The sequence below is a fragment of the Gossypium raimondii genome, chromosome 13 (genome assembly GCF_025698545.1).
Source record: "Gossypium raimondii isolate GPD5lz chromosome 13, ASM2569854v1, whole genome shotgun sequence".
Classification (NCBI taxonomy): Eukaryota; Viridiplantae; Streptophyta; class Magnoliopsida; order Malvales; family Malvaceae; genus Gossypium; species Gossypium raimondii.
The window spans coordinates 54,749,790-54,821,445 of NC_068577.1; the positions used below are offsets into that span (position 1 = coordinate 54,749,790).

The following is a 71,656-nucleotide window of genomic DNA, read 5'->3' on the forward strand; positions in this document are numbered from 1 at the left end:
CTTTCGAGTATGATGAGTTAGATTTGCAGTCATGGTGACTGTAGAAGGATTGTCGCACCATACTACTGGTATCTGACAAAATGAAATGCCAATTTTATCTAACAGCTGCTTAACCCATACCAACTCAGATACACAATTAGCTAAGATGCAGTATTCGGCTTCAGATGAGGACCTGGATACTACTGCTTGTTTCTTGGAGCACCATACAATCGAGTTTGGTCCTAGGTAAACCATATATCTTGTGGTAGAACGTCGATCTTCAACAGAGGCAACCCAGTCAACATCAGAGTACCACACTAACTTAAACTGACCTTTTGAGAGGAACAAACCATGATCCATAGCCCCTATAAGGTACCTCAATACACGCTTAACTGCCTTTCAATGGATATCACTAGGTAAGTTCATATACTGACTTAGTTTGTTCATGCAAAACGCTAAGTCAGGACGTGTAATACACAAATACTGAAACATGCCAACTGTACTCCGATACAAGTGACCATCAGCAAATGATGGACTACCATCTGAAGAAACTAGTTTGGGAGTGCTCACCATGGGTGTAGGCGTGGGTACAGCTCTTACCATGCTTGTTTTATGAAGTATTTCCGAGACATATTTCTTCTGATTAAGGAACAGACCCTGAGGTGTATGTTGCACTTCAATGCCCAAGAAAAAATTGAGCCTACCCATGTCTTTAAGAGCAAACTTATTATGAAACTGACTTATCACTTTGTTTATATCTGTAATGGAGCTGCCTATGACTACTATGTCGTCCACATAAGTCATAAGCCGCAAGAGTTGTCCATCGAAGGCTCGAATGAATAATGAAGGATCAGCTTTCGATGTACGAAAACCAAGTTAATCCACTGGATACTGTTTTAGCATCTGAAACCATGCACGAGGAGCTTGCCTCAGACCATACAATGCCATGGTCAGTCGACAAACAAGTTTTTGGCCATTGTCACCTGCAACTTCAAACCCAGGTGGTTGAGCCATATAAATCTCTTCTGTTAAATCCCCATTGAGAAAGACATTATTCACATCAACTTGCCTTAATGACCAGCCTTTTATGACTACAATAGCTAGAACGACCCGTATAGTTGTTGCCTTAACTCTTGGACTAAACGTGTCGCGAAAATCAAATCCAACATGTTGAGAAAACCTTTAGCCACCAATCGTGCCTTATACCTCTCCACGTCTCATCACCCTCTTTTCACTTTAAATGACCACTTGCATCCAATGACCTTCCTATTAGCAGGCAGAGGACAAATAGCCTATGTTTTATTTTGAAGAAGAACCTGTAACTCATTATGTATCGATGCTTGCCAACACTCATCTTGCATTGCTTCATGGATGTCAGCAGAGTATCATTCAATAAATAAGCTACATTGCTTAGGTAGGCCTTCGATTTAAAAATACCAGCCTTGCTACGTGTAACAATTGCATGAGAATTAACTGGGATAGCAGGTGATGGAGAAGACACATGTGGCCTATCAGAACTAGACCTTCTAGAGCTGAAACTTACACAAGGGGACTGTATTAGAGTATCAACACTGAGCACAGAAACCTCATTCATGGAATTAACACGAGTAACCATTGGAACATTAACTACTAGAGTACCCTGAGCTGTATGAACTGGTGTCATAATAAGAAGCTTAGAACTAGACTGCGAAATAGAAGGTATCGAAGCTGCAGACTTGGGGCAGAGAGTTTTAAATAGAAATTCATTTTCATGAAATGTAACATGACGGGAAATATAGACCCTTCCATCAGCAGCCTGACAACGGTACCCTTTATGACATGGTGAATACCCCCAAAAACGTGAATGGAGTTGACCTATATTGTATGGAGTTGACCTATACTGTAGTTTTAAAGTATTGTATGGTCGAAGGTTCAAAAATCATAAGCAACCAAATACTCTAAGGAATGAATAAATTATATTGGTATTAGTTAATGTTATGAAGTGATATGGTTAGTTGTGGTTTAAACATGCATAAGCGGGTATTGTTGTAAGTTGAGTATATGAATGAAAACGCATTACTAATGTAGTATGATGATAACATAGTATTCACTGAGAATGATTAGAATAACTTGCAGATAAAATGAAGAATATCGCATTATTGCATCATTTCAAGAACTATAGTAATTAAGTATATATTGAATCGACATAGATAAATTGATGCATTGATATGCAATGTGAAATACACCATAAGAAATAATAATACATCGTGAATCGATAAACAATTATACGATGAAATCGAATAGGAGTCGTATACATAAATCCTATTCGAAACATATGCTCATTCATAGAGTGATCAATTGAATAAATCATGAAACGAATATTTCAGTCGAAGATCAAAAGGAATATAAGATAAATGAATATATATTGAATATGCAAATTGGATTAGACAAGTTTAAGATCTTGTTCGTAACTTTTGCATAATGAATAGTTGAAATCGAAATAGTAATGCCTTAATAATCAAAATCAATAGCAATCAACCGTAAATAAATCACATAATAATATTGAAATAAGACATATATTAATTCAATTGAAAGATTATTGAAAATCTAATTTGAATTTGGCTAAATAATATTTGCTATGATTAATAATTAACGAATGAATACGCCAAAAGGAAATCAAAAGCTGAGTGAATCACAATTGCAGAAATCGTATGATAGACTAAACTGTTATATTTGAAAATCATGGATCAAGAAAAGTTCTAAATTATGACCATTAATTAGAACAATCGAAATCTTAATGAACAACTTTGATAGACTTAAAGAAAAGTAGCACTAAATGAAAAACTTTGCAATTGTACAATAATTGCAAATGGAATCAAAATTAGATTTATTTGCTACATTGACAAATTGACAAATAAGGAATCAGTGTTTGCAAAAGCAAATCGATAAATTATTTAATGATAGTTTATTTCTATAATTATAGATTAGTGAAGCTATGAAGAAAATTTGTAATAAGAAATAATTTTGCATTAATTTTGTATAATTGACAAAGTGTGGCATTTAATATATTAATAATATGAATTTGCATGTTTCAAGTGATATTGGCTAATTAATATTAAAATAAGTGTTTTGAGCAAAGGTTAATTAGATAAAGTGTACAATAATTATAATGAGTTATGTCAAATAAAGTGAACAATGATGTCCGCAAAATAATGTGACACAATATTCAGAGTTATGAATATTTCAATATTAGATGGAATTGATTTGAAAATATGTATCAACAAATGGTGCAAAAGTGAATTGATGGTAAAAATTATGAAATTATATTAGTTATAAATTGTAAAGTAATATTGAATATAAGTAGTGTGAATTATTAAAGATTATGAATAAAATTATGTGAAAATTGATATCTGAATATAAGACTTGTGAAGAATAAAGTTAATTTGTTAATTCTGTTGATACATTGATAGCAAATTGAAGATCAGACAAAGAGTATCATAAATAAAGTTTTATCTTAATGAACTTGCTGTAAACTTACTTATATGTACGGCTACATTTATTTTTAATTAACATGTATTAGAATGTAGATGTAGGCTAATTAAATAGGACATAGTGTAAGATAAATGTGTTAATGATGTAATATCGTACTTAATGAAATATATGTTGTATTAGTGTGAAATGTATAATAAAGTAATATATTTTGTAGCAGGTATGATTGAATGTGTTAGAATGTGAATTGAATTAATGAATGAATGATAGAATTGATCTTTCAGTTATTAGAATATGTAGCAAGTTTCTGTTTTAATTTAAGTGTTAACGGATCAATAGATTATGATCTTCTAACTTATAATTTTTAAATTATACTGATGCATTATGTATAGATTTATATGTACATAGATGTTATAATTAGTATTGATATCAAGTGTTTAAATTGAGATGTTTGCATAATTATTACATGCTAGTGCAAAGAAGTGTTACTATGAAATAGTGTTAAATTTGATGAATTATTGAAATTATAGTAAATGAAAATTTTAAGACATTATGTAGAAATTAACATTAAATTAGGTAGGAATATTAGGGTATTACTATGATACATGTCAGTAATTTGAGTTTATGATTTAATAGAAATTATGATGATTAATACGAATGTAATTGGTATAATTTAATGAGATGTATATGGTCTTACAGTGTCGAATATAGAAATCATTATAGATTTGCTCATGAATAATAGGTTATTATTATTATAAGTTAGTATTCAGTTGTAAAGTGTTAAGACTAAACGAGTAATTAATAAAATGTGAATAATTAATAGTAATGAAATAACTCGTATAGAAAGATATTAAGATAAATTAAATTCTTATCAATCTATTTATTATTGAAAATAGTGATTAGGAATTTTATGTAAGTTTAGATTTCATAGAATTTATTAATTGAATTAATGAAATGTTTCAATTGTGATAGTTTAATTGTTCGAATTTGAAAGCAATGAATACAAATATTTATGTCATAAGTTATATTGTGAACTGAAATTCTAGCAAGTTCTTTGCAAGATGATAATTGAAAACTTATATAAAACGTCATATGAATTTTGAAATGATTAAGGTAGATATCTACTGAAGATTACCACAGGAATCTTAACTAATAAATGTTATAATTGTAAGCAAATGTCAGAATTTGATTAAAGTCTAACAGAATTGTAAATTCAGCTAAAATATTAATTAAATATTGTCAATTATTAATATTATTAGGAGTTCAGTTAGCATCTTAAAGTCAATTATAACATTGATATTATCAGAAATTGAATACCAAGATTACGTGTACAAATGTTACATTAATATTGAAATATATCACTATGCAAATTCACTTTTCTGTAAAGATAATTGAACAACTGTTATTACAATCAATTTGAATTTAATGTAATCATTAAAAACAATAATTATTAAAATTTAGATAAATTATACTAAACAATTATAATAAATTTACAAGTAATTTGAATAGTGAATTACAATTAATTCAAAATTAGGCTCATTTTGAAGATATGATGTCAACTCTTCAGAACCATTTAACAATTTGACAAATAATAGTCTTGAAAAAATATATTGAAGCATATAAATGTAAATTATATAATTCCTTTACAGATTCCATTAATGCACATTATACTAAAATTTTATTAAAAATTCCAGAACTGTATAAAATATGTAATTGTAATGAACAACTAATTATTGCAATATAAATTAAATCTATATTAACATCAACGAGTTTTTTAGAGACTCATTGTAACTTGAACAAAACATAAGTCAAATAAAATTTAATCAAACATGATTATAAATTTAAATAATGTATCATAACACTTTAATATAGAAAAAAAATCATTGAAAATATACTATTTGAAAATCATATTTGAATTAATTACCGTCAACAATAAATTACCATTTATATTTAGTCAAACATCAACTTTTATTAATGAATTGATATATTGTTAACTGAATCAACTTGTCAAATATTACTATAATGAATTACACATTGATTCCTTCAACAAACATATGCTTGTCTTGCATTTCCATAATGATAATCCTACGAACAATCGGTCCAAAAAAGTATGAATTTTCTACTATTTGATTAACAATCATAATTATAATGATAATTTAAAACTAATAAATTACTAGTAATATATTATGCTATAAATTAATACATTTCAAAATAATTCCTTAGATTAAAGTTCGACATTTAAGGATAATATCTTACAGTAACATAATGACTCAGATTTGCTTTAATTAGTAATTCATATCAACAATTATCATGATCTTATACTTTGTCATAAAATTTAAACAATAATTTAAGTAAATTCATCAATGGTAGATCAATCCATTATATACTATACATTTCGATACTTTTCATTTTAACACATGAAATTCTACTTTTTTTAATATATTTGTATATACTCATTTAATGATATATAACATTCAAAGTACTAGGTTAATCTTCCTTAAAATCTAAAAATTAATTTAACCATTTAAAATTAACATAAATACCATTTATCAAATTTTAATATATCTCAAAAACAATTAGATTATATTTAGTCTCAAATACGGTACTATCCATTAAAAAATTGAACAGTAGCAATGATATTTTATATTTAAAATTTATAAATCACTTACATGATATTTTTTCAATTATCTAAATATGTAAATAATCAAAATTAATTTAATAAATAATAATAGTGTATATTCCTTTCAAAAATATTATTGATTCCAATTACCATATAAATCAACTAATTTTAAATAACTCTATATTATAAAAATATTAAGAATGCAATACAATATAAAGTCATTCATCTTCATTGTCATTAATTATATGGTCTAATTGAAGTTTTATCAAACATTACAACCATATATAAAATTGATAAATATTCCAAAATCAAAAATTAATTAATCAAAATTTAATTTCTAATAATGAATAATTACTATAAAAATTAGACCAAGACATAAAATTGAAAAGTCATTGACATAGATCTTCATTTCAACTTTGTATCAAACAACTTAGAATTTAATCCTTATATGAGCAGTATAATTAAATTAATTAGTCATATCATATCTTCAAACCTAAATTAATAATTATTTTATTACTAACTAATTGAATTACAAACATTTTAAATAGTAAATCTACATCGAATGATTATCCATAACTTAATAGATACATCTTTATTCAAGTTTATAATCAAAATAAAAATTAATTAACAGCTAACAATTATAAAAATAAATCGAATTCATAATTCATACGTATACAATAGTAATTTCATAAAACAAGATGAAAATTCAAATATACAAATATTTGATAGAATCAACTAATTGATCAAACATTTATCAAATTCTATCAAAATAAATTTATGATATAATTTAATAATATACAATTTGAAAATAAATATCATATATTGCTATAGTATTCATCAACGATCTAACATATTGAACATTTAAATATATTATAAATTAAACATTAAATAAATATCAAATCACTTATTATTTAGTCATAATAATATTTATTTATTATCATAAAATCAAAGTATAAAGAAAATAAATTAATTTACCCATAATTCCACTCAGCACAGGTATAAGGTCCAATTCGAAGAATTGCATATAAACCTTGGTCTTGAATCGTTTTAAGAAATCGAATAAGATCAAGATTTCCACTAAAATCATACTGACGACGAGTTGGCTCATGTGCATTCCAAAAAACATATGTTTCAACCGCATCCAATCCACCTTCTTTGGCTTTTCTTATAAGATCCGGCCACATCTAATAATAAAAAATTAATCAAAATCAAATTATAAAAAAAATCCCGAATAATTCAATTGTAAAATATTACCTGAGCAGTACTTCTGGGATAATGAATCGAACCCGAAAGGACAATTCTATGATTTCCATCAATTATGATGGATCTTGAATCATGAGTGACATTAAGCGCATTCGAATGAAATAGGATGAAAGAAAAAATAAAAGCAGTAAATAAAAGATTGAATATATTCATTCTTCTCTTATCCAGTAAAGCAAAAGAAAAAGTGTTGGGAGTGAAAAATCAGAAGAGTATGATAATGAATTTATAAGGGTAGTAATTGAGTTCATATCAAAGACTAGATTTTCAAAACATATTTACTATTTTAATTAGATTTATATAATTAGTGAAATCAAAAGGTTATCATTAAATAGATTTTCGATTCAGTAATATGAGTGTTGAAACTTGAGTTTTAATTCTATGTAACAACATTAATTAAATATTTTTAATTATAATTAAATAAAATTTTAATTATAATTAATTGAGATTTTGTATCTACAAAATTCTCCTATTATGAAATTTTTAGAGTTTTAGTTATATTAAATTAAGGTTTTTTAGAGTTTTTATATTTTTCATGATAATTTAATTTAAATAAAAAAAATTAGGTGTAAAAATGGCAAATATTGTATAATGAAGGGACCAAAAACCAATTTATATCAGTCGCGTGGAGCAGCCGCCATCAACAAAAAAAAAAAAAGGATCTGTAGCAGTAACAAACAGAGCTCAAAAGGCGGCTGCGATCCCATTCCGTTCATTTCATCAATTAATCATCTCGGAAATTCCAATCAATGGCGCTTGATTCTAAGTTGATTGACGACGGACTTGCGGCTGACAACACTCTCCAAGCTATCTGCTATAAACGTGGCTCCCTCCAGTTGCTTGACCAGGTTTAGTTTTTCATTCATTTTTTTCCCTATAAAGCTGAAGATCTTTGAGATACCTTATATTATAAGGACCTTTTTAGTATGGTTTTTCCTTTTTTTTTTCTTTTTCCTTTTTTAAATACTGAATTGTGATCGGTTGTTGAGCTTGAACAGAGAAAACTTCCATTGGAAACGATGTACTTAGATATTCATGGTTCAACAGATGGATGGTAATGCAGTGGTTATTCCTATGAATTGGGATTTTGTTTTTTGAATTGTATTGAATTAAGCAAACTCGATTTGAGTTATTTTATTTTGATGGGGTTTTTAAGGAACGCAATTCGAGATATGGTGGTTCGAGGGGCTCCTGCTATTGCCATAGCTGCAGCCCTTTCACTGGCGGTTGAAGTTGCCAACTTAAAGGACTTTAATGGCGGATCGAAGGATGCCGCTTCTTTTCTTGAATCGAAATTAGAATATCTTGTCTCAAGGTTCTTATATATTTCTCCATTTTATTTCCCTTATTATTTCTGGCCATGGTTGGATTTTAAGTAATAACCTCTATGCAAAAATACAAAATACTTGGATTCGGGTACTAGTGTTGGATATCGCTGAGGGAGTTCGGACTCTTTCAGAAAAAGTATTCCAAGTATCGTTTGTCAGGAGCCAATCTACTCCGCAACGGATTGGTGTTGTTCCCAGGTCATGCCGTGCTTCCATCGAGAGTCTTAAAGTTCGCAGAGGGGAGCACCTCGAGGCATTGAGCCGTGTATGGGTGCACAATCACCTACCATGGGAACGTGAGTATGTTCGCTCATGGTGGGGTTTGAACCGTTGCCCCTTATATAGCATTAAGGAGCAAGTATGGTACCACTTGTATAATACAGACCCGTTGAGGGGTCTACCGGCTTCCGATGAACAATAATTTGAAGATTTCTCTTGAAGGAGTCAGGCATCCCCTCAACAGATATAAATATGTTCATATTTTCAAATGTTTTTCTATATATTTGAAGTGTAATCGGAATATCATATCTAATACTCATGTTTGAAAATGCGTGGGGTATGAATACTTAAAAGGAAAAAAAATGAAAAGTCGGGTCTTTTCAAGACTGAAGTCTTTTGCTTCTTGTTGTAATTTTATGTCTATTTTCAGTCGACCAACGGCTGTGAATCTTTCGGATGCTGCTATAAAGCTTAAAGAAATTATATCAAAGGCTGCTTCTACTGTTACAGTGCCTGAGAGTGTTTTCCAGGTGACTTTCATGGTCATGCTTTGATTGATCAAGCTATTTGCCATTAATTGTATCAAATCGGATTTGTTTCAGGATATTTGAGCATGTCTTGTTGTTCTTGCTATATACTTATGTTTTTTTCCCAATCCTTATAGGCTTATATAGAAGCTGCTGAAATCATGCTTGATGATGATGTTGCTACTAACAAAGCAATCGGGTCTCACGGTGCAAATTTTCTCCAGCACCAACAGAATAATTCAAAAAGATTTTCAGTTTTGACACACTGCAACACCGGAAGGTTTGTTAAGTCTTCTCCCTGCTGTTCCTTGTACAAAAGTCTGATTGATAATGTTGGCAAGAAGCCATTAGAGTTCATACAGGTACTATACTGCCATATGATGGTTTTCTAACAGTGATTTTCTCTATCTTGCAGTCTTGCCACAGCTGGATATGGTACCGCCCTTGGTGTTATCCGTGCCCTTCATGCTCAAGGAGTGTTGGAAAGGGCATATTGTACCGAAACACGACCCTTCAATCAGGTAACCTTTTGTTGAAGTTGTCGTTCTTTAAAAGAAGTGATTCATTATCGAACTGTCTTATTGGGGATTAAATCGAACTGTTATCGAGGGTGATGTATGCATTTGTGATTAGGATCATGCCCTTTTTGAACCCGAATAGGCCATTAAGCTTCCTGATAATATTTTCTGGTCCATTTACTTCAAGCTCGTATTCAAAATCTCTGTTTTCTCTCGTATATTTGGACTGCAGGGATCCAGACTCACGGCTTTCGAGCTGGTGCATGAAAAAATACCTGCTACTCTAATAGCAGATTCTGCTGCAGCTGCTTTAATGAAAGAAGATCGTGTTGATGCTGTTATTGTTGGAGCGGATCGTGTGACAGCGAATGGTATTCCATGGCTGTTAATGATGCATTTCGCATGAATTCCATAGTACATATAACCGATACCTACCATTGAATTGCAGGTGATACTGCTAACAAGATTGGAACCTATAGCCTTGCCTTATGTGCAATGCATCATCATATTCCATTTTACGTTGCCGCACCGCTTACTTCCATAGATTTATCACTTTCTTCCGGACAAGAAATTGTAATCGAGGAAAGATCAGCTAAGGAGTTATTGCACACACGGGGAGGACTGGGAGAACAAGTGGCTGCTTCCGGGATCTCAGTCTGGAACCCGGCTTTCGATGTCACCCCTGCCAATCTAATAGCCGGTATCATAACAGAAAAGGTCTCACCCTTCTCCCATTCGTTATGTCTGTAGAAATAAACATCAACCATGCACGTGTTAATATATCTACGGTAGTCGAACTCGGATGAGTTTCATATATCGGTGTGTGTGATTTACATTCTAATGATTAACTGTCATTTAAGCAGGGTGTAATTACAAAGAATGACATGAAGGATGATGCATTTGATATTAAGGATTTCATAGAGAAGGCAACAGGCAAATCTACCGTATGAAGTCGGCATCTCTAACCGTAAACGATTCCTAGGTCTCACCATTCACGAGACTCGATATCGAGACCTTACTTAGGTATCAAGTTTTGTACCACTTGACCCCGAAACCGTCAGTAAATTTTCCGTTACTGTAAGACTTAGGAATCGGTTTAGTTCATTTATGCCGTATTGTTGTATTTCTAACTTTACAAGGTGGTGAATGCCTTGGCACAATACTATCAGCAAATAAAATGGGTGTCTTGAAAATAATTACTGTTAATATGCAGTATTTTGATGGTGTAATTATAATTATCATTTTCATCAAATATTAACCATTGAACTCAACCCATGATGCCAATAAATTTGAATCCACACAAGTTACTATCATTAATCAACATTTTATCAACATTAATTTAGAATTTGATTTCAATAATTGTAATTTTTTAATCCTATTAGTACTCAAACAAAAAAAATTTATTGTGGGTTTGGATGGGCGGTATATTTACATGTGATTAGTATAGAAACAGCGGTGGCGGTGAAATTAGATACTGTAGCGTAAAACAAAAAGTAAACTAAACGCATCACAACGTACTCCACCGCGCATCCAAACCTATAAATTGGTTACATGGTGAATTTAAAGCAACCATATTACCAATTGGAATTCAATTATCACGAGTGGATGATGCAAAACCTACACAACCAGCAAACTTTTCGTTTAGGTGGGGTTGATTGACCGTGCTTTTTCGGGATTATTTCTTTGCACATTTGGAAGAAACATAATCTTTTTACTTTTCAGGGCATCTCTTGGAATACTGATGCACTCATCAAGGTGTCTTATAGTTGGGTAAAACAGTATGCTTCTATATCTAAGTTGTTATCATTCAAGACACAAAGACTTACCGCTAGTTCACCCTTTTCAAGTAATTGGGTGCATTTAAATACAGACGGTTCAATTAGGATTAAGGATGGATTTTTTGCAGTTGGGGGGCTAGTGTGTGATTGTAATGAAAGGTGAATTCTTGGTTTTAGCAGATATTTGGGAAGTTATATTGGATTGGGGTTTTGAGAGGGTTTTAATTCAAACTGACAGCCTTGAAGCTATTAATGCCATTCACGATGTATCATTTGGGGGTTCTATTTCTGCTTTGGTTAGGAGAATCCATTAACTCTTGGCAATTGTAGAACATTGGAGACTACAACATATTCCTCGAGAAGAAAATAAGATCACAGATAGTCTCGTCAAGATGATTCGTAAAAGGAGAATAGGATTACAGTTGTTTCTTTTTCACCAAAAAAAAATCATGGAATTAAAAATAGGTTTAGATTTTAAAAATGCAAAAATTACAGGGACAAGGAATAAATTAGACCAAAAATAAAAATAGATGAAAGAAGGGCATTTTGGGGATGTAACCCAGTTTTCTTCTTCCGCGAGTTAACTCCGAAGAGTCCATAAATCTCTTGGAGAAAAAGCTTTGTCTTCTACATCAAATCTCTGCATTCAGAACACCCCCAAAAAAAAATCCAAAAAAATATAGAAGAAAAAGAAAATGAGCCGAGGAAGTGGAGGCGGCTACGATCGTCATATCACAATCTTCTCTCCCGAAGGTCGTCTTTTCCAAGTGGGTATGCATATCTATTCACTCTCCCACCCCTACTTCTTTTCTCCAACCACTTCATTATTATTTGTTTCAAATCTTTGATTTTTTGTATAAATTGAGCAGAGTATGCGTTTAAGGCAGTTAAAGCAGCTGGGATCACGTCGATTGGTGTTCGAGGCAAAGACTCTGTCTGCGTTGTTACTCAGAAGAAAGTTCCCGTCCGTACTCCCCTTTTATATTTCCTTTTTTCTTTATTTTGGGATTAAGTGGTTTTAAGGGTTTTCTTCGATTTGGGTTTTTAATTTTGAATAATGTTACGCAGGACAAGCTATTGGATCAGACTAGTGTCACTCATCTTTTCCCTATTACCAAGTTCCTTGGATTGTTGGCTACTGGCATGACAGGTTTATTATTGCTAAATACTATTTTTTTTAATATTATTTGTTTGAATTGGGATGATCTTGTTTTGTTGATTAGTGAATTAGGGTTTTGGGGGTATTAAGGATTCTGGGTTATTATAATGTTACCTGATTTCACATTTGTGATAATTGGCATTTTCAATCATCAGCTGATGCAAGGACCTTGGTCCAACAAGCAAGGAATGAAGCGGCCGAGTTTCGGTTCAGATATGGATATGAGATGCCTGTTGATGTATTGTCTAAATGGTATGTTCTCTTATAATGTTTAGTTGCTTTCAGATTGTTGGCTGTTGTATCTGTACAGCTCGTCTAGATAATGTTTGAACTAGTATTTAGCGACTTCAAGAGACTATTTGGTTGGATATATGCACCTCTGTATGTTAGATATTGGAAAAACTTTATATACCCTGATTCTTTACTGCTCTTGTTAACACTTAGATCGGAGGTTCTTTATTTGCTGGTTCATGGATGAAGTCTTGCTTCAAAAGAATAATACATCAAACCAACCAAATTTTTACTATTATTTTAAATTCCTATTGGTTTTCCTTTGATATTTAGGATATTTGTTTTGATGATTATACTACTAATTTAGCAAAACATTCTTTATTGGTGTAGGATTGCTGACAAATCACAGGTTTATACTCAACATGCTTATATGAGACCTCTTGGAGTTGGTAAATTTATGATGTCTTCAACATCCTACAACTATACTTTTGTTTTTTTTTACTTTTTTCCCGATTTTGAGTTGTTAACACATGCAAGCAGATATATGCTAATGTACGTTCCAAGTAACTTCCTATGCCATTCCCTTAATATATATTTTGTTTCCTTTTATATGAAAGTTGCTATGGTTTTGGGTATTGATGAAGAGAAGGGACCCCAACTCTACAAGTGTGATCCAGCGGGCCACTTTTACGGTCACAAGGTAGTTTGCAATGAATTTTTTTGCTCATCGAGTTTGGTTCTCGATTTTGGTTCTTTATACCTGGTGCTGGATATTCATTACTGTTTCTCTCTACTAGTTCTCCTTTTCCATTTTATTTAAAAAAGTTCTTTTTATATTGGATTGTTGTAATATAAATGCCAACAATTTTTCCCCTTTTAGTTTATAACATACTTACGATATTGAAAATCACAATAATTAAACTTAAGTTTCAGTCGGTTTTACCAGAATGAATTTTGACTAATATGCTGCAGGCAACTAGTGCTGGATCGAAAGAACAAGAGGCAATTAATTTCTTGGAAAAGAAGATGAAGAATGACCCAGCTTTTACTTATGAGGAAACGGTGCAGGTATATTTTTTGTATTCATTATGTATGGTACTGGAATATGTTCAACACCACGTGTAGCATTCGCCAAAATGGTCATATTTGTCTAACATTTGCTATTGATACTACACTGTAGACTGCCATTTCTGCTCTGCAATCTGTTCTTCAGGAGGATTTCAAGGCTACTGAGATAGAGGTATAACAAGTCAGCTGGTCCTTTTAGTTGTTAGCAACTTTATATTGCCATTTCAAGGTTTGGATGGATTAAATTTAAGCCTTTTGGTTTTTGGCAGGTGGGAGTGGTGAAAGCTGATAATCCTGTTTTCCGTGTGATGTCAACCGAGGAAATAGATGAACATTTGACAGCCATTAGCGAGCGTGACTAGCGAGCTCAGACCATCAAGAGCTGCTGCAAAAATCTTTCTGTTATCAATCGAAAACGACAAATGTGCTTTAGTTTATCATATCATGTTTGAGAGAGGATAGAAAAAGGGGTTTGTAGCTTCGAATTATGTCGTCTCGAATTACTGCTTGAAACTTTAAAATTCATGTTATTTCTGGGATTTGAGGATTAGTTTATTTGAAAGAACATTTATCACATTGTGAATTTCATTTTAGTGGAAATTTTGCTACAAAGTCATTCTTGAGACTGCCCAAGTAAAGATGATCTTCAAACACCAACGCAGATGTCACAAATGAAACAACCGTTCCATCGGGATCATCGAACCTCTTGATTATGTTACCGTTAGCTGCCACATTGATCACCGTTGCCTTCTTCTTTACCCCACTTTGGACGAGTTCTACCAGTTTCGGAAAATTCGATATGATCAGTTTCAATGCCTTGGAGGTATGCACAAACTCCATGCCTTGAGGAACTATCTGTACCACCAAATCATGAGTTCATCGATGGTGTTTCATCATTCGAACTTTAAAGAGGAAAAGAGTTTTCAAGTACCTGGATTAAAGCGATCCAAAAAGAACCATCCGGTGCTAGATTGATGTTATCGGGTCCACTCGGGAGGTTTTCCACGAAAACCTCCGTCTTCCCTTTACTCTCACCTTTCAACCAGTATTTCAGGCACCTGAATCTGTACCCTCACCGGGAATTTACATATATCGAAAATGAATGTCAGAATAATCTGAAAGAAAACCTGAACTCGCAATGATGAAGATATTGATGGGTTACCTGAACGTTTCACATAGAAGAAGAAAATCTTCATCTTTGGAGAGTGCAACACCATTAGCAAAGTACAAACCATCTAATAAAATGGAGGTGTGTTGAGTTGATGGGTCATATTTAAGAATCTGGCCATGAGGTTTTGCCTCTAGAAGATCCAGAGTCCAGTCGTGGAGTCCATATTTAGTGCTTGCTACACTAAAATAGATACTTCCATCCGATGCTTCAATCGCATCATCTGCAAACCTGATCATATTTTTTAACAACATACCAACATTAGTATATAGGTAGTGATGATGATGATGATGGATGGATGGATGTTCTCTTTTGACATTGAAGTTACCAATATTGTCTTTTAGCATAAAGAAGAACATGGTTGATTAAAAATAGGATTGGGTAGGGTTGATTTGTTTTACAATATGTTAATTGCCATGGCTGAATTCGGATTTTAAAAATTTTAAGTTATTTTAATTTGGATAAAACTGAGCTTGTTTACTTTAGATTTGGATCTATTTTGGTATGAGTTATTTTCGAGTTTGGATTAATTTTGAATTTGAGTCATTTTAATTTGAGTCTTTGGATTTAAGATTTATTTATTTTTGTTAGATTATTACAAGGTTGGGATCATTTTTGGTAGTGTCCTACAATATGACTCAGTAATTGAACTAGTCCAACAATTTGTTTAAACACAAAAACTAAAATTAAAATTAAAAGTGGAAAATAATAGATTAATCAACATTAGGATTACTTAATAGATTAACCAGCAGCATATACCTCATGTTTCTAGATTTTTTTAAAATAATCTCGTTATAAGTTTCGATTATATCCATTCTTTTTTAGAAAATATGTCAGTACTACCCATAACCCTATCCAATCCATAAATAAGAAGATAATGCATTTCAGCTAGAGGTGCTCATGGGCCGGGCTGGGTTCGGGTCGAGCCCAGAAAAAATTGTCCTGCGTCCTAGGCCCGGGCTTGGCCCAGCCCGAAATATGGGTCTAAAATTTTATCCAGGCCTAGCCCGAAAAAAATTCCTAAGCCCGAGCCCGGCCCGGCCCGACTCATTTTTTAATAAACACCAAAAATTTATTTTAAAAATAAAAAAATAAAAAAAAAGTATTTTAAAAATATTTTTAAATTAAAAAATAAAATATATATTTATTATATTCGGGCTAGGCCGGGCTCGGGCCAAAAAAGTGACACCCGAGGCTCTGCCCGGTTTCTAAACGGACCTCATTTTTTTGCCCAAACTCATATTTCGGGCCTATATTTTTACCCTAACCCTCCCATATTTCGGGCTGACCGTCGGGCCGGGCGGCCCATGAGCACCTCTAGTTTCAGCGCACTCGAATCTACGTCTTTCCATATTAGTAACAATTCTCATGCCAATCGAATTAAATTTTATTTGGTTTCTCGATTTTTTTAAGAGAGTATGTCTAAAATTATGCTGATTTGAACCATTTACCTGATTTCAGAACCACCTACATGTGATGCAAGAACTGTTACACCATCATCTGTAAACTTAAGCAAACCCTGAGAAAAAGAACATCAAACATGACGGAGTTCATGCGGTAAAATATCCGCTTATGGATGGAATAATTGAATTACCTTGTCGGCATCACAAACAATGAGACCGTCTCGTTTAGGTGTTGCGATTCCAAGCAAAGTATTGCTTTCAAATTTCTTCCAATCCTCCCATGAACCATTTCGATGCAATCTCCTGATCCACCCGCCACGGGTTGCCGTATACAACGCGCCGTCTTCATCCACCGCGACATCCTCCGGACCTTCCAACAACCCTTCTCCAAGTTTAATCACTTTCTACATCCAAACTCAAGCATGTACACATATAAATAACGTAGGAGGTAGTGTGTGGTTCATGATGTAATATTATTTTTTACCTGTAACTGGTTGTTTGATGGAGGAACTGAAGCTGAAGGTGATGTTAATGGTAGTTCAAGTATGTCTGGTGATATTGGTGAGAAGAAGATGATTTGAAGCGCAAAGGCTGTAAGAAGAACTAACAGAAAGACCAAACACTTTTTGAAGACAGCCATGAAACTGGAAACTGCTGTTTCAGAAATGATAATTTGTGTGTGGTTGAGAGAAACCTAAGATATATATAGCGTTTTAGAATAATTAATCTCTTTTAAAATTTTAAAAATTATGTTAAAAAATTATAAAAAATAGTTATAAGAAATTATAAATTTTTTTAAAAATCTATAATCATTATATTTTAATGGGTCAACATTATTATTTTTTAATAAAAATTTTATAATTTTAAAATATTTTTTAGATGTTGTTATTTACCCTTATTAGTTTCAAAAGTTTATGACTTCAAATAAAAGAGTTAGGTTGAAATTAAATAAATTTTTTTAATGGCATGAAAATTATAACAGTGTGGCATAGACATGTTAAGACACATGTGCATTTCCCAGCAATGTATATTGCTTTTCGTATAAACTTGAGTGGATTTTTACTGAAAATATGCGATGACATTTGGCTTGTTCCATGCATGTAAGGTAGACCTGTCCATGGGCCGGGTCCACAAAAAATTTCAGCCCGTTTACTAGCCCCGGATCCGGCCCGGCCCAAAATATGGGCTTGAGATTTTGCCCAGGCCTGGCCCGGAGAAAAAATATGGGGCCCGAGTCCGGCCCGGCCGTTTTTAATTAAAAATAAAATTGTTTTTTTAATAAAATTAAAATTAATTGTTAGTAAAATTATCAAATTATTACAACATGTTTGGTTGGGTGTATTGGCATAGCCAATACACCCCTAATCGGTGGGCCCCACCTAATCCCTCTTTATTCCGTCGTTTGGTTCAATGCATTGCTAATACGCGTGTAATCAATTACTTATCTAATCGGTGAAAACCACCGATTTGTAATACAACCCTTTTGCTCAGTTTAGGTGCTACATCGTTTACCCTCCCTGTTTTACCCTTCCGATTGGCTTCCCCATTGCGTCTCCTCTTCCTTTTTCTGCCCTCATCCTCTCCTGACGTTTCCCAATTTTTTCCCTTCCAGATTTCTACTTCTTCTTACATGCAGTGCGCTTCTTTTCTTCTCACATTTCTTTTCTTTTCTCCATTTTTTCTCCAGTTACGCTTCTTCTTCCAAATTTTTTCCCTGTTTTTCTTTTCTTTTTTTTTCTTTTCTGTAAAATCGATTTTGATTTTGATTTTGTTTTGCTTTTGCTTTTGCTCAAATTTGGAATATTTCTTTTCTATAATGTTTTCATCGCTTTATAGCTTTGTTAATGTACTATATTTCATAATTTTTTAGAACAAAAGTTCTTTTTTGTTGTGTTCTTGAGCAGTCCTTCAGAAAGCTAGTTCAGATCGAGCACGCCTTGACAATGATGAGGATCGGGTCAAACATCTCTTGGAATCAAAGGTTTCTTTGTTCTCTTTTTAAAAAGGGTTTTGGGATTTTAGAAGTAGTAAAAAGTTTCGATGATTTTGATTTTATGCTAATAAATGGTTTTAAATTACAATTTGCTAATGGGGTGGTAATTACTCTTGAGAAGAAATTGCCTTCAATCTTGGTTGATGAAACCTCTGTGAGTATATTATTTAGTACCATACACTCACACTTTCTATCGCATTTGAATTTCTAGATTTTCCAATGTTACATCGACCTCGGTGTCAATATGACCTTGGGTATTGGGTTTACCAAAATTAGGGAATGGTTGAATGCACTCACTGCCTAGCGATAGAAACATGCAATGCTTGTACTTGCTTAATTACATTTAGTTTTTGTTTTGAGAAAATATGTGAGGCTCTATGTTATCATGTAAAAGATAACGATAATTGATGATGCTTTAGTTTTCTTTTCTGGTAGAATTAGTTAGTTCTTTTGAAGCAATTCAACTTTATAATGTATGAAGATTAAAAGCCTAGGGTATTCAATTTCTAGTTCCATCTTGATGATTTTTGTTAATTACCACAAAATATGGACATTTGATGTCCGATTTGAGTTCGAAAATACGATGTCGACACCAAATATTGGAGTTGTTTACAGGTTTCTTTTCATTCGCAATTATCTGAAAGCTCGTTATTTTGTTCTTTTAGTTGGAGATATATTGGATCTGATTAGCATGCATATTGCATTAAACTGCTTGAAAATTAAATCTGCAATTATCTCTGTGTTTCGCCAATGTCTTGAGCAAGTACCAGTTCATGTGCATCTATGACATTGTTGACTTATCAAATAGGGAGTTCAAAAGGAGCACCCTAAGTTACTAACTTCACGTTTCATAAGTTGGTCTATCGTAGAATACTCATTTTCTAAATATCGACTATCCAGTACATGACCATTTTTTGTTTCATGGAATTTATTCCTTTTTTAAAAAGCTTTCCTTCCTTTACTTTTTGTTCTATGCCTTGATTGATATATGAAGAATTCATTTACTCATATCCTATTTGTCAGAGAATTTTTTATTTATGATCTTGCTGTCTTGTTATGGTTTTTTTGTAAGGAAGCTCTGTAAGTTGTTAACCATGTAATATAGTTTTTTTTATGGTTTATTATTTTGTGCCACGTATTGCTATATCCAACAAAAGAAAGGAGACTGTGCTTTTAATTTTGAAAGACGGTTAGGCATGTAGAAAGGTGAAATGCGTTTCTTTCAAAATACGTAGGTTTGATTACTAGGCTACTAAGTAAGTAGCTCATCACCATTTCTATGTTTTAATACAGTTCTTTGCTGCTAATATAACTTCTATATTTCTTGATATATAGATTCACATAAATCTTCATATTGTTCTGCAGTGGTATGGGCCTTGATTTTCGAGTTTTGGTTTGGAAAAGTAGAAAACAGGCAGAACAGTATCATAGATTGTATGAGGTATTGATGGCTCTTAATGACGCTTAGTTTACTTAATTTCTAACCTATGTGCATCTGGGAAAAAATTATGTCAGATCAAACCATGGTTTGTAGCTTTAGTCTGTTCTATTGATCAAAGTTAATATTTTGGCCTTAATATTTTTGCATTATCTCGGAGCTGAAAGTGGAATATGAGAAGGGAACTTCAGAGAAAAATGGCAATGTTGTAGATCACTTTTTTCACATGCCTTATGATCCACGGCCTTGCTGCTATGTTTTGAGTTTGTTTGAATTGGACCAAAAAAGTGGAAATGCTAAATTGTGCAATCCTCTTGCTTTGATGGTAAGTTTGATGTATCTTTCTTTTTCTTTGTAGTGGTGTAAGGCCTTTTGGTGTGTCTCTCTTGGTTCTTTGGATACGATGACAATGGTCCACAATTGTATCAGGTATTTCTCATAGATAATAGTTGATTATATTTCTCAAGACCAAAATTAATGGTCTTCTTAACTGCTCCATTTTTGGGCATTATTTTTGTATCTCTTTTATATTATCAGGGTTTTGGATTTTTCTAAGCTCGGGTATATGTGCACAAGTCATAGAATTTTAAAAGTTTTCCCTTGGATCATGTTTAGGACGTGAAAGCAATTAAATTAACACAGGGTGATGCGACTATGGAATCTTCCCCAGTTTCTCAAACAACAGATCTGAGGCCTACTTTTTCAGATAATGTACCTAATCTAGGTAACGGTGGAAATGTTCCGGCAATGAATGTGAATAATAAACTGCCCACATTATAGATTTGTAACATTCTATACCCAACTCGATTGTCGAATTCGAGTTATGGGATATCATACTTGTTGTTAGAACAATTATGATCAATTCCAATTCAATTTAACAATTAGTACATATTATAAAGTTCAAAATATCATTTTATCATGTTATACAATCGTATGCGAGAGTTGTACAAGTTTACGGAAGCTCAATAGATAATTTAAGATTGAATAAGGATCAAATTGTAAAAATTTTAAACTATCGAGTTGATGACATGATTTTGGGGGTTCTAGGCCGAGATGTAACTCATTAACTTGTCCTTATCGTCACATTGAGAGCTTGACATCACGATGCTTGTGCAAAGAATAAACAAACCGCACGCTAAGTGAAAAAGCTCTGTGATATTTTAATTATAATATATTTAATAATAATTATGTTAATTTATATTTTATAGTATCATATATTATGATTTGAGTAAATTCATATAATAATATTGATTATTAAGAATTTTATTAAATTATATATTTTAATTATAATATATTTAATAATAATTATGTTAATTTATATTTTATAGTATCATATATTATGATTTGAGTAATTTCATATAAGAATATTGATTATTAAGAATTTTATTAAATTATATATTTTAATTATAATATATTTAATAATAATTATGTTTAAATATGATTAAATTATTTATTATTGATATTAATAATCTTATTAAAATTTAAATAACAATAACAATAATCATTTACCAAAATAAATTTATGCTAAGGGTATTCTAGTCATTTTAGTTTTTTCCATTATGCTATTACACCTCTATTCCATTCAACCAAACACAAGATTACTATTACGCCTCTATTCCATTACATTCAACCAAACAGTTGATTCGCTATTACACCTCTATTCCATTACACTTCTAATCCAATACAGCGAACCAAACGTGCCCTTAATTGTTAATTGTATTAATTGTTGTAATAAAATCTAACATTTGATTAGTAAATTTATAAATTTATTAATTGTATTAATTGTATTAATTGTTGTAACAAATCTAACATTTGATTAGTAAAACAAACTTGATGTTTTATTATTATTATTTTGTAACACTAGTCAAGGAAATGAAAGTAAATAAACTTAAAATAAAAAACTATTATATTTTAAAAATAAAAAAATATATATGTAATATTTTTCGGGCCGGGCCGGGCCGAGCCCGGGCCAAAAAAATCTTGCTCGAGGCCCGATCCATTTTTTAAACGGGCCTAAATTTTTGGCCAAACCCATATTTCGGGCCTATATTTTTACCCAAACCCTCCCATATTTCGGGCCGGCCGTCGGGCCGGGACAGGTCTAATGTAAGGTCATAAGAATATATCCCCACATTATACAAGTTATACCATACGCATGCATCTATATGTGTGGTTATATATATTGTTGATACACAATATTAACGGAGGTCAAGATGAAAGGGATGGTATTCTAGTCCAGGAAATAGGAAAGGATCCCCTCAAATGAAATGCCTGAAGTTACTTAATTATGGGTATTTCGAGTTGGGTTCTTATATATTTTTTATAGTTGTATAACATGTATAAATATTTAAATCCAGTGTTTAAGGCATATAATTAGTAGATGTAATATGATGTTTCTTAGGGTGAATTTAGATGGACGGTGCGTTTACTTGTGGTTAGTGTAAAAACAGCTATGGCGGTGAAATTAGATACCGTAGCGATACTGTAGCGTGAGACAAAAAGTTAGTTTCGAATAGAATTCTTTATTGGTTGGGTTAGGTCCTAATAAAATTTTAGGTTCGGGTTCGGTTCCGTCCGAAAAATGAGTCTAAATTTTTGTCAAAGTTCGACTTCGATAAAAATGTTAAAGCCTGGTCTCAATCCAGTCCGTCCGAATTAATTTTTTAAAATTTTTATTTTTTATATAAAAAATATGATACACCAAATATGCTAAAAATATTAAAATAAATATTTCTCAATAAATTTAAAAGACTTTATATTTAAATGATATTAAGATAAGTACAACTTAACAAGTAAATACCTCTAAAATAGTAACAAAATTAACAAAAAAACAAGTCTTATACATTATTCAAATATTAACAATAAAATAGTAAATACCGAAATGGTGGCAAAACTGTGGTAAAAAAGTTGAAAAACAGGAGCAAAACAGCAAGGGTTATTTTTTATTGCAAATTTAGACCTGGGCCTGGACCAAAAAAAACTTTACCCAAGAACTGACATATTTTCTAAAAATGTATTTTTTTTAAATTTATTTTTTGGATTTATATTTTTATCTAAACACTTTCAATTTTTGAATAAGCCTTCGGACCGGACCGGGTCACCATACCATGAACAACTCTAGTTTCTGATGACCCTGGTAATGTGTGGCTCTGGAAATTGGAACAGGAGTATAACCCAACAATTGCGACTGCAGCAGCGCAAGTATGTGCCGTTGTGTAGTGTGAGAAAACCAGTATGACCGAAAAGGGTGAGTGGCTGGGAGAGGTATAGGTGCCATTGCAGGTCGTCGGTTGTGGCCAATTTTCGTAGAATGATGGACTTTGTGGGGTTGCTGATCTTAACTAAGCTAATTTACATTTGATCCATGGATCTTTATTTGTCGCTTTTTATTACACCCACATGACATGAATCTCTTTCACTCCCCTGCTTCACTACCTTAACGAAACAGAGTTTAGAAAGTAAAAAAAAAAAAACAGAATAAAAGATTAAAAGTTTTCGATGTTTCTTTTCCATAAAATGGAAATTTCAGACTCAAGTACTCAAAGCCACCAATTAAACTGATTGTTCTCAATCTGATTTAAATCTTTGGAAGGCTAAAATATTTATCATTGTATTAGTTTATAAACTCATAAAAGTTTTACCATTTTTGGGACCAAAGCCCCTGCCTCCCCTGGTGCTACCCTGTTCACAGAGGAATGCCCTCCTGTTTATATCCTACATACATTACAAGGGCGGTTGGATTTGCGGACTCTACATCGAAGCGATTACCGGATTTAAGATCGGATCGACACATCAGTTTCTGCAACAAGTTCAGGGCGACGAAACAGAGTACCCCATCTCTGCCATGGGGAGAATCATTGGTCGAAGCTTCGAATCACCGTGAGCTCGTGTTGTTGCATGGATTTAGAGGATTTAAAGGGATCGTCTCCTTTTCCAATTCAAGAGTTGTTTCTCAGCTCTTTCTAGCTGAGTTATTCTTCTCAAGTTTAAAAGGGAAAAAAAGAAAAACAAGGGAAATCTGCATCAATGTTTTGTTTATAGATAGAGTTTAATGTTTATGGCAACTAAAGAAGTGGTTCAGGCTTCATAGGGTTCTTATATCGGTTGTTGTTGAGCAAAAATCGATTGGCAGATATGTTTAATATGAGTGCTGTAGCAGAATCTAATGACACTTTCCTTTAAGCAATGAAGGGGTGATTCGGCTTGTCTTACTACAAAACAATCTTACAACATGTGAGCTTGTACGATAATGGTAGTGGCTTTCTATTTTTTGGGTCCAATTTCAGCTGAAAAATGGGTATTCGAGGAAGATGAAGACAGAAAATGAAACTGCAAGGAAAATTCCTGTAACCAATGAAAGTAACTCAAACTGTACTTAGATTCATCCCCATAATTTCTCTTTCCTTCATCTTTTACTAAAAAGGAAAAAACGAAAAGAAAAAATTAAGGTAACAATAAGACAAAAATAGAGGGATTACAAATATCAATCAAAAACCATTTTTGTTATGCAGTTACCATCCTCATTTTCCTCTCTAACCATATATTTCACTAACCATTGTCCAATATTCGTGAACTCCTCTAATTAAAGTAGATTTCGAGTAATTCTTGAAAGAGTCTTGAATAGCTTTCACAACCTCCACACTATTTGTTCGAATTAACACTTTTTCATAATTTCGACTCTGTAGAATAAACAAGCCATCATAGATTCCCTATGATTATGCATAAAAAATTAAGTACTTCTCCAAACATCTTTTAAATCCTAAGATCCATTTGCCTTCATGGTCTGGCAAGACTCCTCTTGAAGTAGCATTACTAGTTTCATATTATTATTTTATTACAAAAACATGAAAAGACAAAAATAATCTTATATTATTTGTTACTTTAGGTTTTTGGTAATTTTCATACTGAGTTAGGATTCAATTGATGAGTGATATCAATTCGATTGAAAATTTATTAAAATATCTTTTTTATATACAAAGTAACAAATATTAATACGATGGTGTATTTGTGCATGTTTTTTAATAAAATAATACTATAGTAGGATATAAGCCCCTGATTGAGTTGGTGTTAAAAGTCAATCGAGCACTAACTCGGAGAAATTACAAAAATGTTTGACTGAGTTGGTGTCACGAGTCAACCGGACACCAACTCGATTAGAGAAATTACGAAAATATTCATTCGTAATTAAAATAAGTTATATTATTTGAGAGTATTTTAATCTTTTTATTTAAAAAAGACAATGAAAATTTTGCATGCGTTTGGAATTAACTTTACCACTGAACCAAAACTTTATTCTGATTGTATTATGCATAATTTATTGCCTTCATCAATTGTGTATATTAATAATTTTGTTGACAAGTCAACTCGGTACTAACTCAATACTGATTCATCATGATAAAAATTATACTGCATTTAGTATTCTTAATATAATGTATTTACGCGTTTAAATTTTATTTTACTCACAATTTAATTTTTTTCATTTTAATATAGTAATAGTATATATTTTCCATGCGTCATTAAATAGTTCCAAACCATACTTGTATGTTATTTTCAAACTAACATTTGTGTTCTAAGTACGTAGTTTCCACACATATACGTGTGTGATAGATATCTAGTATTGAAAACGTTATTGATTGAGTTGATGTCACAAGTCAACTCGACACTAACTCAATATTGATAACAACGCCATGATAAACAACTGTATTGCTTTAATATTCTTAATGTGACGTATTTACATGTTTAAATTTCATTTTACTCACAATTTAATATATTTGTTTCATTTTCATATCGTACATGTTTCATATATTATTATTAATTAGTTTTAAATCATACGTTTCATTATTTATTGTATGTTATTTTTAAATTAACATCGTGTTATAAGTACATAATCTACATGTATCTGCTGAGTGATAGAATTTTTAACAATTTTATGTGAGAGTAAAAGATAACCTAGTATACAATAAAGAATATACTTTAAAATATTTTTATAAATTTTATGGATTATAAGAAATTTATCAATCTCGATCCTATTTGTAAAATCTAAAAGCTCGAAAGTCTAATAAATAATTTCCGAAAAAATTACCTATGGAGAGAGAACAAAATCTCTTCCTTTTTTTCAATCTGTCTTCATAAAACCAACTTGCAATCGAAGTCCAAAATTAATATTTTAATCATAGAAACTATAAATTTCCATTTTGTTTAATATCGAAATTTAAAGACTTAATAAGTGTTAAAAAGAGATTGTGTATCATCAACTAGCATTAATGTCCTTTTTTTTTTTTTTTTTGTCTTCAAATCTTTTTGTTTCCTCCGTGAATAAGTTGAAAAGCCCAATTAGCAGCTGTTGCCGGGAAACCAGTACCGAACTACATTTTTGTCGGTTCCCCCATTGTTATTTTCCAGCCCCGACATGCATTACCTTCCATTGCTCAACCTTTTTAGCTCGATTCCATTTTGTTTTTCCTTCAAAGTTTACAGATTTTTGCTTGTTCCCAATTATTTATTGTCTCTTATATCAGCCTCCATGAAGCTTCCTCTCTTGTTTTTTCAATTCCCTTCTCTTATTATTTATCCCATGTTTTGAAACCATTGAACAAAGAAAAGAAAAACGTTTTTATGTTTCCTTCTTTTTTTTGTTTTTGAAATGGAACCCAAATTTCGTGGAATTGTTCGTTCTGTTTTTGCCTTGGTACTACTTTTCTTGTTTTACAATCACGAAAATGGCTTCAAAACACCATTTTTAGTGAAACCCAGAGTTGGGTTTTATGATCAAAGTGAAGTTATCCACAGGAGAATCATAGAAACTAATGATACCAGTGTTGAAGTCAATGACTTGGCTGCTAGAAAACCCAAAATTTGCTCAGGGTTGATTGAACACAAGGGCTATCCTAGTCAATGTGATTACTTGATTGCCCACCCTGAGTGTAGTCCTGGTGGGTTTTTCAACTACATCAAGTTCTTTTATTGTAGCTGTCAAAATGTTAGCTTCTTGGGGTTCACTGTATTGGCTATATGGTTGGTTGCCTTGTTTTACTTATTGGGTAACACAGCAGCTGATTACTTTTGTTTTTCCTTGGAAAAGCTTTCGAGTTTATTGAAAATGTCACCAACTGTTGCTGGGGTTACTTTGTTGCCATTAGGGAATGGTGCTCCTGACCTGTTTGCTAGCATTGCTGCATTTGCAAGTAAGAATTCAAGTGAGGTTGGGATTAACAGTGTGTTAGGGGGTGCTGTGTTTGTCACTTGTGTTGTTGTTGGGATTATTTCTCTTTGTATAGCTGAAAAAAAGGTTCAAATTGATAGGTATTCCTTTGTTAGGGACATTGGTTTCTTTTTGTTCTGTTTGATTTGGCTGTTCTTGATTTTAACTGTTGGAGAGGTCACTGTTGGGACTGCATTGTTGTTTGTTTTGCTGTATTTGATTTATGTTCTTGCTGTTGCTCTTAATGAGGTTGGTAGGATAAACATTAGGGTGTTTAAGTTGAGGTATGTTACACCATTGTTGCCTGTTAGATGGTGTAATTCATCTTCTATTGGAGATGAAGAGGGGGATTCTGTTTATGCCTCGTTGCTTGAATCCGGCTCAAAAAGTGACGTACCATGTCTCGAGAATAGGTTGCCTCATTGGATGTGGGCATCTCAGGTGGCGATCTATTCAGATGAGCTAGAAGAGGACCCAAAATCAACGTGGGGTTGGAATGATGAGGATGAGGTCGTGTTGAAAGAACGGTCTTTGTTCTCTTGTTCTAAGTTTGTTTCGTTGTTGGAGTTTCCGTTGACACTTCCAAGACAGTTGACGATTCCTATGGTGGAAGAACGATGGTCGAAGGGGTATGCCGTGGCTAGTGCTACGTTGGCGCCTATACTTCTTGCTTTCTTGTGGAACACTAAAGGCGATGATGCAACTCGATTAAGTCAGGAAATTGTGTACTTCATTGGTGTTACCTTCGGTGGCATACTCGGAGTTTCCGCATATCTATTCACCTCATCCGATCACCCGCCTCACCGGTTTTTGCTCCCATGGGTTTTGGGAGGATTTTTCATGAGCATAGTCTGGTTTTACATGATTGCAAACGAGCTTGTTGCTTTATTGGTGGGATTAGGTGTGATCTTTGGTATTAAACCTTCGATCCTCGGTCTAACCGTATTGGCATGGGGCAACTCAATGGGCGATTTGATGTCGGACATTGCACTTGCAATGAATGGCAGGGACAGTGTACAGATTGCCATGTCAGGGTGCTATGCCGGACCGATGTTCAACACGCTTGCCGGTTTGGGGATCTCATTGGTGCTCGGTGCCTGGAATAAGAAACCTGCTCCATACATAGTTCCCAGAGATAGTAGCTTGTTTTGTACAATGGGGTTTCTAGCATTAGGCCTAGTTTGGTCCTTCATCATGTTGCCCCGGAACGATATGCGGCCGAACAAGACACTCGGGATCGGGCTTATAATGATCTACTTAATATTTGTCATTGTTCAGGTGAGTGCTTCCCTCGGTGTTTTATCAATAGGTTGGGATTGAAAACGTTGTGGCCTTTGCTAGTTCAGTATTGTTGTTGTTGGTGTATCCCCATTTAAAGAGCAATGGTACAGGAGGATAAATTTTGGTTAGAAATCTTGTATAGCATTGGGTTTTAATAGTAATAGACTTCAACTCTGTTATAATAAACGTTGGTAATGGCGGTAGAACGATCACAAAATAATAAGAAAAAAAAAACAGGAACACATGAACTTTATTTAAGGATTGAAAAATATTGTTTTAATCTGATTTAGCCCATGGATTAAAATTATATAAAAAAGAAAAATTAAAATTAGATTTTTAAAATTTATGTAGGATAAATTACACAAGGTAATTAAACGATTAGGATTAGGAAATTTACGTTTTAGTTACTCAACTTTAAAAAGTTATAAAATGGTCATTGAATTATTCGACAATTTTCAAGTCATTGGGTTGTTAAAGTTGTTATTGTATGGCCTTTTCTGTTTACACTGTCTGCACCAATCGAAAGCTTTCATTTTCCTTTTCTTTTGTAATTCAATTTTTTTCATGAAACAACATTGAATGTCACGAATTTGCGAACTAAAATTCAAACAACTTTCTCTTCTAATTTTCAACACCGACCGTTAGACCGACTTGGATCTAATGTATATTCTTTTATTCATCAATAGAGTATTAATCCACTGTATCAATCGTTGAATCATTGCTTAGAGCTCAATAGCCAAATTTTTAAGAAAATAACTTAACAACTCAGTGACTTAAATAAAAATTTTTGAATAATTTAGTGATTATTTTATAAATTATTAAAATTGAGTGACCAAAATACAAACTTACTAATAGTTTAATGAGTTTTGTTGCAGCTTACCAATTTATGTATAGCTTGGAGGTGCCCGTTTGCTTTTCCCCAATTAAACCTTAACTTCGATTCCAAGCTTGGCATTTGCCAATCGTATCGTATCCCACAAAGGGCATAATGGCAAATTAAAAAACTCCATCCTTTAGAACTAATGAGTTTCGCTTTCATTTCTGATCAGAATTCCCGACCAAACCAAAGCCATCAATCAAAATCTTAAAGAAAATTTTCTTTTTCTGTGTACAAAAGAAAAGATGATGCATTTGACATTATATTGGGGTAAAAATGTAACCCTCCTCGTTGATTCATGGAAAACCGATTCATGGCTGAGTTACCTCCTCACTCTACTCGCTTGTTTCCTCTTCTCTTCCTTTTACCAGTACATGGAAGACCGCCGCCTCCGTTTCCGATCCCTCTCTTCCTCCTCCACCACCGCTGTTCCTCTCCTCCCCAAATACCAACGCTCTGCTAAAATCGCGACGGCCGTGCTCTTCGGTTTCAACTCAGCAATTGGCTATCTCCTGATGTTGGCCTTAATGTCGTTCAACGGCGGCGTTTTCTTGGCCGCCGTTTCGGGACTAGCTGTTGGGTACTTGTTTTTCAGGCTTATCGACGATGAGGAACCATGGGTGGTGATCGACAACGCTTGCGCTTGTGCTTGATATAACTTCATTTTTAACCATTTTTTTTGCTTTGTACATTATACCCCTATTTCTTGTACCAATAATCAACGTTTCATCGGGTTCAGCAGTGGTTTGGATGGGTGATTGGTGCGGTGCAGTGCAATCTGTTTAGCTTATTTTTTATCTCAGGTTACAGCATCGTTATAATATCTAATCTCACCGTCACAACTGTTTTTATACTAATCACGTAAATACACCGTCCATCCAAACTCACCATTAATGAGCTTGCAAAATACAAAGATTAATTATTGAATTATTCCAATAAATATATTTTTTTATTCTTTTAACATATATCTCTTTCCTATTTGGTGTTTTTATATTAAGATTAATATACTGTTTAATATTTAAATTTGACATTAATATTAAATTTAATATTTAAATCAAATATTATTATATAATTAAATAAAAAATTTCTATTGACGTAAGAATTTTTCACGTTGCACGTTCATTGATCGATGATTAGATATAGATAGACGATTGTTAATGTCCAACATTGATTCTATTATTAGCTCGTAATTGATGTTTTACCAAAAAAAATCTATCATCATTGCTTTTGCTTTAATATTTGCATAGGATATGGTTAGACGTACATTTGGAAATGGGCGAGGGAAATAACCATTAATCTCAAGTGCTTCCATTGGGCTGAATGGAGAGAGTGTGATGATAAACATGAGCATATGAGACTCAAGTAGGCAGTTTCAATAGCGATGGCCCAAGCAAGGCCATATCCTCAACTGAACTAACCAAAACTCAAAACCTATACCCATGTTTTGAATGTTATAATACTAATAGAAGAAGGTGGAAATGGGACAATGATTGCTCATTGGAGTCATCGGAGATGAAAGTCAATGTGTGTTTATTTATGGAAACAGAGCAGCAATGAATGCAAATGCTGGCATCACCCTCTCAAACCCCTCTTCCTCAATTTCTAAGACGCACCGCAAATCTCTCTTTGAATTAAATTCATTACATAGATTTGGGATAGGTAGACATGTGGGTGGTGGAGTTGTATAGTACTTTGGAAAAGAGCGTGAGGTGTGAGAGTGTGGGTTATGTTATGGTTATGAAAGGGGAATGGAGACACTGACTTGTCTTCTCAAAATGTCGGTCTTTCTCCATCAATGGTTTCAGGACCCCACGTGTGGGCCTGCGCTCTTCCCCCTCCCTACTTTCCACTTCTTTCTTCTTATAACCATAAATTAACGGGTAAACTATACCAATGTCACTAAATTGTTAATAAATTTATATTTTAGTCATTCAATTTTAAAAAGATTATAAAACGATCATTAAATTATTTAAAAATTTTAATTTAAGTCCTAAAAATATACAAAAATATTTATTTAAGTCATGGGGTTGTCATGGTTTTTTTTTTAAAAATAGTCTAATTAGCTAGCTTTAAGCTACAATTCGAAAATTCGAAAATTAATACCCATTAACAAATAGAATAACATTGCTTTATGAAAAAAACCGAACTGTAGAAGAGATGAGAAAGGAGAGCTTTTAATTTGTGCAGGTGGTGCAAACAAAGAAGATAATACAGTAGTAACTTTAACAGTCCAATGACTTAAATGAAAACTTTCAAATAGTTCAATGACTATTTTGTAACTTTTTAAAAATTGAGTGACCAAAATGCAAATTTACTAATAATTTAGTGACTTAGGATGTAAATTTACCTATTAAATTTATATTGATATTATATTTTATAAAATAATTTAAAATATATTGAAATGCATTTTTACATAACTTTATAAAAATATATTATAATATATTGTTTAAAATATCGGACCAACTAGGAAGAAATTAAGAAATCATTTCAATGTCATAATTGAAGTTGGAGTAAAAATATTAAATAAAATTCAAAATAGTGCAAGTTCAAGTATATACATAAAAAATTAAAAAAAAAAAGTTGAGAAAAAAGGTGAGTGATTTTCCACCCCTAACCATATGATAACCATATGAAAGTGAAGACAAAGGCTATAAAAATGGACCAACAACATGGGTGAAAAGTCAGACATGAATAGTTTCACCGATAGTGATTAGGCAGGAGATCGAGATGATAAAAGAAGTACTTCAAGCTATGACTATTTCGTAGTCATCTAAGAAGCAATCCATTATCACATTATCAAGATCAGAAGCTGAATTTGTTGCTATTACACCTTGTGCTTGTCAAGCTATTTGGCTCAGAAGAATCCTTGAACAACTATAACTAAAGCTAGAAAGAGTCACTATAAATTTATGTGATAACAACTCAACTATCTAGTTGTTAAAAAATCTTGTGTTGCATGAAAGAATAAAGCATATTGATGTAAAATATTACTTTCTGCGAGATCTTAGCAATGAAGGAGCAATTGAGCTATAGTATTGCAGAAGTGAGGATCAAGTTGCTGATGTATTTACCAAGCCTCTCAAGTTGGTATCATTTGTCAAGTTCAGGAAAATACTTGGCCTTAGACATCAAGTAGTAAGTATGTATTAAACTGAAAGCACACTTCCATGTTGAGGGATTATTGAGATGTTTTTGGTAAATAAATCATCCCTAAAAATTAGGGATTACCAAATATGGTTGAGGTTTTTTTCATATTTAATTTTGCTATTTTTAACTTTGAGCTTACTAATTTTAGCTATTGTAAAGCTATAAAAGGTTAGAACCATTTGGAGTTATTCATCAATTCAACAAAATCTTCTCTCATTTGAGTTAAAAGCTCGTTTTTCTCTATTTCTCTACTTGTAAGTGCAACATAACACTTACCAATTTCGTGACCTCACCGTTGTACAAAGACTAGATCGCTCTCCCACTAAACTTTCCCCTCAAAAGCTTAACTTTGCAACTCAAGAGATTAAACTATTAATCTCTCAGTTACTTTCGATTCCCTTTAACCTAGGCAAAACTTAAGTAGTATATAAAACTTAAATTTATATACTACTTAAGTTTTGCAATCTAGTCACTTTTTCTTATAAAGTAAAGCTAAAAATCAACATATGATGATAATTCTATAAGAGTCGTGATGTAATCCAAAGTCTTTAACTATAGAAAGTAACTTTACTTGTCCGCAAAAACCAATCTATAAGTTTTCAATTTCAACTCAATTGGTGATCATGTTTTAAGCGTTACTCATCCAATATCATAAAAAGTAAATAACCCAATACTTTTAGTCTAAAATCTATCAACTCTTCAAAAGATAAATATAATAAGGGATAAATACCAAAACTATATATGAACTATGGTTTAATGTGCAATCGTATATCCAATTCTTGTAAACTATTAACACAATTATTGATATAACTTCATTTTATGTTCATATAGCGCATGCATAAATAATTATATTTATCCAATATAAAAATAAATTAAAGTATTTATTTCTTTAAATATGCATGATTAAATCAAAATTAAAGTTTCAAGTATACATGTGAACCACAATTAGAGTTTCACGTGTATAATTGCACGGAATTAAAGTTCATGTATACAATCTGTACATTAAATCAAAATTCATGTATAATTTTGAGATTTATCCCATATAATAATAAAATAGTCCATGAAGTTATAACCATTGTTTCCACTATAGAAACAAATACAAAAGGAACCTTACCTTTAAATGTCTTAAACATTTTAATTAGTGAGTTTTAGTTTGAATGTGACAAATTTATGTAAAACTTTAAAATTTATCCTATATAATATTGTAATAATACTATAACGTGGGACAAAAAGAATGGATCTAATTCGATTATCATAACATTAACCCAATTTTTTTGGTTAAGGAAAAATGTAATAATTGGTGTACAAATACTGGGAGACAATGGGAAATTGGCACCCTCACCTCTTTGCTTGTCTCCCAACACAAATCCCTCAAGCATTGAAAACCAACCCTTGATTTTGGGACAAAAGTAATCATTTCGTTTTACATTATCAAATAAATAAAAAATAAATTCAAGGAATAAATCCATTTGATATTGACCTTTCTATACAATGTTAAAAAAGAAAAAGATTGGTAGCTAGGTGAGCATTTGATGTTTTCGACTATAGAGGTTTTTATATTATAAATTAAATTGTATTTTATTTTTTTATTATATTAAATCAAATAATGAACTGGTCATTTTTGTTAAAAACTTCATTCATTTTTATTGTTGAAAATAAATGTGACTTGCAATGTACCTCATGTTGATATATAGGGACCAATTGATAACAATAAAAAAATGGAATTTTTAACAAAAGGATCGGTTTACATTTTTTTAGTAAATGGACTAAAATGCAATCCAACCCTTAATATAAGGGCGTCTGTGTTACTTCTAGTTTGTTTTTTTTTTTTATTAAATTGATATTAATCTACAAAAACCATTGCACTCCCCTGCTGAAAAACCCAATGTGTTGCAGTTGACTTTGATGAAGCTTTTGCATTGAATCAAAAATGGTGGAAAATGGGGGGTGGCATGGGGATTGGATACGTGATCTTTAGCAGTGCAGGTAGCAGAGTCTGAGAAAGGGAGAAGAATAGTGAAAAGCAGTAGGTTTGAAAATGAAATGAAAAGAGGAAAGAGGGGAGGGGGGATGATTGTTCATTCAATCATGTACTGAACTGCAACATGCAAAAATCAACTCTTCCATTTGAAATTTTATTGGTGGTTTCACACCAATCTTTTAAAACAATCCGATGGTAAATCCATATATTTATATAATGTAAGGCTCGAAATTAAAATATTAAAGTTTATAGACTTTAATTTTACCATTAAACTAAATCTTTATCCACAAATACGTTAAAAGAATATTTGATGTATAGATTAAGAGTTATAAAGATTAAAATCACGGGAGTTAAGTGAGATGACAAATGTTTCTCTTATAGAGGGTTTGATCTTTTCTCTGAGTATAGAACAGCTTTAAAACTCATGGCCAGCTATTCTTTGTGTATTTGAAAGTTAATCTCTTTTTTTTTTTATGAATTCAGTGTCACTACTTTTCAAGTTTAAAAGTGCAAATTCGATTACTAATGTTGTTAAAATTTTTGTGTTAAATTCACGTCTATTACATTTTTTTTTTGTTACATAGCTACAGAGTGAATTTATTATTATTTTAGTCTGTCACACCAATTTAAATTCGAATAGTAAAGAGACTAAATTCCTAAAAGTAAAAAACTAATGTTCAAATCTAATATCTCAAAACTATAAGCAAGATCTTGTATTTTACAATTATCAAATTATAAGCGTGAAGAGTGGTGCGGCATTTATCTGAAGATCTCGTTACAGTGAAATTTTGTGGGATCCCTTTTGAGTTAAAATAAAAAGGGAGAAAAAGAAATTTTCAATCCACCATTAATCATGTCACGTAGGATTTGCATTGAAAAACATGAATTTAACTTTTAATCAAATCAACTGATTTCAACACGAGAGAAATTTATTTAACAGATTCTAAGTCACCATCACAATTTCTTAATTTCTAACATGACTTGAACAGATAACTACAATCTTCTCATTTCTGTCTGTTAATCATAACCGTGTACACCGAAATCCTTGACATAACCAGTAAGATTTTGAGAAATTTACTACTAAAAAAGGACACACAAATTATAGATCCGAAAAGAAAACTAGATTTTTTTATTCTTCTTCTTCTTCAAACAAACAATGAATAAATTTTTATATAGAAATAATAATTGTTCTCTCCAATAATTTGCCCTTATCAGGACCCTGTAGACTTGATAGCAAATATCCCATTGCAAAAATCCAAACAAAAAGGAAAAAAGAAGAGAAAATTTTGAGGTACACTGAAAATTTAGACAAATCAGGAAATGGAAAAAGAAAGTGCTTCAATTTTTAATTATGGAACCAAATGAGTAAACTCAAACTCAGATTGTACCAAAATTAAATATTTGGAATTTTACCTTAGATCCATCACTATCTTTCTTTTTTTCTTTCTTTCATGTTTGAACAGTTAATTTTTTTTATTTTTTTTACCTTTTCTTTTTTCAATTTTCAATAGTCACGTTAGTTCCGATTATTAAACATCGAAACCCGAAGCAAATACTTTATTTAAAAAATATCAAACTCGTTATCATTCGACTTGGATGATGAATTACTCGAATTTCTTTCAAGCTTTTTTACCTCCAATGTATAGGAGTGGAGCATGGTGTATCGTTCATGAAATTATCTAGGTTGAAAATTTTCTATTCAAACTCAGATTCAACTCTAGCTATTACTTGGACTCGATTGAATATTATTACAAAAGGATGAACTCGATTCAAAATAAAAGTTTTAACAAATGGAAAATTTAGAAAAATTACGTTAGAAAATATGGAGAATGGAGGAAAATAAAGGGAGAAGAATAAGAGAATGAAAAAAAAAAGGAACATAAAAAAATTCTCAAAACGAAAAAATATGGGGACCAATTGTATAATTTAACCTAAAATTATTGTTTGAAATGACGATCCAATGTGCCACGTCAGCTTACCACTACAACATTAACGGATATTAACGGCTGAATGACTAAAATGTAACATTTCGAATATAAGTGATTAAAATGTAAGCTGGGGTAAACAAAAGTGACTATTTTAGAGATTTAACCAAAAATGAAAACAAGGTTGTAAGTGTCTCTCTTTCCTACGCAGACGTCACGTGCGATCTGAGGTACAACATCGTGCTTTTCGCTTCTCTGCCTTCTGCAAAATCTGCAACCTCAGTTCCCCCACCCACCCATTCACTCATTCACAGAGACGACACCCCTCTTATACCCTTCCAAACTCCCCAATTTTAACATCTGAACCACTGTTTCCCACTCTCTTAATAAAACCCACTGTTAAAAAAATTACAAATCTTATTACCTCTTCAAAACTATTATTTACACACACTCTCTCTCTGGGAATTACATAGAAGAAAAAAATACTGAAACTTTAAGCTCTTAAAAATGGGTTCGTACAAAAAGTTGCAGCCTTTCCCACAGCCGTCTTTACCATTATTCTTATTCTCATTATTACCATGCACAAAGGTTATTATTATGGTTACTGTGTTTCTCAATCTTTCTTCATCTTCTAATAATAATAATAATAATAATAATAATGTTTCCCTTTTTACTTTCATTTTTCATTTTAATCTCTTCTTCTTACCTACCAATGCTGCAAATTTTGCATTCATTTTCTTTCTTGTACAACCCTCCCTTTCTTTTTTCAGCTTCTGGTTAATCGTTTAAGCTCTGGGTCGTAATTATCCTTGTCAGACACGTTTAATTACTGCCTCTGCCACTGTCATTCACAGTTCACACTCCAAAAAAAAAAAAACCCACTTTCTTTCTCACACCTAACATTTACTTGCCGTTTCTTCTTTGTCTCTTTATTAAAGACTGTTTTGGGGTTTCCTTTGTTTACTTACTATTTCTGGTTACTGCACTGCTTCTTGCTTTTGTGGAAGGAAAGTGCTGATTTTGTGTTAAAAAAAAAACAAAGTCCTTTTTTTTCATTTTCCGGCTGTGACCGGAGACATTGATGGCTGCCAGGTCCGGTGGTTCTTCTTCTTCGTCGGTCCCGACTCTGCCTCCACCATGTCCGAGATCCCCACCGGAGTATCCTGATTTGTATGGGAAACGAAGGGAAGCAGCTAAGACTCAGATGCTTGAAAGAGAAATTAGTTTCCTTGAGGTTTGTTTTTAATCTTAGTTCTAAATTGATTACTAATAGACCATTCATGCATAAATTGCTTAAAGGTTACGTTTTTCTTTAATGGATTAGGATAAAAAGTTCATCTTGAAATGTTCTTGTTAGTGTAAATTGAAACATCAATCAGACACATATTCGGATATGGATATGTGAGCATGATCGAGAAAAACTTAAAAAAATTTGAACATGCCCGTATTGAAAAGAACATGTTTTTGCTCATTAAACACTTAACAATATTCATGCATTTGGGGTAAATCTTGGGATCACCTAAACATGTTATTTTCTATTAATCAACCTATGAATTTAGAGGTTTATGTTCTGAAAAGAAAAGGGTTTAAACATACATCGTTACCGATGATCTGATCGAAAAATCGGCTTGGATTTGTCAATACTACACGAGGCTTGTGTTCGAATTCTAAACTGTTGCTGACGGTCATGTTTCGAGCAGGAAGAGTTAAAATCGGTAGAGGGTCTTCAACCGGCTTCGAGATTCTGCAAAGAGTATGTTAAGCTTTGCAATTACCTTGAATAGCTTGCTAGCTATAGTTCATTTATAGATAAATGTGTTTTTTTTTTCTTTTCAGGGTTACAGATTTTGTGATGGCCAACTCTGATCCTTTAATACCTACGTAAGAACTAAAAACGTCGTTAATTTTCACTGATTTTCATGTAATATGAGCCCTTATGATTTATATTTTTGTTCCGTGAAGCAGAAGCCGGAAGAATCGGAAGTCACGTCGATTCTGGAAGTGGCTTTGGTACCAATTTCTTGTGCTTTTGTATTTGTTATGTATAAATCTAGTTTCAGTTCTATATGTGTTGGCTACTGCGGGCTCCGGGCTAACTGGTTTTATGAGTTTTGATCTTTGTTTTGCTATTTGTTCTGTTTCGTAACATGGATTCTGTTCGTTTGCAGTGGGATTCCTTGCTTTAACTTATCGTGGATCTGTTGTTGCTGTTATTCGGCGTGCTCTTGCCACCTGAAATGCCTTCAGTGTTCAGGCCTGCAGTGTTGTGATTGTGATTTATGTAACTGCAGCTCATGCATTTGCAGCTTATGTAAATGCAGGTGCTGCAGTTGCGGCTCATCGGAACACAGTTCGTGCAAATGCAGCTCGTGTGACCTGCCTTCATGTAAATGCAGCTCGTGCAATTGCACTTCATGTAAATGCAGCTCATGCAACTGCAATCCGTGTAAATGCAGCTCGTGCGACTGCAATCCGTGTAAATGCAGCTCGTGCAACTGCAATCCGTGTAAATGCAGCTCATGTGACTGTAGTTCATGTAAATGCAGCAGTTTATGTGACTGCAGTTCATGTAAATGCAGCAGTTTATGCGACTGCAGTTCTTGTAAATGCAGCTCATGCAACTGCAGTTCATGTAAATGCAGCAGTTTATGCGACTGCAGTTCATGTAAATGCAGCTCGTGTGACTGCAAATCATGTTTAAGCTGCTGCACGATCCCTAAATGGCGATGTAAATGCAGCTCATGCAACCCGTGTCACTGCAATCCATGTTTAAGCTGCTGCTCAATTCTGAAATGGCGGTGTTGCTCGTTTCCTAAATCCGGTTGCTGCAAAAAGATCTCGTGTAGCCGGAACTGTTGCATTTTTCAATTCCCCTCGTGCACAGGTTGCTTTTGCTGCAAATGGAAATGTTCATGTCCAAAAGTAACCCGTTGCTGCAGTTATACAAAAACCAGTTGTAATCCTTGCTGCCTATTTTTCTAATATATTTCTGCATTTTATAATTCATCTACAAACTTTAGTGCCACAATTTGTTCAACTTTAAAAAAAAAAAAAAACCCCAGATTTAAGCATAGAATTGCAGGAGTGTTAGCGTTGTTTTTATCAAAGAACACATGCACCAAATCTACCATTTACGATCACGATGTTAGCTGACAGTGAAAAGAGCAGGTGGACCTTAATTTTCAGGTCCCAAAATTCAAACCAGTGGACCTACAAACTGACATGATTTCATCATGGATGGAGAAAATAGATGAAAACAATTGAATTTGCTACAGGATTCTGCCATATTTTTCTTCAAAAATCTCAAACCAAATGATGCGGTTGAGATGTCATTTCCATCAGTTCTTAAAAAGAAACCCAGAACCCCAGTATGCACAAATCCATGTTATCATTCATTTTTCTATGATGATGATGATCATCAAAGTTTCAAAGATACCTGAGATTTGACTGTGACATATGCTTGAAGAAGAAAACATTGAAACTATTTGAAAAAGAAAAAATGAGGAAAAAGATCTGCTAGGGGTCCATCTGTCCCCCCTTTTCTTTTTTCCTTGTATTGTGTGCTATTTTGTCGAATCCGCCCATAAAAAAGACCTTGAAGTGTACTTTGTCAATGGAGGGGCTCCATTTGAAAGGCATCTCTGTAGCCAACAAGGTGATCATTTTTATACCATCATTAACTTAAATCCAAATGTAAATAAATATTACAAACCACAAAATGAAAAAGGTTTCCGCCATGGATGAGGGTCCCTTTTTGCACCAGATTTCTTGTCCTGTGTGAGGTTCATTGAGGGAAAAGAATACCCAGAATTATATATAAACTGTGGGACACTCTCACATCAATGACCATGAGAAGGAAACTGGGCTTTTAACTTGGTTTTGAGCATTGCCCCATACTATTGAACCAAATTCAGGTTTAGCCATTGGGCTTGTTCCTCTTTTAGCTACAAAGGTGACTGTGTATCTCTTCTTTTCACCCACGGATCTAAAGATGAGTGTCTTGGGCCTAACTGAGATCCCTACTGTCGATGGTCCATTTACTGTGACTTTGTATATGGACCTTGCAGGGCCTACGTTTGTTAATTCACGAGTGTATCGAACAACCCTTTTGCCCCCAAACAAGACTGAAAACGATGGGTAATTGAGTTCACCAGGGTCCTTGAATTTCGTCGAACATGTAATGTTGGGGCGTTTCACTATGGTCTTGACATGGTCGACGGTGTAGCCGAGTGAGCACAAGAATGTGATGTATTCTTCGGTCGAGATGTCGTATACTAGGCCTGGTGAAAGAGCTTTTTGGGGATCGACGTGGCCAGCCCCATGTGCCCATGGGTTTGACAACGATCCGTCCGCCGCATCCCTAAGAGTCGAGTTGGTGTTGTCTTGGGTGTAGGCAGTGGTCATTAGAGCCGATTTGATTGCACTTGGGCTCCATTCTGGATGAGCAGCCTTGATCAACGCTGCTAGCCCACTGATATGTGGACATGACATTGATGTACCTACGCATATTTAAACCAATGGTTGTGTTATGAAATGTGCTCTGCTAGACATAAAGACAAGCAGATGATGCGCATGGTGAAAGGAGGTGATGTCACACAAATAACAATGAATATAGCCGTTATGGAAGTACCTGACATGATGTTGAACATGGTCTTCCTCGAGTCCTTGGCCAAACCAGTGGGACCAATAGCCTCTGACCAAGCAGCTAATATGTTGACACCAGGTCCAATCACGTCCGGTTTCAAGATCTGTGGCGTCACCATATTGGGTCCCCGGGAACTAAACGCTGCAACAACCGGTGATGGTTTGATATCCAAAACCGTACCACCGAAGACAAGCGCGGCTGTTGGATTGGGTTCGGACCGTGCGTATTCTCTGATCAAATCACCGACTTTCCTCCCAACCGCCACGGCTGGTAACAAGTGACTGTCAGCCACCAGCTCCTCACCGCTAGCCTCGGTGTTCGCTAATATCATCCCGACGCCGCCTGCGTCGCGCACGACGGCTCCTTTTTCAACTCGGGCGGTTGTTCCTCTATCGCAAAGCACTACCTTCCCACGTACCAAAGCCGGATCGAGCGAACCGGTCAAACATAAATTACTACCGGAGCTGTTACCTTTGCTGTAAACCAAACCAACCGGATTTTTCCCCATTCCTCGACCGCTGTAAAGCGAGACGCCGTTATAACGGATTTTATTTCCTAAAACGGCGTAAGCGGGGAAATCTCGATCTAACGTCCCGGCGCCAACCGTCATAATCCACGGCGCCACGTTGGCAAGAGTGGCCTTAGTGGGCCCGCTGTTACCTGCTGAACAAGAGACGAAAATGCCCTTCTCCATCGCCGTGAATGCTCCAATGGCGATGGTGTCACGGAAATACGGCGCCGATCCGCCACCGAGTGACAACGAGAGGACGTCCACGCCGTCTTCGATTGCGCGTTCCATACCGGCCAGAATGTCGGATCCGAAACAACCCGTTTCCCAACAAACCTTGTAGGCGGCGACGCGGGCGTGGGTCGCCATCCCACGAGCCGTTCCGCTAGCGTATCCGAGGAGACTAGCGTTTGCCACGTGAGATCCGGCGGCGGTGCTAGCAGTGTGTGTACCGTGACCATCTTTATCACGCGGGGACTGGATCTCTCCCGGTTTTTTGTAAATCCCACCACCGCCTGATGCCATACGGTAACCCTTCGAAAAGCTTCGAGCTCCAATGAGTTTCCTGTTGCAAAACTTGGGATTAAAATCAGGAGCCGATTCACACTCACCACGCCACTTAGCAGGAACCTCCGGCATACCGGAATCATCAAAACTCTTAGATTCCGGCCAAACACCGGTATCTAACACCCCAATAATCACATCCCGAGAAGCTTGTTCGAGTTGCTGGGTATTATGACCAGCCCATAGGCCAGACTCAGCATCAAGGCCTAAAAACTGTGGGGTACGAGTAGTGTGAAGATTATAAACAGTATCTTCATAAACACCCAGAACCGAATCTGATTTGCTAAGAGCTTCAGCTTGTTCGGGATCAAGTGAAGCAGCGAAGCCATGAAATGCAGCATTATATGAATAAAGAAGAGACTCAGCTGGGGTGGCGGTGAGTGACTGTAAGCTGGAACTGTACCAATCATTGTGGGTTTCAAAAGAAAGTGGCTTGTCTTGATGTTTCATGTGAACAATGTAGGTTTTTTTGGCGGTGACTGTGAGACAAAGTAGGAAGAAGAAGAAGGTAGAAGATGCCATGGCAGCCATGGCTGTAGATTTAAGGATTATTAGTACTTATTAATGAACTTAGTTCAGTAATGATACTTACAAAAACTGGAAGAAGAAGACTCTGAGAAAAGGATAGAAGTAAAAACATTAGACTGATGTCGGATTTATAACGCACTTATGTTTCTAATTGGGCTTGTTCTTTTGCTTTATTTACTTCAATGCCATCCGTAGATATGTAAATCTGAAATATTGATTTATACTAATTATATAGCTTTTATTTTTATTAATTTTTTATTACTAATATATTTTCGTATTCATGAATATAATCCAAACATAAATATATGTTTGCCTTCTATTGTAATTTAGTCACTTATATTTGAAATATTACATTTTAGTCATTTACATTATCATTACATTACGAAATAATCGGTCTATCGTTAAGCTTTGTAATCTCACTAACGACAATCCTACCAATTAGGATGAGAATAGTTTTTCCAGTCAAAATAGAAAAAAAAAAACTAAAAAAAAAAGAGACGAATGATTTTTCTTTTTCCAGTTTAATGTGTAATTAATTTAAAATTTTCAATTAATTAAAAAATATTATCGTTCCAGTTGGACATCCAATTTAGCATTTAAAACTCATTTCGGCTGCCACGTGAGATTGCCATTAGGGAGGTAACGAAGCTTAACGGCATAGTAACCACTTCGTAACAAAACAATAATGTAAGTAACTAAAACGTAACATTTCAAATATAAGTGCCTAAAATATAATTTGAGACAAATAAAAATGACTACTTTTATAATTTACCCAAAAGTTTAATATATTATAGAATTTACAATTTTGAAGAGGCTAGCCTTCTATAACGGTCCATAATGTTAAGCGCGACAGATATTTGTCATTATCAAATGCAAATGCTACTAGGAAAATACAGCTGTACACACGCGATACGAAATACAACCTAACTTTACCTAAGTATCTTTTTCATTTTTCGTATATTTATACCGTATTCATACTTTTTTATGTAATAATTCTGTTTAATTTTTTATATTTAATTTATGTCTAATAAGTTAATATTTTATTTTATAAATTTTGATATATTTATATATTCATGTTAAATTCGTGTTTTTTTAGTATTGTACTTATTATTTTTCTCTCGCCATATTAGTATCGTATTATAATTAAGTGTAAGAATACTATTATTTTGAAATATTAGATCTTGAGTTATGTTTGCGAAAACCTATTGGATCGGGTAATTATTCAGTTTGATACTTATAATGATTAATTTTGGTAATAACTATTAATATAATTATAAATTTTTCCTTAAAATTTGTTTAAGCAATGATATTAGACTAGAAGTGTGGTAAAAAATGTAATAAAATTCTACCTTAACCGGTGGTGGAGGGTTCGATCCTTGCCATGGGTATGAAGCAATTTTAAAACTCGTGGCTAGCATCTAGCCTTTAATGGACTTACAAAATGCGGAGGATTAGCTACTGGACTCGCTCTGGTAAATACCTTGAGAAATCAAAAAAATAGAACACAGTAAAATAAAAATAAAATATGCTAAAATATGTCATAAGTTTCTGTATTTTTGAAAATTTAGAATTTATTTCTTTTACTTTTTAATTTCAAGGATTTAGTCATTTTATTTTTTATATTTCAAAATTCAAGTGCAATTTTGAAGAAAAAAATTCACTTGAATTTAACTAAAAAATAATAATGTTAACAAATAAATTTTAATTTTGAAATCTGAAAAAAAAACTAAATTTTACAGATAAAATATATAAATTAATTTTAAATTTCCCAAGAGTAAATAAACTAATGGTACATTTTAATCAATAAAATAACATGAAATTGTATGAAATGCAAAAAAAAAAAACAATTTAAATTCGATTATGATATGATTGAATATACAAATTTTAATGGTATGCTATTATGGGTGATTGGATAGCCGGGAAAGTAGGTGAGTTTGAAAATGAAATCAAGATTGCAATATTTTAAATTAGGTTTGATTTATTATTTGATTTTCGAGTTTGATATTTTTTAATTTCGTATTTATGGTTTTTTTGCTTAATACAGTATAGGTATTTGATATAAGTTATACATTTTAGTATTTGAAGGTAATTGTGTTAAATTTTTAATGTTTAGTTCGGATTTTAGGATTAATGTAATGAAATTTTATTATTAAATAATAATAATAATATATTTTTATGTTCATTTTACGATCAATGTTCTAGGTCGGTGGTTATCTCTCTCACCAAAATCATCTTCAATGTTCGAATTTGCTTTCTTTCATTGAGAGTATAATATGCTTTTTAGTGCAACTAACACTTGTATTCCATAAGTTAAATACAAAATTAAATAAATTCAAAATTAACGGAATCATGAACATTCAAACTCAAATTAGCAATAATTAATTTTAATTTAATTAATCCTGAAATTCGAACTGAACACTAAAAAGGTAATAATATTACATTTGAAATTAAAATGCGTAACTTTGACTAAATATACATGTGCCACATTAGACAAAAAAAAACACAAATACCAGGTTGAAAAAAATGTCAAAACTCGGTGCCAGTATAATGTATTAAACCTTTAAATCCATTTGGTGGGGAAATTCAACATTTGATCATTGCCACCCAATTAGTAGATTTGCAGTCAATGGTATACATTAAAACTAGCTTATATGAAGTTAATTTATTTGGCAAAGAAGTTCGGGATAGAGGGGATTGTATTTGTAGTACCCCTCAATTTAATTTTACGTTTTTTTAGTTCTTAAATTTGTGTTTTCTGCCAAATCGTTACAAAATGAATGGAAAAGTTAAAGTTTTTTTTTAATTTTTTTGACGTTGTATACTCGTGGATTGCCACGTAGATGCCACATTAACATCTAGTTAATTTTTTTAAATTTTAAAAAATTAAAAAATATTTTTAAATATTAAAATTATTAAAAACTATAAAAACTATATTTTTATTTTTTTTAAATAATTAAATACTAATGTGTCATCTATATGGCAATCCATGTGTATGTATCACGGACCGCGGTTCAAAGTCCGTGACCAAAGTACAAAGAGCGTCTCATGGAGATCAATATAATGGGGCTCATTTGACTCATTCAAACTATCCCGATTCAAAGAACAAGCGACGAAGCTCATCTACTTGAAACTTTAGTGGCCCAGTGAAGTACTTATGGTAAAATAGAAGATTGTAGGAGATTATAATATGATAAGATTGTCTAACATTTGGGGATTATGTAAATCCCTTAATTGTAAATAGGCTTCGGTCTTGTCCGTCGGTGTAACTCAATTTGTACTGTTGGTTTTGGGGTAACTCAACTATAAATAGAAGTCTTCCCCCTCGTTTGTAATCATCTATTGTAATCCATTATTTAGTAAGTAAATACTAATTGAGAGCATTTACTCAAGCATTTGGGCGTGTTTTAGCTTTCTTGTGACTTTTCTATTCTTTCGTTGCTCTTTCGTTTTAAATTGCTTCTGCTTTATTTTCGGTACCTTGGAGAAATTTTGCGAAAATTCTCACTTTTGCGGGAGTTAGGTTGTCTTAGGCGGATTTGAATCAAAGAAATCTTCTAAGGCTTCACAGGCTATGAGACTAAAGTTCTAGTCCCATAACATATGCCACATCAGCAAAATTAGCAAAACATTAACTTTTCTATCCAATTTGAGGTGATTTGACAAAAAAAAATGCAAGTTCAATGACTAAAAGAGACGAAAAATTAAACAGAAGGCTAAAATTATTTTTTTTTGTAAAGTTAGAGGGCTAAAAGAATCATTATGCCTTATTTGTATATTTGTATATGCATGCATTTTGTATTTGATTTTTTAGGAAAAATTGTAACTTAATGCATAATATAATAGAAAATTTTAATTTTGTATAATTACACACATTAATTTTTATTTTTATTGAATTAGCAATTAGAAAATAATGTTACGTATACAGCATTAATGGTATATAAAATTAAAAATATATATATAATTACACTATATTAAATTCATGTATAACATTATAATTTAAATTAAAAATTACATATTTATTATATTAGTTTGTTGAAGATATTTAGGATTTTCTTTTTAGGGTCAAAGATCTTAACTTTTTCCTCATAAACATAAGACAAATAAAAAGATTAGATCAGTCACGGGTCATATACACATCCTATTTTGAAAACAAATTTATTAAAATATATAGATAATGGATAAAATAATTTTAAAAATAGGTATGAGTGGCCGATTGAGTCTTAACTTGATTGGCATGGACATTGTTGTCATTATAGAAGGACGTGGATTCGAGTGCGCTGAAACACATTATCCTTTTATTATGGATTGGGAGAGACTATGAGTAATTTTAAGGGCATTATGTCAAAAAGAACAACTAACTATGTTTTCAAATAAATTTTATTTTTTATATAAAATAATAATTTTTTCGAAGCATTAAAAAAGCAAGATATTAACCTCATTTTATGATTTCACTATTTATTAATTAGGTATAATTTTATTTATTTTTGTTATCATATGTTATAATTTTCAATTAATATATATAAGTTTTTTAATTACTAATATTCAATTAATGCATGGTTAACATGGAGTGAGACTCGAACCTAAAATCTTAACTTTATATGTTAAGCTAAAATTTTAGTGGTTGTAAGTTTATTTTTCATTTTATTAATTTCAAGCAATTTATATATTGATCAGTTCTCAACTCGTTCGATCCGATCCTGTTCTAGTAATATTGATCACATCATCAAATATTGACAGAATTTAAATTCAATGATCGAAATGTATACCAAATTGGTTAACCAAAGTGACTAAAAGAAGTATAAGTACTGAACTGGACCTAGTTGCGAAGTTCAGGGGTAAAAAAAATATTATCCCTTGAATATAAATTTAACTTTATTTTAATTTTATATCACATTAACATACATTTAAGTTATTATTATTTTATAATTAAAAATGAAATAGCGAATAAACAAAATAGAAAATACATAAATAATATTAAAGGTATAGTTCTGTTCTCATTTAAATATATAATGAGATTTTTCCCTTTTCATCATTTTATATTTATTTATTAAATAAATCTTACTTCTGATATACCTGAAATGAAATAGTAAAAGGAGTCAGGACAGTCAAAAGTTTCTCTTTTCTTTAACACTTTTTCAATACATGCCTAAATTAAATTTAGAGTGGAAAAAAGTGAAACTCTTCTCCTACTGTTTATATCATAAATGAAAGGATGATATATTTTAGCATATTTTAACCCATATTTTCCTCTATTATATATTAGTGATCACTAACTCGAGTCTTAAATAGGGTCCGATCACCTACTTGTGACTCGAATAGATTCCACCAAACGATTGAATACGAGGCGAATCGCGAGAGGATAGTAGGGGAATTTCGTAGATCCAGCTCGCACGAACCAAGTGAGGATCGCGACCCTAGTCCACATATACCCAAGGTGCTTGCAGAAGAGTGATCATGTGTTGTTCAAGCAACCCAGAGTGAAACATGTGTCCAGCAGGCCTAAAATCTGGTCAAAATGTTAGGTCTCAGGAACAGAGAGGACCGCGTATACTGCAGGCAACTCAGGGCGAAATATGTGTCAATGTCAATCATTGAGACAATGAGGTCAAGACAAAACAGTGGGGTCAAATCATGAGCTGTGATGATATAAATATCTGAATGTTCCTATTGATAGGATACCCTATAAAATTACTCAACACATGTCAATCGAACTAAGACTTAATCTGCTGAAAAATAAAATGTTTACTTTGACACAACAAATATAGAAAGGAGACGAGAGAGTGAAAGGCAGGTTGGTTGAAAGAGAAGAGTAAAAAAAGAAAAAGAAAGAGTAATGATAATGTCTTTAAACTCGTGCGCTGAAATGCAGCAATGTAGAGTCCAGTTCAGCTCCTTGTCCTCCATTCCAAACATGCGATTCTAAGCAGCAGCCGTCAGAGGATTCTCCACCGTCTCTTCTTCCCTTACTCTGTTTTCTTCCCTGTTTTCCTTTCTATCATAATTCATAGTACGATCTCAAAATGTGCGAATATAATTTTATTTTATTATGGGTTTACATATAAAAAATTCGATATTTTATTTTTGTAGATAATGAATTTGGATTCATACAAGGTTTAATATATTATTTAGTATTCGAGTTTAGTACATTTTGTATTTATTGTCGATTCAGTCCGATTGACGTGATTTGATTCAAATTTTAGGATTGATTTAATAAAAGTTAATTTTCTCGGAAAAAAGTTAATTGCTAATATTATTAGTCAATTATGAATTTTCGTTAAATCAACTTTAAAACTTAAATTAAATACTTAAAAATTAGCACGGCTACATTCAAGTATTAAAATGTATAACTTTTGTCAAATACAAGTGTCACATTGGACCAAAAATAACACATGTACCACATTAGAAAATAAGTGTCAAACTTAGATACCAAATTATGTAAAACCTTCAAATAATTATTAACTAAATTAGTTATCTGCTTTACTTTTTACTTTTTTATTTTAAAAATCTACTTACTAGATATTTAATAGATTAATATATTTGATGCGTAATTTAATTAAGTTTAATTTAAATACAAGTGATGGGTATAATGGTAGAACATAATATACTTTCAATGAAAAGACGACATTGTTAGGAGGGGGAGTTGTAAATTCCGAAAGGATTCAATTTCTATGGAGCATAAATGACAATAGTTTTTTTTTGGGGGGGGGGGGGGGAAGAGTTTACAAGTACATATACATTATAATCACAAAAACATGTCCGAGTATAGTGAGATATAATTAAATAAAACCCACACATGACAACTACGTATTGTAGAATTAGCTGCGCACACACATAACAGCTGTGCATAGATGATTTTTTTGAATTTAATTATTCAAAATCTCAATACCTCTACTTTTACCAATAATGCAAAGCTTGTTTAATTAACATTTTTTAGTTAAATTAAGTACATTTTAAAAATGTTTTAAACCACAAAAAAATTTATTCAACTCGGTTCATAACAATTTTTCTTAATAATGTCATCTTTACGGTTTGAACATGTATTCCCTCTTTAAAAGTATAATATACCTTACCACTGCACTCAATATTAATTAATATTTTGGTACCGTTTAAAATTTCATAAATATTTGAATTCAGTTAAAATTTATATATTATTTAATTTCTCTATAATGTAGAACGAAAATAGATAAATAATTTTCAATTTTAGTTAAAATTTTGTGGCATCTTTAGTTTGAATTTTAATGGGAAAATATTTAGTACAATATTAGTGGAGGTTTTAGACTTCACAAGAATGGTTAAGGAGTTGATAAGTGTTCTCTGAAGTATAATAAAATATTAAATATTTAAAAAAGACACGTGTCAAATTTTTAGTACTACTTATGGAATAAAAATATATCTGCCAAGATATGAAATACTCACCCAATTTTATTATGTATAAATTTTATCTATTAAACAATTATTTTGATAAATTTTCAACTGAGTTGACACGGGTTACTCAACTCAATTAAAGATGTTACTATTGTAGAGATATAATTATCATGTCTAATGTTACTAAAAATGCCGAAAAATTAAAAAAATTACATCAATAGGTTGGTTTTTGAAAATTTTACGGGAATGGGTTGGTTTTACAAGAACTCTTCGTTTTTAGATGATTAAAAGAAAAATGCGCGTTTTTTGCCACATCAACACTAAAAGTGGTAGCATTGGTGCCACCTATCAATATAAAAATATAACTTACAAAACATGTATTTATATAGACCTAATGTCTCATTTCTCTTGTTTTCTTAAACGATATGGGATATGAGTTTATATAGATTCATAATCCATTTGCAGTTCATTATTAGACAATGTGGGATTTTACTTATTCTTATGCCAACATATTTTCTCATGTTTGGTGCTGTGAATAAAGGGAGAGAGAAAGGTGAAGACGTGTGTATGTGAGAGAGATATTATTAAATAGTACTTCAATTAAATTTAATTTTTTAATATTATTAAAAATGTCATGTATCAACTCTTAAATAGTTGAAAGAATTTTTCTAACAAATATAATAGTATAGGTCATAATAGTTATGAAATTATAGTTTTGATGTTTTTTGACAAAATAAATAAATTTAAATATCTAACAAAAAAATATATAATTTGAAGATCGCTTAGGGTCTGTTTGATTGACGGAATTGATTATCCGGAAAATCATTTCCAACTTTTCCAGCGTTTGATTGGCGGAAAACATTTTCCATTTGGAAAATGAACTCCAAAACAAGGGAAAATGGGTTACATTTTAGGGAAAATGTCTTACCCTTTCAATTTCCGTAAGACATTTTCCGTGCTCTCCTCTCTATCGCCTCCTTCATTCCTTCCTTCATTTCCGGTAGAAAACTGCTTATGTTTATCGATTTTCCAATAACTTTTTTTTAATTATTCAATACTTGTTTTTTTAACACAATTACAAAGAATTTATTTGATATTAGTTTTTTCAATTTATAACGCTTAATATTGTAGCTTAATAATTGAGTATTATTATAAATAAATCATTGCAATATATGTAAAAATAATTTAAAATATAAAATTTATTAATATATATTAATATATGTAAAATAACTTTTCCGAAAAATATTTTGAGAAAATCACAAAGCAATGAAAATATTTTACATGATTCAATCAAACACGAAAATATTTTCCGATAAATCATTTTACGAGAAAAGTAAAACATTTTCCGAGAAATTATTTTACGGAAAACATTTTCTTGGCAATCAAACAGACCCTTATTCTAACTTTTATTTTATACATCAATAATATAAAAATATAATTTAAAAGATAATAATAAAAGAAACCAAACAAACATGACTATCGGTGATAATTACGGGATCATATAATACTTTTTATTAGTGTTTACATAAATACTAAAACTCCAAAGTTGGTTATGAATTAAGTGAAATGGACTCAACAAAAATAATTAAAAATAAATGAAATTTCAATATAAAAACAAAATACAACACTCTACATTCGTATATTTTTATTTTCAATTTAATATATATTCTAGAATACTTTCTATACTTTTACAGAGAAAAGCAGATTTGTGTCGCCTTTAATATTATGTTGTTATTTGTAAAAAAGAATGCAAGTTTAAGTAATATTTTTAAATATAAATTAATATGTGATTATAAAACGAAAAACAGCACAAATAGAAAATTTTCATGATAAAAAATGAAAGAAAGTAAAAGTCTATATATATCCATATCACACATCCCATATCGTTTAAGAAAACAAGAGGGATGAAATTTTGGGTTTATATAAAGACTTATTTTCTAAGCTTATTTTCACATTAATAGGTGGCACTAGGAATTAAAATATATATTAATACTGCCACTTTTAGTAAAATTGACTTATTCTCGTAAATTTTCTAAAATCGGCCTATTCATGCAGTTTTTTTAGTTTTTGGCATTTATTAAATTAGCTAGTTTAAAAGGTTGTTATTTGTCTTGTATTATTGCAATAACGGAGGAGGAAAAAATTGTTGAGATTTGAACACATGTCATTTAAAAGTCAGATAAAAACTTTAATTATTACATCAAACAAGTCTTGCAATAAATTATATATAGCATCATCTTAAATTCATTTATATTTTTTATTGAAAATGATTATCTTATACTAGATGTGTAATAAATATATTTATAAAATGATAAATAAAATAATATTTTAATTGAAATCCCAACAAAATATTAAAATTTGTCCCAATAGTATTTTTATATAAAAAAACATAAATTATTTTATAAAATAAATATATTTTTAATTATTATATAATCAAATTAACTTGCCACAATAACTCAATTAAATACTTAAAATGTAAGAGATATTATGAGATATAGGGGGCACATGAAATGTAGGTGAGGAAGAGTGGTCTAATGTAGCCGGGGACAATGGCGTCAATCGAGGCACCAAAGCCTCCCACAAAATCTTAATAAATAGATTATCTGCATAAACACCGCACGCCCCCACAGCTTTCCCTTTTCTTCCTTCAATTTTTTCGAACTCCAATGCGCTCTTTCTGCAATTTATGAACCATCTTTCTGCTTTTTTTCTCTTTTTTCACCGACTGTGACATTGAATTTTCTAAAGTATTAAAATAATAATAATTTATATTTAAAATATTACGTTTTAGTTATTATTTGTAACATTTTAGTCATTAAAAGTTAATTGTTATCAATAGTATAACGGTAAGTTAGCGTGACACGTTAAATCATCATTTCACATAAAAATTTTAGATTAAATTATACTATTAATCTCTATATTTTTCTCCAAAAGATTAAATCTTTAAATTTGAACATGGTTGAATAAATAAAATAATTGAATACACCGGGTAATCATAAAAATGATGTTGAAAAAGGACAATCGATCTGTTTTGTTCTATAATCAGTCAAAGTGATTGATTGTCATAATAGTTCTTTTTCTAATACCTTCTCTTTCTCAGGCCAGCTTGTACCCACACATTGGGGTCTGTTCTTTCCTTTATTCTTGCTTTCCCATGGTGTTTTCAAGTGAGGATGGAAGAGTTAGCATGGGTTAATTGAGTTAGTTTTAAGTAATAACTTGTAATAAATGATATTCAACACGTTTTCAGGAAAACAAAATTAATTAATAATATATTCTAGATTTTTTAACTTATAGATTCGGAATTAATTTAGAAACATTAAATAAAAAAATCGACTAAATCCAAATGAATCCGTCGAATTCAATCATGAGATCTTGAAGTTTCAATACCTTCACTTTATCACCAAGTTAATGTTAATTATTGGTATTTCTTTGAAAACCCTAAAACTCGTATTTTAACGTGTTCTATGTTGCCAACATTGCCATGATAGAAAGGATTACACACCCTTTGAAAAAGGCCAAGAAACTAAGGAAAAATAAATTAAAAAATGAAGTTAAAGATTGAGTGCAAGATAATCATACAAACTTCTATTATGTTGTATGGCGATAAATTTTTTAAATTGATGAAATGTGAAATTGAAAGTTCCCATAATAATTTATAACACATGTAAGATAAGAGGAAGAAAGAAAGCAAATAGATTTAGTTTTGGATGGCATTTTTTTTTGAAAGGGGGATAGATGAATTAGAAGAGAAGAAAAGTTGTATTAATATTCACCGAAAAAAGTGAACACGGTTGGTCTGATGATAAATGTGTTAACTGTTTCATATATGTTAACCGTATTATTATTACAGTTTTGTCCTCCTCTTATAATTAAAAAATATATATTCATTGACAAAATGTAGTTTTGATTTGGGTATTGATCACTCCACTCCCTCAACTAGTTAAAATAGGATTATATCCTTTTTTCTTGTCTTTATTTTGATTGTACATGTGCTAAGCTTGCTAAAATCTTTAACAATAGTGAATAATAGTAAGGTCTTTTCTTTTTATCTTTAATTTGCCGACACCTTTGGGAAATTTTTGTAACTTTTCTTTATGATTTTTTTTCAATTAAAAAAAAAGTAGCTGATTTAACAAAAGTTGTAAACGTTTGAGTTTTTAATTATTGGAAAAATTCAATTAAGAATAGTTATAATGAAAATTTAAAATTTTAAAAATCGAGTTAATTTGTGATATTTATAACAATAATTTTTTTCTCAAAAAGTACATGTGTTTGTGCGAGATGGATCTATATCGTTTCCAGCTTTCAACCGAATGACCTTTTTGTTATCTTAATTCGTACCTTGAATTGTGTTGAGTGTGTGTTCAAGCAACACAAACCAAATATATAACAATAAACGGTTTAGTTACTTTCAATGGGAAAATAATTATCTCAATAGAAAATGGTAGAAATTGTAATCCCAAAACATAGAATTTATTAATAGAAAATAAATTCTCATTGCTTTTTGACAAAATAACAATATATAAAAATTGTGTGTTCATAACTTCACTAGTGACATCTATTTATATGAAGAGATAGGAGAATTCTTATTGAATAAGACTTTAACAAATAATATTATTTAAAATAAATAAATAAAAATATTTTCCTAGTTTAACCAGGGAGGAGGTGGGTAGCAGTAAATAATACTCGGGTTGTCACCCCTTTCTCTTATGATGTGAGGATTTGGACATCTCCTTCATTGAGCTCAATTATATGTGTTTTTTAAACTTTTAACCCAACATTTTATAATTTAATCATACCTGATACTTATTTTCTATTTTCTAAAATAAATATTACTGGTTGTATGTATTAATTAATTACATTAACTAAATTAATTTTCAATTAAATAATTTTCTTAACTTAATTCTAATTCCGTTAAAATCATAATAACTTTCTTGTAAAAGAATCCATGAGACAAATATATTTAATTTACTTATTCAATTGGGTTCATAATGAATAAATAATTTAATTCTATTTTCAATTTATTTAAATAATAATTCAAAATCATAAGTTAATTTTCAAGTAATTTTTATACTCAGTGAGAAAACATATTCACTTATGAATGAGACTCATTTCTCTAACTTTATCATTTCCATTTATTTTTATTCATTTGGTTCTATTTGTAATTCATTTCTGGCTTCAACGAGCCAGTAGATGGATCAATTGGATATATATAAGTAGGGCTCAGATAGTTTATAATTAAGTTTCAGCTTTTCGCTTATTAATTATAAACTTATTTAGTCACGAACTCATTCCACTATAGTATCGTATCATGACTGAACTCTCCCTAATTACATACTATTACGAAAACTACTTAATCAATGCTCGTCCAATGATCTTGTCATAAGTGTGTTACCCCCATAGGATACTCTTAATCTCTTTAGGATAAATTCATTCTCCTAGTATGATCCTATTTGATCTCATGACAAGCATTACATCTTTTTTCATGAAAAGTCATTTACTATCAAATAGTAATTAAATCATTTATCACAAAGAAAAATATAAAAATTTGATGATGTGACACTCTAAAATTATGTCACATCATCACTTGAAAAGTAAAAGAATTATATAAATCTTTAAGTGATGACGTGATACAATATTAGAGTGTCACATATAGTGCTCTAATAACTAGACCAATGGTTGAACTGATAAAATCATTGATTTTCGATCCAATTGTTGAACTAATAATAAGTAAATAAATATTCATAAAAATTAAAAATATTAAACCAATTAAACTGGTTCAACTACTGAATTTGTTCCAGATTCCGATTTTTATTGTTTAACTACTCAATTGGTCCAACCCTTTTGTTTAGATCAACATATTGATTAGTTCTCGATCCAATAGGGCCCAATCAACCAATCCAGTCATATTTCAATAATACTAGTTACATCATCGAATCTTAATGGAATCTAAATTCAGAGACCAAAATGAATTTAGTTGACAAATTCATAGGTTAAAATAATAAAAATTTCAAAATCAAATATTATATAATCCCAAATCTGTAGATGAATTAAACGGCTTTGAATTAATTTTTGACATATGCTTTCCACCGTAAAATAGGGTTTGGGGAAAATCCCCATGGAGAAAAAGTACTTAGGAAAAATAAAAACAAAAGGTAAAGTATTGAGTGCAACATAATCATACATACAAGCTTGTATGGTGATACTTTCTATACATTGATGTAGCATAAAATTGAGAGTTTCCATTCCAAATTAACACATGTCCATTTAAAAAAAAAAATACAAACACAATGTGATTTGATATTGAATTACATGGCAAATCAATGTATACATAAAATTTATGGTTCCTCCAAGGGTTTAGCATGAATAAAGGCTATTTTCGAAATTATTTACGGAAATGGACTGCTTTTAAGAATAATAATAGGTGTAGACTGAAAACTTAAAACTGCGTTGACGTGAACGTATTTTCAGGATTACATGACCAAAAGTGTCCAAGTCAACGCGCTTTTGCCTGGCACAAAGGAAAAAACATTGGCGTGGAAGCGTTTTTCCGGGTTATTCCTTGAAAACGCGTCCACGTCAGCGCGTTTTTGAATTTTCGATCTATACCCCTTATTATTTTTAGAACTATAATTATAGTTTAATGTGTAATTGTATATATAATACATATAAATATATTAATAAATTTAATAATTAAATTGTTAAAACATTAAGCATATAAAAAAACAAGAAAAAACAAATAAGTGATTTTGAATTATCCCAATACTTAAATAAATGAATTAAAAAAAGTTTATATATTATATTTAAGTTCAAAAGGTTAGGTTTCACATGATTAATCGTCTTGCAAAGAAAAGGAACAATGATAATGAAAGCTGACCTGTTTACCACAAGAGAAACTAACATATACATACACATATATGTTTGTGAGAGAGACATAACAGATATTAATTGTGTCTGAAAGTCAATTAATGGTCAAAATAGTCACATCATTAATTTTTGATTCGATTAATCCGATCCTTTCAAATGATTCATCCGATTCAAATTAAATAAATTATATTAGGATCATTTCAAAAGTATAGTTTTAGGCACCAATAAAATAGTGTCACGCCATTAAATTTTAAAGATAATAAAATATTATTATACACTCATCTATATCTAATATATTCTCCAACTTAATTTAACTTTAATTAAATTACTTAAAATAATTAATTTTTTAAATTATAAATAAACGTCTTTTATTCTTTTACAAATTTTAATTATTTTGTTTGTTTTCATAAGTTAATGTTATTTAATTTTTGTGCAATTTTTTCATGTCATTGGCATATAATTTTGGTAATTATTTTATCTTGAACCTTAAACCTCGAACCCTGGGGTTCAAGGTTCAAATTTAGGTTCGAGGCTACATGTTTGGGTTCAAGGTTCAAGATTTAAGGGTTCAAGGTTACAGATTACGAGTTCGAGGTTCAGGGTTCTAGATTCAAGGTTCAGGTTAAAAAAATTACCAAAATTATGTGTCAATGACATGGAAAAAATTATTGAAATATTATTAAATAATTAAAAAGGGACCATGAATAATGTGGTGAAAGGGTCCATAAAATAATTTCTCTATGGATGAGTGTATAATAATAATTTAATATCTTTAAAATTTGATGATGTGGCAAAATTTTATGTATAATAAATTCAGGTTTAACCAATTCGTGAATCAATTGATTTTTACCTTGCTTCATACATATATACCGATTAATTTCCAATTTCATCGATTAATCTAATCCAGTTTTAACAACTTTGCAAAATATCAATTATTCACTAACACTATAAAGTGCTTAAAACAAGGAGACATTATTTAGTTCACAAGAGTTTATAAATTATCATTAAATTTAAGAAGGGTTTTCATTTTTCTTCTCTTTAAAGGTTTAGTGAGAAAGAGATTGGCCCCAAGCCCTCAATTACTTTGCATATCCAATGCAATTAGGGTAGCTTGGATTAGGGGATTTAATCAATTTTGATGTGGGTTCTTACATAATCATTTGTGACCAATAATTAAAGGAGGAAAAAGCTCAATGAAAATTGGAAAAGAAGTGAGCATAATTTGAGGAAGAGGGCCTAAGCTGCCAATGATGCTAACTTCTATATTATTTTTTAAGGGCTTTCCATATATATATACATATAAATGGATAAAGTATCATTTTTCAATTTGATTTTTGAAATTTTTGTGTGTGTCCATAGCAGTCCTTTAACAACTTTTCTCAATTTTAGTTCATTTGATGACATCATCACCTAAAATTTTTCTATAAAAAATTATAATTTTTTAGGTGATGATGTGGCACAATATCACAGTGCTACACCATCATATGGACTAAAACTAAAAAAGTTGTCGAGTTAAAAGACTAATGTGGATAAAAAAATCCAGGGAGCAAATTTAAAAAATTACCAAATTCAAACATTAAATAGGGTAAATTACATCAATGTCACTCAACTTCAAAAAGTTACAAAATGGTCACTGAACTATTCGAAAGTTTCCATTTAAGTTACTGAACTATTCAAAAGTCTTTATTTAAGTCACTAGGTTATTAAGTTTTTTTTTTAAAGTCTGACTAGCGAGCTCTAAGCAACAATTTAAGGATTGGTACGGTGGATCAGTTGCTATATATCAATGAGTAGAAAAGCATACCTTAGACCCAAGTCGATATGATGGTAAGTGTTGAAAATCGGAGAAGAAAACTGTTTGGATTTTGGTTCGCGAATTTGTGACATTCAAAACTATTTTATGAGGAAAAAAAGACCCAATCTGTAGAAGATAAGAGGAATAATAGCTTTCAATTGATGAATGTGGTGCGAACAGAGAATGCCATACGACAATAATTTTAATAGACAATAACTCAAACCTAAACCAAAATGCAAAGTTACTAATAGTTTAATGACTTTGGCTGTAGTTTACCTACTAAATATTGCTTCATTAAAAAAATTAATACATCCATATTTGACACCTTAACCTAAATCTAAACAACTTAAATTAATGCAACAATCAATAACTCTATTTTTTATCTGTAATATCATGAAAAAAAGAACTTCGAATCATTGCTAGTAGGCCAGAAAAATGCCCATGAGCACAACCCTTCTTACTTGACAATGGGACTCTTTCTAATTGAGTGATACCGAGCTCATGTTGAAAGTTTAGAGTGGCTTCCTACTTTATTAAACACTAAACAAAACACACATTCTCTCACACACATCTTAATCAAGAGAGGTAGGATTTTGTGGTTTAAAATCAATAAGATTAAGCTTTCAAGGACAAATAATCCAACGGTTCTGAATTGGTTCAACTAAAAGTTGATATTTCATTAATATTATTAATATATATTTGCATTGCATACACTTTTCAACACAAATTACCAAACCCCAGAAAAACAATACTAATAGCAATGATAATGTAGTTGTATTTTTAATGATTTTCTATGTGGAAAGTGAGCATCTCAAAGTGTGGGTGTTTATTATATATATATCTATTATAAAACATAATCATATCCCTAAATGAGTGTGCCTTGTCAAAGAAAGTGAATTCATTTTTATAAAATTATTTGTATTAAATATTTCAATAAACTTCAAATTTTATATATATAGAAAAATTCATAAAATTGAAAGATTATCTAAATATATGGGATGAGTGAAGTGTGAGATTGGGGAATGGGACCTGTCCATGGGTCGGGCGGCCCGCCCGAAATATGAGAAGGTTCGGATAAAAATATAGGCCCGAAATATGGGCTTGGGCAAAAAAATGAGGCCCATTTAAAAAATGGGCCGGGCTCGAGCTCAACTTTTTTGACCCGAGCCCGGCCCGGCCTGGCCCGAATATAATAAATATATCTTTTTTATTTTTATTTTTTAATTTTAAAATACTTTTAAAATATTTTTTTATTTTTTATTTTTAAAATATTTTTTTTGTGTTTATTAAAAATTGGATCTAGCCGGGCCGGGCTCGGGCTTATTATTTTTTCTTGGATCGGGCTTAGGCAATATTTTAGGCCCATATTTCGGGCCGGGCCCAGGCCTAAGAGTCGAGCCGAAATTTTTTCCGAGTCTGACCCGGCCCGGCCCATTTGGGAGGGATATGTAGGAATGAGAAGGTTCCCAATGGTGGTGTTCATGGTGAGTACTGTTGCAAGGCACATGGGGTAGTGGAGGGGAGGGGAGATGCTTTTGTTTTGTTCCCCAACAAAAAGCATTGGTAGTTGAGGCCTGTCCTCATTATAATTCAATTTTTTGCACCTAAATCTAGGCAACCTTTTTGTTTTCTTTAATGACAGATGGGTCTTAATCTGATAAAATAGAAAAAAAGGGTACCCTAAAGTTTGGATTTATTGATTGATGTTAATGATCAAAGTTATGTGTTATTAATGTCATACAAAAAAGTGGGATATAAGCGTCGCTTTGGCCGAGTGGTTAAGGCGTGTGCCTGCTAAGTACATGGGGTATCCCCGCGAGAGTTCGAATCTCTCAGGCGACGTCGAACTTTCTTTTTTCTCAGGCGACGTCGAACTTTCTTTTTTCCCTGTGTGAATAGGAAACCAGAAAACCCACTGCCCTAGCCTACAGTTTCATCTTCCTCCTCCTCATCATCTTCTTTATATTTTCCAGCACTAGACTACTACAACAACAGCAAAAACCCATCATTCTCTGGCTGCAACAGCGGGCTCAATGATTTTGAGGAAACCACCCTGTCTTCTTCCACTTTGTGGAGTGTTTTTCTTTTCTTCCTTAGGTTGTGGTATTTGTATATTTAGATGATATGAATAAAATTTATTAACATAATATGCTAGGTAGGTTTTATGCATATAAAAATATATTATATTCTAGACTCAACATATGTTTATACGGTATTATGCATGTATAACCTTGCAGGAAAACAATTACTCAATCTGTGAACATGACCGACAAACTCATCCCACAAATTTATTAACATCCGGCCCAAATCTATTCGAATTTTGGACTGATGATAATAATTATCCTAACCCACTTCTTTCTTTCACTTCTCCAAATATGATTTTTCCTACACATAAAATCTTCTTTTTCTTTTAAATGGACATACCAAGAACCCGGCATGCAATCATTGCTAATGTTTAGGCATTGAATTTGATGGTACCTCTTGAATTATGGTGTGTTCATTATAGGCTGCCACACCAATACAATTTTTATTTTATTTTTACTATAAACCCATGAGACCTATTAAACCGAATCAGACAACTGGATCCCAAAATAATGCTTTGCCATTCTGCTCGACTAACTTTGGGGGTCTTAGCCTGTTCAAGAGAAAGGTTATTATTATCAACCTCGAAATTTGAAAAGGTTTGAATAATATTATTAAAAAAATTATTTATAGGTTGGGTCAAATAAAAATTTTAGACCCGGGCTCGATCCAGAAAATAGGATTAAAATTTTGTTCAAATTTAATTTGGATACAAATATTAAAATTTGAGTCCGGCTTAGCTCACCTGTATTAAATTTTTTATATTATTATTTTATATAAAATAAATTTAAAAATATAATACACCAAATACATTAAAAACATTAAAATAATGTTTCCCAACAAATAGAATTTTTTTTAAATATACTTAAATAGCACTAATATGAGCCCAACTTAACAAGCAAATACCTCTACTATAATAGTAGCAAAATTAATAATAAAACAAGAGTTATACGATTTCCAAACAATAATAACAAAATAGTAACAATATAATAGCGAAACAATAAAAGAATAGCAGTAATCTTTTTTACAAATTCGGGCCGGGGCCGAGCCCAAAAAGCTTACTCGAGTCCCTATCCATTTAGAAAACACGTCTTATTTTTTTTTATCTAAACCTATTTTTCGGGCCTATATTTTTACACAAACTCTTTCAATTTTCGAATAGACCACCCGGCTTGGCACATTGACAAGTCTAATTATTTTGTTAAAAAAATAGTTTTGAAGAAAATTAGACCCGTTCAAAATGTGGGTTGAGATCGAACTTAAACATTCAAAGCCTAAATCTAATCCGGCTAAAATTCTGAATTTATATTATATTAAATTACGTAAAAGAAATTAAATATATAATAATATAAAACATTTTAAGAAAATATTAAAAAAATAGTGTTTTCTTCATGGAAAAAATAAAAATATTTTTTAAAATTAAAGCCTCAATTGTCCAAAGCCTCAGTTGAGAATTCAACGCGCTTAGTTTGGTTTGACTGAAACTCATACATGGCCAAAATGATCTGCCAGTTGGTCAAGCACATTTGTACCTATTCTTCTCATTTTTTTTATATAAAAAAAATCATTTAATTGAAATAAAAAAATGAAAATATTAAAATTCAAATAGATGTAATATTTAAATATTGTGTGTTGATTCGATAGTTAGGGTGTTAACTGTCCTAGGTATAGTGGGTTCAAATCGTATTAGCTACGTTACCGTTAGGATTTTGTCATACTCTTATAATTCATAAAAAAAACATATGTAATATTTTAAAAGTGATAATATGAACCTAATATTATAATTAGCAAATGAAGTGAATTAATATATAATACGTAATGTAAATACAAATATAATTGCAATAATGCAAGTAGCATACTTATTTAGACAAAAGGATTGAAATGGAAAAAGAGTAATTTAAGAGGGGGCAATTTGATCCTTTTCATGATAATAGTATAATCCGCGTTAATCTTAGCTGTATTTCACATGTTCCAATATTTTTATTTCCCCTTTTTCTTATGGTGAATGTATTTATATTAAGAGTTAATAGAAAAGAGTAATTTGCTCTTTGAACTAATGTACATGTTAGAGTTTGTATGACCCGAACTTCGTCACTTGTTAAAAAAATAAATATAGTGACAAAATAAGGGGATCTGTGAGGACGAGAGGCCAAGGGCCATTTTGCTATTTGACATTGATTAGAATATGAGTTTTTTCAACCTTTTAAATAGATGTAATCGAAATTCCTTTTGTATCATTCGTTTTTTTCAACATCAGTGAATTTCTCCTCCTTTACCCGTGATTTTTTTTTGTAATCTAACTCCTAATATAAAAGCTTCTGTAATACGTTTTCCAATTTTGAATCATGTCAAAATATAAATTTATACACTTACGATTATAATTTTTTTAAAAAAATTCACATCACCAAATTAACAAAATAAATGTATTATTAATAATATTATAAAATAGATAAACCAAATTTAATTAACACATTAAATATTAAATTTTAGCATAGCACTATATTTAAATTAAATTTTTTCATTACTTAACAAAAATATAAAAATCAATTGATAATATGAAATGCCTAAATAAGATTTCCCTATGCATGAAACCAATGATTATTAAGTATTACATGATAGGTTAAAAATATTTTCATTAATGAACTGGAAAATATAAAACACGTATACTTGGCCAATACTTATTTGAAGTAATGGTTAAAATTTTTATCAGCATTGAAACACGAGTTTAAACTCAGTCATCTTCTTTTCTCTACTCCATATTGTAATATATATACATATATCAAAAGAAAAGGTTATTATGCGGTTATATGCTCTAATACCATTTTTATTCATCTCAACTAATAAATCTTCTCATTTAAATGATCTTTATATGAATAATACATTTTCGAATTAATCAATTCGAGTAAAACAAAAATTCTTGTAATTGAAACTTAAACACCCTTTTTAACATTTTCAAGAGTGGGCAAACCAAGAGGCAATATCTAGTTATTTACAATGTGAAAAGTAGGAGTTTGTGCTTAGTCTATATTGCATTCTTCATTAGACCCGTTTTCAAGGTTTTGCTTCGAAGTGTCGTTTTCTGAATGGACCGAAGATTGACTCGATGATTTGTTTTGATGCCCATGGCCATCGCGGCTTTTGTGGCTTCTCCGATGATGGTGGCGGTTGCGGTGGTGGCCGTTCTCTTTCTTTAACTCGGTTTTGGCTTCACATTCTTTAGTGTCCGTATCATCCTTTGGTGGCGAACCACCTTTTTGGTGAGTTGGGACTGTGTAAACAAAGGAAGCAACCGAGGTTTCTCCATAGTCCAGCAGTGGCTCCAAAATATTGACCACATCACTCATTTTCGGTCTCTGTTTTGCCCGGTGGCTGAGGCATTGGTATGCCAATGCTGCCGCTTTTCGAGCCCCTGTTTCCGAGTACTGCCCTTCGAGCTTAGGGTCCATTATCCGAGCAAGTCTCCGAGATTCATTCAACATCGGCCGAGCCCACTCGGCTAAATTCTGTTCCCTCGGAGACCGGCTCTTGTCTAAAGATCTCCTCCCTGTTAGAAGCTCCAAAAGTACAACTCCGAAACTATAAACATCACTCATAGCAGTCAAGTGACCTAAAAAAACAACAAATTACAATCAGATTCTAACCCAAAACATCAAAATTGAACAAAAAAATGAATTTGAATCAAATTTTTTGTAACCTGTCATGATATATTCAGGAGCAGCATATCCTCTTGTTCCCATTACCCTGGTTGAAACATGGGTTTTATCCCCTTCAGGACCATCTTTTGCTAGCCCAAAATCTGAAAGTTTAGCACTGTAATCCTGTAAAAGAAAATAACAATACAAAAACATGTTAGAAAATAAGGAAAGACCCCACCATGTTTCAGGTTCTAAAACTGACAAGAAACTCACCGAGTCCAACAAGATATTTGAAGCTTTAAAATCTCTGTAAATGACTGGTTTTTCAGCTTCATGGAGATAAGCAAGTCCCTTAGCAGCTCCAAGAGCAATTTTCATCCTTGTCGACCATGGAAGTGGCACTGAATACTCTGAAATCAATGGAAGATTCATAATTTAAAATTTATTTAATACATAAAGAACAAAAATTCCAACAAAACAGGTAAATTTACAGAACATACTTGCAAAAAGTTGGTTTTCAAGGCTTCCTCTAGGCATATATTCATACACCAACAGCCTATTTTCATCTTCACAGCAATATCCAATCAGTTTCACCAAGTGTGGATGACTCAGTTGTGCAAGAAACACCACTTCTGTCTGTTAACAAAAAGATTCAAACTTTTTCAAGCATTGAAAAAAACAGAAGGGAAATTCATGAAATTCAAAAAAAAAAAAAAAACAATCACTGACCAGCCATTCTCTGTGTCCTTGCAAGCCTTCTAAATCCAAGAGTTTAACAGCAACAGGCTGAGCTTCTAAACCAGGTCTAAGGTTGTCATCAATGAACCCTTTATGAACTGGTCCGAACCCACCTTCACCTAGAAAATTAGCCGATGAAAAGCACTGTGTTATCACCTTTAATTCCTCCAGTGTAAAAACATATAGATTTGAACCGGCAAGCGATGTGGAAAGATCCTCGGTGAACATCGAACTTGGGTAACTTAAATCTATCATTGCAAGCCTGGAAAAAGAACCTTGTTTTGAATCTTGTTTCTTTGTCTCTGCTTCTGCTTCTGCTTCTGGTTCTGGTTCTTCAATACCCTTTGAACACCTTGGGATAATGGATCTCCATGTAAACTTCATTACGGCCATTAGAAGCAGAACTGAGGCACTTTTAAGATCAAATTCACCAACAAGAACTGGTCTGGAAACCCAACAGACAGAGAGATTTGAACCTTCTTTTTTTTATACTTTCTAACACCCCATGATACTACTGTCTTTATATATCACTCTGAGGAATCATGTTACAAAACAACATATAAATATAGAAGGAATTCTTCAACGTTCCACAAATGTTTATAACTTTGTATATATAATAATGGAATAAATTATATTAGGTATGATTAAATTATTATATACTTACCTATATCTAACATACTCTTCAACTAAAATTTACACCATATTCTTATTAGTGAAGATTGAATGCGATATAATTTTTACTTTTAAAAACGTATAATATGAAATAAAAAGCAATTTAAAATGAAAAGAAAAAGAAAACATCCACGGTCTAGAAACTTTTTTAAAAAAAAAATTGGTTGCACAAAAAAGAAAAATATTAACTTCTAAAAAAATGATTAAAAATTATAAAGCTAAACTAAGTTGGATAAGATATAGTAGATATAGATGAGTGTATAATAGTATTTTGTTATCTTTAAAATTTAATGACGTGATACTATCTTATCGGTGCCTAAACTTGGGATTAAAGTTTAGGGTTTGAGGTTCGAGGGCAAGGTTCTAAATTTGGTGTTTAGAGTTTAAGATTTCGAGCTCAAGATTCAAGATTCGAAGTTCGAGGTTTAGGGTAAGGAAATTACCAAAATTATGTGCGGTAAAATTTACTAAAATATCATTAAATTATTCGACAAGTTTCTAGAAAAGAATCTATCAAGAAGTTAAACACATTAATTAATTTGTTTAATTAAGAGATAAATTGAGTCGATAAATCTAGAAAAGTGGGATTAAGACAAAAATGACGCGGCTGCACACATACATAGTCTCTTCCTCCATTTTTATCCTAAAATAGTAGATCCATATCAAAACATTATATTTATCTTAAAATTATACCAATCCAACTAATACATTGAAATTTAAAATCAGGGTTGGTTTAGACTTCGTAATAGGAGGAGATTTGGCATGCAAATACTATCATTATTATACTGATATATGCATCAATCTAATAAAATTAGAAAAGAAAAATCGCTTGAATGTGGCTGACAAAGATGAAAATAATTTGAATGCATGATACCTCACAACCGCGTTAACTTTGTTGACTTCTCCACGTCCGTTCCATTTTCAGGGTTTATCATTCTTCTTTGACGTTGACCTTTCCGAACATATATCATATAAAGTGGGTCCAAACATCCTTTAAAAACAAAAACGAAAAAAGCAAGACAAAAAAAAAGTTTGCAAGTAAAATCATGGCCAACTTGTGGATTTAAATAATAATTTTACCACGCAAAATGAAGCATGTGATTAAGACTTAGGTGACTGGAACTATGCTTTAAGTAAGAAAACAAGAAAAGAGGGGTTCTTATGTCTTAACATCCTTTCAAAAGGATGAATATTTGTCAACGAGGGAGTAGGTGAGTGATTTGAGAGAATAATTCCTCATGCCCTCAATTGACCATACTGTAATTAAGAAAGTTTCGATTAAATTTTGAGTTATCTCAATTAGGTTACAAAATTATTAAATGTTCGTAATTTTTACAGAACAATAGATATCATTTCGAGATGATCTTCATTATCTTAATTTCTCCGTTAGAGTTATATTGGGTTTTTATATGTTTTTTTCAATAGGGAGAAATCTCAAAATTACATATAAACTTTGATTTTATGCAGTTTTATACATGAAATTTTAATTTGATTACGTTTATTTCTTTTAATGTGTATAATTAAATCAAAATTAAATTTCATATATATATTTGAACTACAATTAAAGTATCAACCCACTGACCCGCTAATTTGTAGGGTCCTGACCCATACTCTTTATGGATTTAAGATGAGGACGCACAATACGTAATATGAGTTCGCCTACACACGGTGCAAACCCACTTCGAGTATACATGTGTCATATCTATGAACAGTGGCCGTATCATATTTAATTTTTGTTGGGGGGTTGTGCATGAATTACAGATATAAAAACAAGTCATGCATTTACATATTAAAGAATGAAATCAAGGAATTAGTGTTGTCGACATTTATCCGAAAGGAAGCCCATGCTTTTTCTTTTTTTCTTTATGTATATATTTGCATGGTAGAAGTGAAGTAAATAACAAAGACAATTAGGGGGAAATTATGCAACAGCTTAGAGATTCAAAGTCAATAAAATTTTTAAATGGCGCTGGGTTTTTCTGACTCGTTTTAACCTCTGTTTTAAACAAAGGATTTAATGTCGTGGCCGGGAGAGTTCTGCCCTGTTGCTCTAAAACGCGTAATGCACTGAATTTTGGGCCCATCTTTGGTGTTGTTTTTTTCCGGCTATGGTTGGCATCAGAATTCAGAGCTTCCTGCTCACCACGTGATTGTCACAGATTACTTGGTGTTGACCACATTTTGGGTAGTTTAGTTAACCCAGTTGTCCTTGTTTAATAAATAAATTAAAAAAATATTTATACTTAAATAATATTAAGAAAAATACAATTTAACAAATAAATACCTCTAAAATAATAATAAAATTAACAATAAAACACATGTAATACTATATCCACACATTAACAACAAAATAGTAGCAACGTAATAATAAAATAGTTGTAAAACAGTGACAAAAAGTGAGAAATCAACAACAAAAACAGCAAGGTTTTTTTTATTGAAAATTTGGGTCGGGCCAAAAAGATCTTACCCGAGGTCTATTTCCCAAACTCAATTTTCGAATCTATATTTTTACCCAATCTCTTCTATTTTCTCACTTTAATGTCTTCCTGTGTGCCATTCTGTAGTTTTTTGGACGTAAATGGATATCAAGATTTTGGCATCTTCAAATATGCCTGCCTCTCATGCACCATGCCTTTTTAACACTCTGCCATTTCATCTATAGCTTAACCAAATGGTAAATAGGAGTTGCAAAGTGGACTCTCATATGGAACACATTTTTGGGTGATTAAACTCAAAGGTTTTTGTAATTGTAATTTGCATATGTGATTAAACTGGTTAAATTATTCATTTTTGGGTAATAAAAAGAGTTGGTTTAATCAATTTAACACTTTAATTAGATCGATACCTCAATTGATTTGATTCAAACAATTTTAATTAAATTTTAGAGTGTTTTAGAATCCAACAGATAGAATACTAACTTTTTCACAATATTTTCGTAGCACAATTACGGTGCATAAATATTATGAGTTTAAATTTCATTACGTGTGAGTCGATGCCCAAATTTATTCTAATTTTAATCCGATTACGCTTTATAATAACTTCATTCTAAATAATAATTATCTAAATATGTATTTATATTTTTACTTATAATTGTACTCGTAATTTTTAGTTTGCTCAGTCGAGGATCATGATATTTGGCAGCCTAAATAAGTGTAGAATCATTCATTTAATATTTATAAATATTTTATAAAAAATGATAAATTCAAAACAATATATCAAAATAAATTAGTCTTGATACGCACTTTTCAGTTTCAATAAAAAAACTATATATCTATGAATACGATACCGATTACCCTAGTTTTATATTGATATAATATTTATATATGCACCAATACGAACAATATCGATCATAATTTATATTGAAAGAAAATCTTAATTTTACTGTTTTGGTTTATGATCTGAACTGATATTTCAATCGATATACAAATGATTTCGGTTTACTATCTTGTTAGAATGGAGCTAGGAATTTAATCTTGAGGAGCTGAAATAAAATTATAAAATTTTAGGGAGGCTAAAGTTAAAAAAAGTCTTATTTTAAAAGGACTTAAATTGAAGTGATGATAATTATAAGTAACTAAAATTGTTATTATTGCATTTAACAAGGAGACAAGATCCTTGCATGCCCAGCCCCTCTTCCTCTTTCAATTTAACTCACCTTGGAAAGAAAGCCCAAATGAAAGTTGTAATATTATATAATTTTTTTCTGCTAATATTTTAATAAAAATAAATATATAATTTTTTGTGATCATGTTTATTTATAAAATATGATTTTGGAACATAGCAATCATAAAGATATTTTTCTATGATAATTATTTTCAACAAAATAAAATTTATATTTACTTAAATAATTTATTTGATTTTTGACTAAAAATATTTTATTTTTGTTTATTATATATTTCAATTAGACAAGAAAGTTATAAGTAAGTATATTCAATTAAATAAGTGAATATATAATGCTTGAAGTTAAAATAAATAATTATATATAATCATTAATTTAAGGAAATAATTATGTAACGATGACAATGTGCGTTATCTAAAATTATACAATTTATAAAAGTTTATCGTTATAAATAAAAGATAGGACTAAATTGAAAGAAAAATAAATAAGCAATTAAATTCTACTAAAACACTAGCTTGATCATCATTAGCAACATTATTATTGTAGGAAACTGTTGGTTTGAATGTGCATGTCTTATCATTCTATTTGAGGGCTGAAAATGGCCACGACTACGAGTAATTTTAGGCAAGCCCTCATTTATCCTTCCCATTTCATTTTTCAAACTCTCAACTTGTTCGTATCTCCATAATTTATTCCATGAGCAAACTAGTAGCGTATCTATGGGGTTGGCAGGGCCCCTAGCCCCCCTTAAAATGGAAAATTGACCGTTTAGGTCTTTTAGAAATTTTAAAATTTTAAATTAGTAAAGGTAAAATTGTATTTTGGCCCCTCGATAAAAATTTAATTTAATTATTTAAAAATTATAAAGATATAGATTATTAAAATTTAAAATTTAAGTTCACCCGCTACAAAATTTTCCAGCTTTCACCATGGGGCAAACAATCTAATAAAGGTAACTTTATCTTCTTCCTTTCAATATTATATATAAATAAAAATAAAACTATAAAAGTATTATATATTTTCAAATTTTTTTATATTTGTAATAGTAAGACACGTTACACTTTTAAGGGAAGGACTCAAGTTCGAATATTGAAAATAACATTGTTCAAAAGAACAATCATGAACCCCAATCATAAACCGTAAAACCAACATATAAAGCATGTCGAAACTATTTTTTGGAAAAAAGGGGTCGACTTTTTATTTAAAAATGAAAACTAAAACGGGAGTCGCCACCAATCCTTTTTATTAAGTGTGATCGGATCACCTCGCAATTTGATTGTTTTAATAAATAGTTTGATTTATTAAAACATTGTTTTTCGGTCTACAAAAATCCAGAAAACAGTTTCTAAAGTCGGTTACGCATGAGGAAGGATTAGCACCCTCGATACGCCCAAAATTGGTACCTAGTTGATCCCTTTATGTATTGGTGTCGAAAATTAAAAACTCGAAAAGAATTTAAAATACGATCCCTCTTTATATTGTATTATTTTTAATTAAAATTACTCGAATAAATCAAAATGTATAAAATGCTTCCTTATCTCGAAGTAACAAAATGTCACATCCTGTAAGTTAGGACACGACACATCATATTTTTAAGAATTTTATTTTTTATTTAAACCTCATTTATTTTAATCTTAAAAGGATATTCGGTTATTTAGGTTCAACGCGAGAAAAATCGAAACCCAGTAAGTTAGGGAATATCACCTTTATTTTCGAAATTTTATTTTTTACAATTTAGGTAAAAATTAATGTAACATTAAAAACAATTTATGAATAAAATGTTAAGTTGATGAATGGCAACAATACGAAAATACGAATAAACAATTCATAGTACACATAATGACAATAATCACATAATACATATCACTTTAATATCAATATTAACAATCAAAGAAAAATGAAATAAATAATAAAATAATAATAATAATGACAAACAGTGCGCATGAAAGAAAATACCAATTTGAATATAATAAGGATAAAAAAGCATAAATAAATACATGAAAGAATATTGAGGAAATAATTTATAAAATATTTAAAATAGAGGACCAAATTAAAATATAAATAAA

General features: G+C 31.6%; 8 protein-coding genes and 1 non-coding gene across 9 annotated transcripts; 6 read left to right on the forward strand and 3 right to left on the reverse strand.

Moving 5' to 3' along the window:
- The first annotated feature begins 7,968 nt into the window (after nt 1–7,968).
- Nucleotides 7,969–11,125, forward strand: LOC105783730 (methylthioribose-1-phosphate isomerase). Its single transcript, XM_012609344.2, has 9 exons — nt 7,969–8,175; nt 8,326–8,381; nt 8,484–8,642; nt 9,305–9,404; nt 9,539–9,681; nt 9,817–9,922; nt 10,152–10,290; nt 10,368–10,636; nt 10,783–11,125. Exons 1-9 carry the CDS (start codon nt 8,077–8,079, stop codon nt 10,867–10,869), a joined length of 1,158 nt encoding a protein of 385 aa, XP_012464798.1. The 5' UTR covers nt 7,969–8,076; the 3' UTR covers nt 10,870–11,125.
- Nucleotides 11,126–12,273: 1,148 nt separating this feature from the next.
- LOC105782902 (proteasome subunit alpha type-6) lies at nt 12,274–14,767 on the forward strand. The gene is made up of 9 exons (XM_012607982.2): nt 12,274–12,468; nt 12,567–12,661; nt 12,766–12,847; nt 13,012–13,108; nt 13,478–13,536; nt 13,705–13,787; nt 14,060–14,155; nt 14,268–14,327; nt 14,425–14,767. Exons 1-9 carry the CDS (start codon nt 12,393–12,395, stop codon nt 14,515–14,517), a joined length of 741 nt encoding a protein of 246 aa, XP_012463436.1. The 5' UTR covers nt 12,274–12,392; the 3' UTR covers nt 14,518–14,767.
- LOC105782901 (protein STRICTOSIDINE SYNTHASE-LIKE 4) lies at nt 14,656–17,408 on the reverse strand. Its single transcript, XM_012607980.2, has 6 exons — nt 17,211–17,408; nt 16,918–17,130; nt 16,775–16,842; nt 15,318–15,554; nt 15,087–15,219; nt 14,656–15,010 (listed from the first exon to the last, which is right to left on the reverse strand). The coding sequence occupies exons 1-6, from the start codon at nt 17,364–17,366 to the stop codon at nt 14,741–14,743; spliced, it is 1,077 nt and encodes a 358-aa protein (XP_012463434.1). The 5' UTR covers nt 17,367–17,408; the 3' UTR covers nt 14,656–14,740.
- Nucleotides 17,409–26,506: 9,098 nt separating this feature from the next.
- On the forward strand, nt 26,507–28,825 carry LOC105782900 (cation/calcium exchanger 4). The gene has a single exon (XM_012607978.2). It carries the CDS (start codon nt 26,801–26,803, stop codon nt 28,676–28,678), a length of 1,878 nt encoding a protein of 625 aa, XP_012463432.1. The 5' UTR covers nt 26,507–26,800; the 3' UTR covers nt 28,679–28,825.
- Nucleotides 28,826–29,483: 658 nt separating this feature from the next.
- LOC105782903 (copper transporter 5) lies at nt 29,484–30,254 on the forward strand. Its single transcript, XM_012607983.2, has one exon. The coding sequence runs from the start codon at nt 29,762–29,764 to the stop codon at nt 30,167–30,169; it is 408 nt and encodes a 135-aa protein (XP_012463437.1). The 5' UTR covers nt 29,484–29,761; the 3' UTR covers nt 30,170–30,254.
- A 6,604-nt stretch (nt 30,255–36,858) lies between these two features.
- Nucleotides 36,859–39,583, forward strand: LOC105782585 (guanine nucleotide-binding protein subunit gamma 3). Its single transcript, XM_012607412.2, has 5 exons — nt 36,859–37,803; nt 38,270–38,322; nt 38,406–38,450; nt 38,535–38,579; nt 38,738–39,583. Exons 1-5 carry the CDS (start codon nt 37,651–37,653, stop codon nt 39,549–39,551), a joined length of 1,110 nt encoding a protein of 369 aa, XP_012462866.2. The 5' UTR covers nt 36,859–37,650; the 3' UTR covers nt 39,552–39,583.
- A 630-nt stretch (nt 39,584–40,213) lies between these two features.
- LOC105782584 (subtilisin-like protease SBT1.8) lies at nt 40,214–42,921 on the reverse strand. The gene is made up of 2 exons (XM_012607410.2): nt 41,200–42,921; nt 40,214–41,068 (listed from the first exon to the last, which is right to left on the reverse strand). The coding sequence occupies exons 1-2, from the start codon at nt 42,815–42,817 to the stop codon at nt 40,404–40,406; spliced, it is 2,283 nt and encodes a 760-aa protein (XP_012462864.1). The 5' UTR covers nt 42,818–42,921; the 3' UTR covers nt 40,214–40,403.
- Nucleotides 42,922–60,604: 17,683 nt separating this feature from the next.
- Nucleotides 60,605–60,686, forward strand: TRNAS-GCU (transfer RNA serine (anticodon GCU)). Its single transcript has one exon. It is a non-coding gene; the product is annotated as a tRNA-Ser (tRNA).
- A 3,061-nt stretch (nt 60,687–63,747) lies between these two features.
- LOC105784064 (serine/threonine-protein kinase RIPK) lies at nt 63,748–65,874 on the reverse strand. Its single transcript, XM_012609846.2, has 5 exons — nt 65,291–65,874; nt 65,062–65,197; nt 64,835–64,971; nt 64,621–64,744; nt 63,748–64,533 (listed from the first exon to the last, which is right to left on the reverse strand). The coding sequence occupies exons 1-5, from the start codon at nt 65,690–65,692 to the stop codon at nt 63,944–63,946; spliced, it is 1,389 nt and encodes a 462-aa protein (XP_012465300.1). The 5' UTR covers nt 65,693–65,874; the 3' UTR covers nt 63,748–63,943.
- Between the last annotated feature and the right edge of the window lie 5,782 nt (nt 65,875–71,656).

Bases quoted from the DNA above. Each gene is read 5' to 3' on its own strand.
- LOC105782585 (XM_012607412.2), top strand. From the start codon at position 37,651: ATGGCTGCCAGGTCCGGTGGTTCTTCTTCTTCGTCGGTCCCGACTCTG. The intron at 38,451-38,534 runs GTAAGAACTAAA...TCCGTGAAGCAG, and splicing joins TCTGATCCTTTAATACCTAC to AAGCCGGAAGAATCGGAAGT. The intron at 38,580-38,737 runs GTACCAATTTCT...GTTCGTTTGCAG, and splicing joins CGATTCTGGAAGTGGCTTTG to TGGGATTCCTTGCTTTAACT.
- LOC105782901 (XM_012607980.2), bottom strand. From the start codon at position 17,366: ATGGCTGTCTTCAAAAAGTGTTTGGTCTTTCTGTTAGTTCTTCTTACA. The intron at 17,131-17,210 runs GTAAAAAATAAT...GTTTGGATGTAG, and splicing joins CATCAAACAACCAGTTACAG to AAAGTGATTAAACTTGGAGA. The intron at 16,843-16,917 runs GTAATTCAATTA...TCTTTTTCTCAG, and splicing joins TTGTTTGTGATGCCGACAAG to GGTTTGCTTAAGTTTACAGA.
- LOC105782584 (XM_012607410.2), bottom strand. From the start codon at position 42,817: ATGGCTGCCATGGCATCTTCTACCTTCTTCTTCTTCCTACTTTGTCTC. The intron at 41,069-41,199 runs GTACTTCCATAA...AAATATGCGTAG, and splicing joins CATGTTCAACATCATGTCAG to GTACATCAATGTCATGTCCA.
- LOC105783730 (XM_012609344.2), top strand. From the start codon at position 8,077: ATGGCGCTTGATTCTAAGTTGATTGACGACGGACTTGCGGCTGACAAC. The intron at 9,405-9,538 runs GTGACTTTCATG...CAATCCTTATAG, and splicing joins TGCCTGAGAGTGTTTTCCAG to GCTTATATAGAAGCTGCTGA. The intron at 9,682-9,816 runs GTTTGTTAAGTC...TCTATCTTGCAG, and splicing joins ACACACTGCAACACCGGAAG to TCTTGCCACAGCTGGATATG.
- LOC105782903 (XM_012607983.2), top strand. From the start codon at position 29,762: ATGATGCATTTGACATTATATTGGGGTAAAAATGTAACCCTCCTCGTT.
- LOC105782900 (XM_012607978.2), top strand. From the start codon at position 26,801: ATGGAACCCAAATTTCGTGGAATTGTTCGTTCTGTTTTTGCCTTGGTA.
- LOC105782902 (XM_012607982.2), top strand. From the start codon at position 12,393: ATGAGCCGAGGAAGTGGAGGCGGCTACGATCGTCATATCACAATCTTC. The intron at 13,788-14,059 runs GTAGTTTGCAAT...AATATGCTGCAG, and splicing joins GCCACTTTTACGGTCACAAG to GCAACTAGTGCTGGATCGAA. The intron at 14,328-14,424 runs GTATAACAAGTC...GGTTTTTGGCAG, and splicing joins TCAAGGCTACTGAGATAGAG to GTGGGAGTGGTGAAAGCTGA.
- LOC105784064 (XM_012609846.2), bottom strand. From the start codon at position 65,692: ATGGCCGTAATGAAGTTTACATGGAGATCCATTATCCCAAGGTGTTCA. The intron at 65,198-65,290 runs GTCAGTGATTGT...TTTTGTTAACAG, and splicing joins AAGGACACAGAGAATGGCTG to ACAGAAGTGGTGTTTCTTGC. The intron at 64,745-64,834 runs GTGAGTTTCTTG...TTTCTTTTACAG, and splicing joins CAAATATCTTGTTGGACTCG to GATTACAGTGCTAAACTTTC.